Source organism: Nelumbo nucifera, chromosome 1 (assembly GCF_055504915.1).
Source record: "Nelumbo nucifera cultivar China Antique chromosome 1, China Antique-T2T, whole genome shotgun sequence".
In the NCBI taxonomy this organism is placed as follows: domain Eukaryota; kingdom Viridiplantae; phylum Streptophyta; class Magnoliopsida; order Proteales; family Nelumbonaceae; genus Nelumbo; species Nelumbo nucifera.
In genome coordinates this window covers 65,712,868-65,784,956 of record NC_142649.1, presented here as the reverse complement: position 1 = coordinate 65,784,956, position 72,089 = coordinate 65,712,868, and the positions used below count along the sequence as shown (strand labels likewise).

Below are 72,089 nucleotides of genomic sequence, written 5' to 3'. Positions count from 1 at the left end.
CTCAGACCATTAGTAAGTTTCATTAACTCCCCGCATACAATCATAATCTGGAAGACCACTTATGAAATTTCTTATTAGTTCCTGTTTGGACATGAAGCTCATGTATCATATATTTGTTTCAAGGTGGCTTTTCAAAATCAGTTTTTATGTTATATGTATCTCATGCCAAATATTTCTCAGGTATGGGGAAGGTTTCAAAGGATAGGGGCTGAAATGGTTTCTCTAGCGAAGAGCCTTGCAAACATGTCACAGACTACATACCGTGAACAGGTATGGAGAATGGTTTATGTCTGCAACTCCTTATCTGGCACCATTGCATGCTATAGTTCACTGAAAAGTTGGTTCACCATGCAATACTTCTGGGCCTAGTTCTCTATGAGGCTTTGCTTTTGCCTCTAGATCCATTATTTTCTGCATTTGTGTTCAGTGACCTTGGATTGGATTGAACCTGGTCCATTTATAATGGACTCACACTGGATCGGATTGGACCAAATCCAGTCCAATTGACACCCCTAGTTGTTGGTTAACTTTTCTTCATTTGGCAGGTCACCATCAGTTCCTCTACCTGCACCTACCCATGCTTCTACAACTGTCCCATGAGCTCTCTTCTCTGTCTTACATACACATTTCTGAGAAAGGCACAAATTTTATATCTGACTCATGTTTCCGTGATACCAGAATTGAAGATCTTTGCCTTGAGTTTACTCTTCCTGGATATCTAGATTATGTTCTTGGTTCTGAACCTGACAATAAAATTGTAAGTTATGCTTTATCATTTGGTTCTTGTTCTTTATAGAGACTATGTTATTTGAAAGTCTGAAATTATTCCTCCAAATAAATCTTTCCTAGGTAAATATGGATAATTTGGAAGTATATGTTTCTCTCACTGTTCATATCTAATTCAATGAATTCTCTGTCACTAATAGAAATCAGCATGTTGTCCTTGGGGATACAATTTCAAGTACTTTGGGATGTATTTCATCCCAAAGTACAATTTCAAGGAGGGTAGTTGGTTCTAAAAACATGAAGGTGAAAGTTGGTGGAACTGCACTTCTTATTTGTGCTGCGAAGGGTAGTTGGTTCTAACAAGAAGTCCTTTTTTCAGAAAACTATTCAGGCAAAGAACCATTACTACACAAAAAAAGCTTTCCCACCTGTGGATTTAGCAAGATATCTTCCATTGAGTTCAGTTCTCCAGGAATCCATCTTATCTGTATTGACATTTGAGTTCAGTTCTCCAGGAATCCATCTTATCTGTGTTGACATAACAGTACTTCATTGTTTCTCTTAGCTCATGAAGACAGTGATCCAATCTTCATGGGCCACTTCACACACTTAATCATCTTGTAGAATTTGCTTGGCCACCTTAATGGCCAGAGATGCATGACAAAGTTGTCTTGCTATGTCTGTACTTGTTAGAAGGGCCATCATGTTGGCTTCTGATCAGTTGGCATCACCAATTGGTACGCTATAAGCCCAAATAACGTGTTCATCATTCACATCATATCTTAGGAAGACAGAAATCCCAGCTTGCTCAGGGTTCCAGATAGCATCAGCATCAAGCTGAAGGTTAGTGATGCATTGGATGGGATGGCAGAAGTTCTTTACTGCCAGATTCTAGATAATAGTTTTCCCACTGATTTCCTTTTATTACATTTCCCAAGTTATAGTTCTTTACTGCCAAGTTCAATTTCTATATAGTTTTCTTTTATTACATTAGTTTAATGATCTCTACAACATTGCTGATTATTTGAACCTGGTATACTGATTCTGTGATGTCATTATTTCTATAGAGGTATCTCCTGGTGTGACGATTCACTGGCTTTAGTTTATGAATCTTGGTACAAAACGCGTCGAACAAGAACTTGGGTCATCGGAAGACGTCTACTCTGATTCTGGGTCCCCAATGATGAGAAGAGCCTAGTCTAGTCTAGTCTAGACTTGTATTTTGCTAAATGGAAGTGGTGCAACACCAGAAGTTGGATTCTCACTGTTTCAGAGTTGGTGGAACTCCATTGTTTCAACAAGTCTTATATTTTGCTAAATGGGATGTACCTCACTTCCAATGACAGACAGGTTGCCGAAGTTGGTTGAACTCCATTGTTTCAGAGTTGCTTTCACATGGGTCCCCAATGATGTGAAGAGCCTAGTCTAGACTAATATTTTGCTAAATGGAAGTGATGCAACACCAGAAGGGAACATCCCATTTCTTGATTTGTTCCACAACTATTAAGTTGCAGAGGGTATTTGACATATTGATGCCACAGGAAACTAACAAAAATATTTCTTAATTTGTTTTTCAGAAATACAGGTAGCAAACAACGAATATGCATGGGAGAGTGATAAAGAAAAGTATTGTGAGACAGTTGTTGCCTTGATGTCAGATCAGAATGACATTGATCAACTGAAAATATTGGCTTCATGTTTTTAGGATTTTGTGATTAAATATCTTTGGGACAAATATAATTCTTAATGGTCCCATGTCCTGCAGATTTGCTATTCTATCTGGTCCAACAATACCAATCATTGGCGAGGGTGATGAAGAGGCAAATGACCGGTAATCTGATTACCCTCTCATCTTCCCAGGTTCTCAAAGTCCTGTAAAGTTCCATTTTGTACCCAAATGCAGATCCTATCTATCTAATAAATGTGGTCACAGCTACCTATCTTGTCCCTTCACATATCATCCTTACCAATGGAATCTCCATTCATACGCTGCTTCAGATTTCTGTTTACATGCTTCTCTTGTTACCCAATGGTTCTTTTTTTCAGTTTTTGTTATTAACCCCAAGCTTTACTTCCAGTGGAAGGGTGGAAACCGTTAAAATTTTATTAGATATCCAAAAATACTTACCCCTTAGAAGCTATACAAGTTGGTCATTGGTTCACATAAACAATCAGCCCAATGACCACTAAAAGCCAAAATCAAAACTGGCTCTATACCGTCTAGTAAAAGGAAATTTCTTTTTCTTTTATTATCAATTCAACTGTTATTAAATCTAGAAAAACTAAGTTCTGTAACTTAAAATTTTACAACTTTATCCATAGATCTAACTTGTCTTAAACAGGTATGTGGAGCAGCTGGTTGCTAGTGCTGAAGCTACAGTCAAGGAAGTTAAACATCATTGGTATATTTGTATATACATTATGACTTGGTTTTTCTGGTCAAACACTTGTTTTAGGTGGCTCATCCAAACAAAATTGTTGTTGGAGGTCATTCATGACTGCAAATCTCCTAGCACATTCTCCTCATCTCTTCTGTTGTGGAATTGCTCGCTCTGGGGCTTACAACAGAACACTTACTCCTTTTGGTTTTCAGGTAATAGCATCTTATGACTTGTCTAAATCCATTTTTCCTTAACAAATTGTCAAGAGCTTTTGCTTTTACTCTCCTTATCTACAATGATTTGCATTTCATGCCTTTTTACTCTATGCTGTCACTGTTGTAGAATGACAGAACACTTTGGAAGGCCACTAGTACTTATGTCGAGATGATGAGCCCTTTCATTTCATCCAATAAAATTAAGAAGCCTATGTTACTTATTAATGGGGAAGAAGACAATAATCCTACTGAACCGCCGGTTCATATCTATGCCTGCGGTTTAAAAGGCAAAGCCGGCGGTTCAGTGAGCGCCAACTTAGCCCTTCTTTTTTTGTAGTGTTAGCTCACACGAAGTCCATCTCCGGGTGCGAAATTGACTCTTTGGTAACACGGGTCAGGGATCTTGAATGTGTTTCATGAGACATACATCAGCTCACCTATATAAGGGCTTCAACCCCACCATTACAAGGTACGCGCGATATTAGCTCTCTATCTCTCTTGCTTACAAAGCTTTTCAGCTCACAAATACTCTTCACTAACTTAAGCATTGGAGTGCCTACATCGGGTAAGCCACCCTGGGTCCTCTTATCATATTCTCTTGTAGTTTGATCGGCCACCTAAGTAAACCGACGTCCGAGCTTCCATCCAGCTAGGAGCAACCAGATTGTGCACCATCAGGCTCTTTGGTAGACAGACCTATAGAAACAAAACACAATCTATCACGGGAGCATATTATTATACCAAATAGTGGTTTTTCATTTGATAAGGGGCAGAAAGCATATGCAAGTATGACACTGGAGAATACTAGAAGCAGGGATGCTAGGACCACATTCTCTCTGCTTGCATTGTCACCTATAGCTTCTTTAACTAACATGACATGTCTTAGAGGCACTACAAAAAAAAGGGTTTTCACGACGTTAGACAAACGTCACCAAAACTACAATAAACGTTGCTGGAAACTTTCACCGATGTTTGTACAAATGTTGCGCCTATAAAAGACTCAAAATGTTTTCGTGTCATTTGTGGTGACTTTTTTGTGGCATTTGCAAATGTCGCTAAAACTAACTTATATGTTACTTAGACGCACTTTTGGTGACATTTATAAACAGCGTTTTAAATTACTTGATTTACACTTAGGCTCCATTCACTTTTCGGTAGGTTACTTACTTCGGTAAATGCACTTACCTAGGTAAGTGTTTCCTAGGAAAGACTTACCCAGGTAAGTGCATTTACCCATGTTCTTTTATTTCCCATGTAAATAAGGCAAAGACTATTCTAGTCACAAAAATCCATTATTACAAGGGGCATTTTTGTCCCATTCAAGTGTTGGCAACTTTCCCCCAAGGTGGAAATATTATTTACCCACCTAGGAGATGGCTGAGTAAGTGATACCCAAGAAAATAAACTTTCCCTAACCCCCACATAAATCTGAAAAAAGAACATGGGATTCTTGGTCAATGAGAATCAAAATCCCATTGACCAACTTTCCCCCCTCTTCAAATCTGGAAAAAGAATGACCCCTTAATTCATCACATTCATCCATATAATCATTCAATTAACAATATAAATATATATTAAAATATAAAAAATTAAATTTCAAAATTATAATTAATAAATAATGTATTTGCTATTAAAAATTTATGTTTAACCAAAAAATATATATGAAAAAAGAAGAAAAATATATCATTCAAAATGAAGGGATTTCCCCTTTGCATTGGCATTCTCCTTCTCCGTACTCGTTGCATGTGCATGAAAAAACCCTGTGTCATGTATATGTTCAATATCCTACAAAAGACAAAATAATGATGTTATTTTTTTCACCAAAAGATATAGATTTAGGTATAACATAAATTTTTTAACAAATATAAACATAAAGTTAAATTTGACTTATTGTACCGTGTTTGATGATGGAGCTACATCATGGGAGTGGAGATCTCTAGGTGGAATGGGAGTGTTTTCGGACCCATGGCTCTGGACAAGGGAAAATATAGCTATAAAGATATATTTCATAAAGAAAATATAGCTATAAAGATATTTAATAATCTAGAAAATTCTATTCATGACAAACAAATCCTCTTTCAAGAGTTTATGTGTTAGGCCAAGATTTTACTATTACACTAAGGTTCATGGCATTATAAATATAAGTAGCCCCTGACACCAAAAAAGTAGGAAGGGCTCCCGTCTAGATAAGGTGTATAGTTATTAGGGTTTGAACTATACTTTTATTTTAATTATTTTTTTGGGTGAATTACTAAAACCACCTCTGAATTTTTTGGTTGTTGTTGAAACATCCTCTGAAGTTTGGTAATTTCAATCACCTCCCATGAACATTGTAACATAGTTGCATGTAGACCCCCTTTGTTAGATCCTCTAACAAGAGGCACAAAAATGTCCAAAATATCCATGCAATTTACTACTGAAGCTGATTTTTACAGAAAAAAAAGAATACAAACTTTATGAACAACTAAAAAAGAAAAAAGAAAATTTGAAGTTGCAGCTTTACCTTTGAGCGGTTGACATAAAGGACAGATAAAGAAAAAAATTTGGGGCACTCATGCCGATTTTTAAAAATTTAAACATTTTTGTCAAAAGTAACATTTTTGAAGTTTAAAATAGCAATTCAGATAAAGAAAAAAAATTAAAAATTAAACATTTTTGTCAAAAGTAACTGCACGATTATTTAGGACACTCATGCCGATTTTTAAAAGATTCTAATAGAGGGGGTTTACTAAGGAGGTGATTATAATTACCAAAGTTCAAAGTTGAAGAGAGGTTTCAGGAATTGACCATTTCTCTCTAAACCCATTTGGGGCGAATTTCAAATTCTCCCTAAATTCATCGAGTCCTCGGGTCTCGAAATAACACCGTGACAACGTCTATCTATAATTAACTTGTTTGGGCCGGACACATCCTTTCTGGTTGCAGACTATTCATTGCAGAGCAATCATCATTTGTTATAATTGATCGAGTCCTCGTGTCCCCATGAACACCTCATCTCCAGCCATTGAGTTGAGATGAAAGCATCAGCCATTACTTTTTTTCTTTGATAAATAAGGCCCCTCCCTTATTGTCTAATCCATATAATGCTTATTAACTTCTACATTATCAAAATCTAGCACTAAGCCCATATTATATAAAATGCATTCAAGGCTGTGCTGAAAGAAGTGATTACAAATGAGCGGCTGTGCTGAATGCCCTCTTCACCTTGTCATCCTACATTAATTTTAAATTTTTAATAGTTTTTTATTCATAAATAAATATGCATTTTAAATTATCAAAATTAAATTTTAATATTAAAAAAAAAGCCCTGTAAAATCAAGCCATGCTCTGGCCCATCCATAGAGGATATCAAGGAAAGTGTGACTGTGTGAGAGTCCATTCTGGGCCCCAACCTAATTAGTTGGATCAGCCCACTTTGCTCAACCATTTGATTACCAGATCCACCCACTAATGTTTATAGTCTTGTAACCTCTTGGTCCATTTCACTCATGTGATCTTCTACATTTCTCATCACACTACCTACGCACAGTTAGTTTCACTTTCACCTATACAAAATATGTCTTCGTAGGATCAATAATGGCGAGCGGTGACGGTGAGTGAGACAGTGAGCCTCGGTTCTTCACCATGTGGCACAGCTTTTCTGACTTATTTGTCTCCTTCATAATCCCATCACTACATGCTCAACAGCTGGTGCTCAACATGACCCCAAGGATAATGTTATTTTTAACATTAGTTTGTTCAAATTTGAACTACCTAACTTAAAATTGCAACCTATTTGTTTTTAACCATAATTTGCGGTCCCATCTGATGCAAAATCTGTTCTTTTTCTTCCTTTGTACTTAACTATTGCAAATTTTGCACCGCTTACATCCTAGCTTTCTTATCGTATAAAGTGGTGGGGTCACTTCTTCCCTCTTGCCTCAATTGTTTTTTCATATAAAGCAAGATCTTATCATTTTGATTGCCATTTAGAACAAATAATGGACTGTATACTCTCTTTTCTTAAATACAAATATAAATAAATAAGTTAATAAAACAAAAAGGAAGCTCATCCTTGTGCTAAACAGCTTGACTCAGACAACCTATTATGGTATATCAGTCTTAATTAGGGTTTTTTTTTTTGCATATTGGTTACGTAAACAAATATAATGTTAGAGACCCTATCCCCATCTTGAACTTAAATTATGCATTTTTTGGTTTAAAAGGTTCCGTTGGAATGAGAGTTCATTCCCATTTTGAACATATATGCTTATAGCTGAGTGCAAATGAAATTGTATTGTAAACGAAGTAGGCCGCCTTAACAGAAGCGTTGTAAACGTCATACATCTAGTAATTAATATTTGTGGTGATGTGCTGTCCAGACCTTGTGGGTTGGTTCCATCTCTCTCAATGAATGAATGAAGGTCCTATTTAGATGAATGAATCATTTTGCATGTCCAACCAACATGGCAATTAAAGAGTAAAGACAAGTTAGTCCACATATCTGGCTTGCTGTGCTGGATGACTCCCACCACCCCTTCTCATATAGCCACAAATAACAAGAAATTAGCATTTTCAATCCAGAGACTGCTGTCTGTGGAGTGTTGATGATATATCAAATATCAAATGGGTCACTGCCCCACTGGCTGTCTGCCCTCCCAAAAACTAGTCAATGTCAGCTTTTAATCAATCATCCCTTAATACGTTTTACTTTTTATGAACCCATCCAGTAATATTGGATAGAATTTGAATTCAACACGTCATAATCCATCTCCTTTGATCCTTTCCTTTCCGATATTATGCTCTTGGGCCTTGCGCTCGAGACCTGGCCCCGTTAAAAAAAAAATACTCTAGCTCTCTCCTATCTCACCGGTACTGAGAAGTAAGATAAAGGCCGGAATTCCTCTCACGGGGAAATGCTTTTGCCACCTGTCTAATTTGAGGACTATTTGTACATAAGCTGGGTTTTGTAATTACTGATTACAGCAGGAGTCATGCTTGGACACATGTAAAAGCAAACAGGGAGAATACAACACACACAGCATTTAATTGTACCTGCGGCAGAGTGGATTTATTTCCAATGCCACCGTCTTCTCTTTCCCTCGACACAGTGCTGCTTTTATTTCTAACCAAACACAATTGTTACAGTGGCAGATGAGACACCATTGTTTAGATGTTAGAATGGTGGTTATACCTAGAATATCACCTGATGAAGGGAAATTTGGCCCGACCTCGTATCAGCGAGACATGTTGATGTGATTCGGCATAAGTGATAATTCAACATGATTAGATCGGCACGTGGACGTGATTCGACATAAGTGACAGATCAGTTCTCTACAAAGTAATCTCGGGTATCCTGATACCCCGAACTGAAGTCACTCCAGTATCAGACCGCGACCATGATAACGATATCAAGTCCACTACAGATCGAACCCGGACAGATGGACCACTTCGAAAAGAATCCTCCTTGAGAAAAGCCTACCTCGGTGCAAGATCATCTCAGTACTAAGGCACTTCGGCATTCAGAGCAGGATGGGTCTGAAGAGCACAGGCTCAGGCAGCTCGCCAACAAGTAGCTCGGCACTTCACAGGCAGCTCGCTACTTAGTCAGGGTGACCTCCGCATGACAACCCCGAGGATCTCACCACCGTACCCCGCATCTTACAGGACCATACTTTGTAACGGCTACAATAGTTCACCCACTCCGCGATACAAGTGGAAGTGGGCAACCTTACCGGATGGTGGCATTATCCCCACCTAACACGCAAACGGATCCCATCACAGCGAGGATCCAGGAACCGCTCCACCAAACCAGCGTGGACTCCGGTATATAAGGACCTCACCCCCCAGGGGCGAAGGTATGATGTGTAATCTTTGCTCTCTAGCTCTATAATTCTCTGATATCATCTTCAAGCTCTCTACTGTGTGCTAACTTAAGCATCAGAGTGTCCCTGCCGGGTAAGCCACCCCGGGATCTCTGATTCATCTCTTGCAGGTTACTCAGTCCCCGTCGTTGCTAGCAGCCAGATCGTCTCCAGCAGGGAGCAGCCGGATTATGCCACATCATTTGGCGCCGTTTGTGGGAACTCGCTACTAAAAGCCCTTGTTTCCATTTTCAAAATCTCAAGCTCAAAATCAAATCCATGGCTTCCTCTAGCAACGCCGGACAAAACAACGAAGTGAACGTCTTCGGAGGGCAACCTCAATTCCCGTCTGTCTGCATAGGTCAATTCACCATACTGCTTACTGCGGCTAGGGTCCTAGCGCTGACAATGCCCCAAGCGACTGCACAAGTGAATGCGCCACTCCCTCCTATAGTCAGCACGACATTCGCTGAACCCTCTGTGGTTCTGTGGGATACGCTACAAAAGACTAAGTTCTCATCTCTTGAACGACGAAATTCTCTTCGTCTAGAAAGCTAAGTTCACTTTTTAGAAACTAAAGCTCTCGCTTTATAGTTTCCATTTTTTATGAATTCAAAGACTATGTAGGAAGCTAACAGACTAAGCAGCTCTACCGACTTTGCTTTCAATTCAGATAAAACCTTGTCAATCCTCTTCGCTAGGTCTCCTCTACAAAGATGAGCTCTTCGTGGCTTCCGCGGGAGTTGACGGCCAATAGACTGCATGGACGTCCTTGCCGGTCGATCCTTCCAAGGCTCCCATGCGAGCTGGCAACCTAAAGTCAGTAGTGTTGCCCCCGTTGGACGAGCTCCCAGTAGCTTCTTATAGGAGTGGGTGACCGGCATCACGAGGCTGATGTAGCGCAGTCATAGCTCTAAGGCCCCCACCTGGCGGCCTGGCCCAGGCGCGAACTGGTGAATTGACAAAAGACTTCCTCACCACCTAAGTCCCAGTCGCCTCTTCGGCATGGGCACCAAAGTCCCAGTCACCTCTTTGGCATGGGCGAGCTAAGTCCCAGTCGCCTCTTCGGCATGGGCACCTAAGTCCCAGGCGCCTCTTCGGCATGGGCGAGTTAAGTCCCAGTCGCCTCTTCGGCATGGGTGAGCTAAGTCCTAGTCGCCTCTTTGGCATGGGCACCTAAGTCCCAGTCGCCTCTTTGGCATAGGCAAATTACCTCTAATGCCTAAGGCATAGACATCTCGGGTATAAGTCCTACGATGTCTAGTCCACCTCAGCATATAATAACAGGTTAAATTCATAAGGGACAACTAGCATTTAAATAAGTAGCCCGTGCACAGACAATTTGGGGTAACAAACACTTAAAATTTTTTACTTTGCTTGCCCCGCGATGTCGCTCACCTCGGCGTACGTTACGTGGAGTTACCCCTACTAAGCCTTTGCAGGCAGTTCGGGGTGACAAACACTTAGAAAATTTTTCTATTACGGTTATCCTTACATATTGTCTAGCTCGGTAGCTCGGAAATTCGGGTAACCTACACATTTGCTGCCCAGATCGGAAGTTATCTATACTCAAAATATCTTTTACACGAAGGATTACTCAAAAGATTGGTATTTCATTCACAAAAAGGTGTAGGTACAGAGATTTTGTTCTAACCCGAGCTCGGCGGCTTCGGGGAGTACATTCAATACAAAAAAAGAAAAGAAAGCTCAAGGATCACGGTTAAGATTTGTCAGCTGGGTCGGTCTCCATACGATCTTCCGCGTTCTCCTGGTTCGAGGGGTATTCCTCCTCGACCTCGTTGTCACTCCCTTCCTCTGATGAGTTGGGCTCTGCATTAGTTGCCTCTGCATCCTCGAGAGTAAGTTTAGATGCGGAGATGGCTTTGAGATTGATGTCGGGGAACTTCTTTCTCATCACATACTAGCACAATTTGAAGCCGAAGCAGTAGGAGCCCAAACCATACTCAACTTGGAGATTGTGGAAATCCGATGATCGCTTGAAGTGTTCAATAGCCTGGCTTTGTGCCTCTTCAATAGCGGTGTCGAAGATCCAAGTTCGCTCTTGAACCGTCGCTTTGAGATCTTCAACTTCTCGTCGAAGCCTCATTCTCTCCTCGATCAGCGCCGTGTTCTCCTCGGTCAATGCGGAGATCCGCTCCTGCTGTTTCTCTTTTTCCTTAGTTAAAGCCAGAATTAGCTCCTTCTGGCCTCGATCTCCCTTCTTGGCCTGGAGCACCTCGCCTCGAGCTTTATCGAGTTCGCGATGCAGTTTCTATGCCTCCTCTTTGGCCTGGGCAACCGAACAATATCTTGAACCCGGGCCGAGGAGAAATGTAGTAGCTCTATCTGGCGTCCCCACGCAGACTAGCCGAGTTCCTCTTAATGGCACAGATCGAGCTAAAAGTGTCTAAGGACAGGGGACGGTTGTACTCGTAGAAAAGGGAGATGGTACCAACTATATTCTGAATCGAGTTCGGATGAAGTTGGTTAATAGTGATGTTGAAGAACTTAATTATTTCTACGATTAAGGGGTGGAGAGGGAAGCGCAGCCTGGCAGCGAGCTGCTCTTCAAAAACAGCAAGCTCATTGTGATCATGAGCCCAAGGTAACTGACCTAAACGAAGGCTAAAATTAAGCTATCGGGAAGGTGATAGCGAGCTACCAAGGACATCAGTCTATCTGATGAGACTAAAAAGTACCCTATTTTTATCCCCTAATATTCACTCTTTTACATCAATTTAGCACTTAAATGGACTCATTACTCTTGTATTTCGATTCAGGGCAAGAAAGAAGGCAATTGGAAGAAAACAGGGCAATTCGGATGATTTTGCACAGTTTCGGCAACAGTCAGTAATCTGGGTATAACTCTCAATTTCGGACCCCGAATTGGACAATTCAAGAGGCATTAGAAAGATGAAAGAAATGCCCACAACTTTTATGTTTTAGGTTTTGACAGATTCGGTTCGCATCGAATACGAAATCAGGCCCGAAATTGGAGCAAGTTCGCAGCCAGGCCCATTTCACAGCTGAAGCCCAACTCACAGAAGTCTTGTAGCAGCCCAAGTTTTTATAGCAGCCCAACTCGAATTCAAGAGCCTAGAGTCCCAATTTCGAATGTAACTTCCAGAAAGACAGTCTTATTATATTTAAATTCTTGAATGTAATCCTATCAAGATAAGAAGATTGGATTAGATCACTAGATAAGAGATAGAATATGATTAGTTTAAAACAGATTAGGACTTTCTAATTTGAAGAGATCCAAGAGATCATTCAAGCAACTCAAGTTACCAAGAGAGCAGTTCGACCACTGAGAAGTTGAGCATGGAGAGTTCGAAGATCATGAGTAGCTAAACTTCTCTTTTCTAGTTCAAGGGGGGAGGTTCGGTTGAGTCATTGTGAGGTTCTGTATTTGATTTAAGTTCTTGTTTTCTAATTCAAGTATTCATTGATTCTTGTGCATATTTTCATTGGATGATTAATGTTATTTAGTTCTTGTTTTCTAATTCAAGTATTCATTGATTCTTATGCATATTTTCATTGGATGATTAATGTTATTTAGTCTGACAAACTGAATTAATGTTGATTTTCCTACTGCTATCCATGATTAGCTTAATATCTTTTTGGGTCAATTGTTCGTGACAGCCTTTAACCAATGTATTGACATGTTTTAACCTAAAGGGAATCGATGGAACAGAATTCGATAATTGCAGCTATCTCAATTATTGTTATTTTAGTTTAACTGTTTTCACAAAGCTTAATGTTATCGCTAGTTGACATGGAACGCTATCGTACCCAATCAATTAGTGATAAGTGTTGATCGAATGCTGGGTTTGGTCAGCTGATTTAGGAGAACACAAGGTTTATTATGGCTATCCTAATAAATCTAAGGTTAAATGCTTGAATTGCGAGACCACCAAAGTCTACCTATGATCGATGGCCAATTGACTAAACCGAACCCTTGAACCAGAATTCAGTAAGACTGATTACTTCTTGTTAGTTAAATTTTCTATTGCTTTCTTGTTCTTTTAATTTCGGTTATTTAATTTTCCCACTCAGTGATAATATTCATTCGGTTGAGAGATTACTGTTAGCTCCCTGTGGGATTCGACCTACTACCACTTTTACTGCAAATATTTTGTTGTGGGACTAGTACTAATTTTGAGGGCTTCGACAACCCGTCACTATCCGAGGTCATAGTTGAGGGACCGAAGTCGTCTGGGTTCCGACCTCAGGAAGAAGATGGGGCCTCTGTTCTAGAGGACAGTCCCTCTTCCTGAACCTCGGTCTCCCCGAGCCTAGGTGGCTCATTCTCGGGCATCGACACCCCCTCCAGAAACCGAAGAGGGGAGTCACCCAGCGACGAACTGGCGTCCCCCGAAGGGGCCGCGGTTAGCATGATGGCACCCTTGACCTCACTACCTAAAAGGTTGTCTAAACTAGAACTAGACATACTTAAACCAATAAAATACAAACTTAAGAAATTTGCGAACTCACCAAGAAAAGAAGGGAGAGACCTCGAAAAACTAAGAAGGGGTGGCGAGCTGAGGGGTTCCGACGCGACCTTAGAACAAACTTGTGAATTTGTGGCGAGAAAAATGAGTCTCGGGTCCCCCTTATTTATAGCCACTGTACCGGAGAAGCAACGGTCGAGATCAAAGCAATCTAACGGCTCTGAAGAAAACCGGTTGCATGACCCTCGAGGTCAAAAACAGTTTAGCACATTTTTTGGCATCCACAGAATTTATAGATCGCATGACATCCGCACGCGACCTATCTGACAGAGCGGCCTGGACTTCGAGCCAAATCGACTTGTCACATCGTGAACTCCCCGCACCAGGTCAAGACCCCTAGCTCAGGGAGTGGGGGGCAATTGATGAAGGAAAATTTGGCCCAACCTCGTAACAGGGAGACACGTGGACGTGACTCGGCATAAGTGACAACTCAACATGATCAGATCGGTACGTGGACGTGACTCGACACAAATGATAGATCAGTTCGCTACAATGCAACCTTGGGTACCCTGATACCCTGAACTGAAGTCACTCTGGTATCACATCGCGACCAGGATAACAATATCAAGTCCGCTACAGATCAAACCCGGACAGATGGACCACTTCGGAAAGAATCCACTTCGAGACAAGCCTACCTCGGTGCAAGTTCATCTCAGTACTAAGGCACTTCGGCATTCAGAGCAGGATGGGTCTAAAGAGCACGGGCTTAGGCAACTCGCCACCAAGTAGCCCGACACTTCGCAGGAAGCTCGCTACCTAGTCAGGCCGACCTCCACGTGACAACCCCGAGGATCTCACCACCGTACCCCGCATCTTATAGGACCGTACTCTGTAACGGCTACATTAGTTCACCCACTCCCCGATACAAGCGGAAGTGGGCAACCTTACCAGATGGTGGCATTATCCCCACCTAACACGCAAACGGATCCCATCACAGCGAGGATCCAGGAACTGCTCCGCCAAACCCACGTAGACTCTGGTATATAAAGACCTCACCCCTCAGGGGCAAAGGTATGATGTGTAATCTTTGCTCTTTAGTTCTAGAATTCTCTGATATCATCTTCAAGCTCTCTACTGTGTGCTAACTTAAGCATCGGAGTGTCCTTGCCGGGTAAACCACCCTGGGATCTCTAATTCATCTCTTGCAGGTTACTCAGTCCCCGTCGTTACTGGCAGCCAGATCGTCTCCAGCAGGGAGCAGCCGAATTACGCCACATCATTCACCGTCCCAAGTTAAAGTATAAAAACTATATATATATAAAAAGCATTCTACAAATATTCTAATTGTTTTCTCAAGTGTTAACTCTATGGCGTCTAATATATTGTCCTCTTTGCATCAAAATACCAACGGCTGAACACGGTGAACATCATTGTGAGTTGTGACACTACGGAAGGAGATTGAAACTATCCATGTGATTACGCATTGAAGTATATATTAATTGTCAATGACCAATGTTGTTCGTAGGTGAAAGAAAATCGTAGTTTAAAAAATGCAATTCGATCCGATCACAAACTCTTTGTATTGATCTGGCTGAGCAATTGGTCTTTTTTTTTCTTTGTTCTGTGAGCTTAGAAATCGACCTGTTCCGTCGTATTTCAAAATTTAATTCAGCAGTAATGCTGGTTGAATTCAAAATTTAATACGGGGACAACAATAGGAAACTACAGTAGGTGGAGCATTGGAGAGTGACAGCACCATGACTAAGTCATCGAAATAGTGTTACTTACTTCTTAATGCAAATAGAAAGCGTAAGATGTTCTTTTGTAGATTAAGAAACAACACAAGATGGAGAGTTTGACATGATTTTCTGAACTAAACTATGAATTATCTTACTACTTTTACTTAATAAACAGTATTATAATTATATCAATAGACATGTTTGCACGCCTCTTCAGTGGAATCTTAATTTGGGAAGTTATGTAAAACCTCCCCTCACTATTCATTTGTATGTTATATACTTTCTCTAGCCGGCCCCACCCAGCCTGACCCGTTTGGTGTAACAACTGAGCTTGTACAGATTCTTCTTAGTGGGTTAGAGGTCAATCCGCCTCTCAGTGAGCCTACACAAGTTTTATAGTTTTTTGTTCAAAGAATGACCTCACTCTGTCACACAATTGCCTGTATCTTTCATCCTTATCTCAAGCCCTACCTTTCTCTCACCGTCTCTTTTGTTTCTCTATGTTTCGTGAAGTTCTCTTCATTTAAAATATGGCTATTTACACTTACAGTCATTCAATTCTTTTTTGCTTTCTAAGATATCAGAATTCAGTTTTACCAAAAATCACCAAAGCCTTTTTCCCAACTATATGTCCACTCTACCGTGTTCAACTTTATCTTTCTAAAATCTTAACGAAGGTGTTAAAGGCTGGATATTCGTTATACAATCATAACAAGCAAGAGTACGCAGAAATTAAGGGGCCAAATAAGGTAGGGCTGCAACTTGCGTTGGGTTATTAGGGTTGAGGCTTGACCCAATCTAATGCAACCACAACCGGACTTGTCTTCATATTTTTGCGAATGCTAATGTTTGGTTTTGATATTTGGGTTGCAACCGGACCCAATCTAATGCTACTTTTGATATTTGGGTTGCAACCTCCCCTTAAGTTTGGTAGCTGCAATCACCTTGGAATTAGACCCCCTTTAGGCTATGTTTGGTTTGAACTTTGAAGGAAAATTCCTTCAAACCAAACATATCGAGGATGGTTTTTATAGAAAAAACAATACAAAGTTTGTAAAAAAAATAAGAGCTTAAGGTTGCAGCTTTACCTTAAATTTGAAAAATAGAGATACCTGGGGTAACCATTGATATGAAGAAGAATTTGGAAAGAAATCCTTTTTGGTAAAAAATAACTGGGTGTAGTTTAGACATTTTCATACATCTTGTTAGAGAATTCTAACAGAGGGGGTTTACTTATAATTGTGTTATAAAGTTCACGTGGTTTAGGGGAGGTTTCAGCAACTACTAGAAACTTGGGGAGGTGTCAACAATTTATCACAATTTAAAATCAAAATTGGGGTTTTGTGCTTTGTAACTATCAAAAGATTCAAAACACAAACAAATCATGAAACTTACCCAAACGCGACCATAGTAAGAGTGACCAAAAGTATGGCTTTCTAACCAAGGATCGGTATCCGTCACCATGAATACACCTTCACTAACCCACTTCATAGTCTCACCTAACACCTTTTAGTAATGTATTGGCACTACTGCTTCAATTGAAGAAAGCACTAAGCCTCTATATACACAGATATTTTTCAAACTGTACAAAGAGATGTGCAATAAAGCAAAGAAAAAATGAAAAACGACCACCTCGAATCCGCATTCCCCTCTCCACCCTACTTTAACCCACCCGACAAGGCCAAGCAACTCCCCCGCGACAAACATGGAGGGGGGAACAAGGCAAAACAAAAAATGTTGAAGGAAAAAGATGGTAGAAAATATCCCTCAATCCACCTAGCTACTTGTATCTATTCCTCTCCGTATCAAAATTAAAAGAGGAGAAATCAAACAGCAAAGAAACAATAAAAGAACAAAACAATAGCCTGTCAATTCTCCGCTTCTTCACTTCAAAAGATGCTGCTGCAGCTGATTACGACGATAACAAAGAATTTATTTTTCGTCAATCACCTCGTCATCATCGTCGATACCGTAGAACAAAGGATCCTTAAGGAGGTCCGAGGCAGATGGTCTGTTCTCCGACTTGGCCAGACACTTCTCTATGAACGCCCTGACTTCTGAGTCCTTGACCTTGTTCAGGGCCTGAGGTTTCACCCCGGCTGTAACCTTCTTGTATATCTTCACGACGCTGTCGCACTCGCTGTATGGTATCTCTAGCGTCACCATTTCCAGCACGCACATACCGAACGAGTATATATCCACCAACTCAGTGTACTCCTCCTCGTACAGCTCCGGTGCCATAAACTCCGGTGTCCCCAGCACTGAGTGGGCCGCATGGCTCTTCCCCACTATCGTTGCTAATCCCAGATCTCCAATCTTCACCTGTCCAATGTTCCCGTTGATGAAGACATTGCTGCAATTCAGATCTCTGTGGATGACGCAAGGTTCGTGAGTGTGGAGATACTCCAGACCCTTGAGAATCTGCTTGGACCACTTCTTTAGGGCCTTCATCGACACATGGCGATGCTTCTTTCGATATTCTCTCAGATTACCCGACGTACAGACCTCTGTAATGAAATTCAACGTGTTCTGCTCCTCGTCCATCCACACATTGTACAGCATAATGATGTTGTTGTTCTTCAAAGTCCTGAGCAAACGAACCTCCGAAAAAAGGCGATCTATAACCGAAGCATCCTCGATGAAATTCCTCAGTCGGACCTGGTTCCATGCCACCTCGATTCCTTCCTCTTGATCGAACGCGCGATAGACCTTTTTCACCGCGCCAGCACCAAGCAGATCGCTATACCGACCGTATCGTCCCGTGGGATCCACCTCCACGAAAGGCTCCGCATCTTTGTCGGACGGATCAGGAGTCACACAAGGCATCGTCCGATGTCAATATGAGCCAACGATCACCAACACCGGGAGAGAAACTCCTAGTTTCTGGGTCTTAAACCCTAAAACCAAGATAAAAAACGTTCAGACACATCACATCGGCAGAAACGACGACGAAGAAAAATCCAAAGAAGCTCAGACCGGACGAAATGAAAGAAAAAAAAAATCAAGCGTTGGAAATCGAAGCTCCATATACAACGATGGCCATGGCTTGGAACTCTTGAGTCTCAATTGATCGAAACAAGAAAACTGAAAAGATTATTAAATTATAAAAACAGAAGCAGAACAGATTACCATGAAAAACGACGTTAAAGCTTCTCCGTTGTACGAGATGCCGGGAGACATCTATCGGACTTTCTTTGATCTTTTTCGATCCTAGGAGTGACAGTAAAACAACAAAAAGGCAGACAGAGAGGCTGAAAAAAAAAAATCTGTCAGAAAACAAACAACAGCAGCACAGAAGCACAAAATAATGGAAAAAGAAAAAGATTCGGTAGAACCCTATTTATAGACGGCGAACTAGGGCTTGCTTAACGTAAGAGTTAATCGTAATAGAAACCGAGTTAGGGTTAAATTGGTAAAGCGGAGCTGAGTTTTTGACGTTATCAGATTAGGAATAAGAATCCTAATCCTAATGAGAAAACTCTTATAGGATTATTAGCATTTAGCAGCGGATTTGACAATATCTACCTTCCTAAATTCACATAGAAGTAGAATATCCTCTTCCTCGGAATCTTTCTAATTTTCCTTTTTTTCTAATCTAGATTTACCTTCTTGTTCGGGGAATTTGCCAGCTGTACCAAGGAAATGGAAAGGATCATACAATTGTCATCTTTTTCATCTAAATCTAACGGTCGTACATTCCATACTCAAGCATAGACTTAAGACTAAACGTGTAATTTGGACCCAAATTGGAGGATAATTACGCGATTGTACTCGTTTTCCTTTTATTCCCAGGAAAGTAACGAGTATCGTAGTTAAAGTGGAAGGATAGGAATCCCACTTAATGGTCTTTCATCATGTGAGGATGTGACCTGTGTAGTAATTAAGATAATTTTTTTTTTTTTTAAAGGCATTAATTTTTAATTGAATTTAATCTACAGTTTCACTCGTAATACGGGGGGCTAATCGTGATTATCATGTGAACGTTGGCGGTCAACAGTGAAGGTTGCCTTCGTCATAAAGGATGTGGCTGGCGATGAATTTACCATAAGACCCTTCTAGGCCTCTCTCAAGCATTCTTCTTACCCATCCGTTCCAGAGTACGTGGTCAACAAAGATGGAAGCTGTAACTGAAAGGTCTATCTGGGATTTGCGCATACTGGGGGGAATTTGTTGACCAAGTTTTCACACGTCACGGCATCCGGAAGGAGTCAACAATGTAGATGGATACCGGCGGTCAAAAAAACCTGGCTAGAATAAAGGGAAGTTGATCAACGGTATAGACGGTCCTGATCTACATGATGGCTCTCTGTACTCTATATAATATAACTACGTGAATTGTTCCCATTCCCATATCACATGAAGTTGGCAAGAGTAATGGGCTCACGAGAAAACATGGTAAATTTAAGAAATGTAATCAATAGGGTGCATGAACATGTAACACATCCCACTAGTTATCGACTTTTGTACTTAAAACAACCAAGAATCTCTCTTTTCCGATTTCTCCCACTCTCTTTTAAATACTTTCCAGTTTTCAGGGATACTGGTAATTTAGATGAAATTCAAGTAGTTCACTCTAGGCTATACTGTAGACACACGCTCTATGTAAGCTATTACTTAATGGCATAGTCCCATATTGGGTCACACTGCTCTTTACGTGCCGATTCAGGCTTATTTTGTTTAACTGAGTAATGCGCTTACTCGAGTGAAAATTGTTTTTTTGGGTAATACTTATTTCATTTATTCGGTTAGATCGGGCTGGGCTTTACCTCTATACTAATAAAATATATATGTTCAGGTTCAAATTCGAGCTTGGCCCAATCATCGGGTTTAGGTCTTGAATCCTAGCGCAGTTCTCATAAAAAGCTTGAAGAATGGGTCTGAATCCGATCTGAGCCAAAAATTTGACAAAAAAAAAGATTTTTTTTCTATTTTATTCAGTTAAAAACTATTTTATTTATATTAAAAGACCTCAAAATCTGAAAAAAAATAATGAAAATTATCACCATTATATATATATATATATATATATATATATATTATATAAATATATTTTTATTATAAAATACATTATCAAGTTAGACTCGGACTAGGTTTTTTTGAGAAAGCATGGGCCTGGCCTGAAAAATGTCGGGCCCGATGTTTTAGGCCCGAGCCCGATCCCACAAGTCTGAAATCCTGTCCAAGCCCGACTTATATCGGGGTAGGGCAGGCTGGGCTGTCGGTTTACCCGACCTATGAATATGTCTAATAAAAGTTAATGTTAATAAAACATAATAGAACACATTTGCCCATTTTAATTTTTTTTCTTGTGTGTAAAAGTTAATTATCCACCTAAGATATGAATAAGTTTTATTTGGATAAATGAAAATCTCTTTACTAGGGGTGGCAATTTTACCCACAAAGCCGGGTCCTCGACCCGATCCGCCCCGAACGGGGGTGGATTTTCCCCAGTAACAAATGCATGCGGGTCGGGTTCGGGGAATTTTTTTTTGCCCCAGGGATGGGGCGGGGATGGAGTCTGCCTATAAATCCCCGACCCCGGTTGTAATTTACAATTATACCCCTTATATAGTGTATTAAATTATTAGGGTAAGAATAATACGTTCAGTCAACAATGTTCACTGTTCTTCTTCGCTCGCAGAGGTAGAACCAGATTACCAGAACCGCAGTTCGCAGTCGCAGTGTCAGTGTCGCACAACCTTCACAGAACACAACCGCCGATCGCCGGGCGTCGCCGCCACCGTAGAACCGCCGACTGTCGGCCACCGATCGCCGTAGCACAGTGCACAGAGTTGTGGCTCAGTCTGCAAGAGACCATCGTTTTTGTAGACTGAGAAACTAAGAAGTAAGAAGACTCGTTCGTTTGCCGACCACCCTAGCACAGAGCAAACCAGTTTTTGTTTTGAAAATAGCTCTCACTGGTACTTTTCCTTCATGACTTCTGTTGCTTCTTTTGTTGAAAGGTTTCCCTGTAAATGTGAATCGAAGTATGCTTTTACCTCGTATCATATCAAGAGCCTGCGCCTGCACTCATACAAAATATTGTTTCAATCTAAAAGAAGTTGCTTCTTCTGTTTTTATGTTTGTCTTTTGTGGTCTTTCGACCATTTAGTAATCTCGTCAAGACCGATTGGCCGAGGAAGGATGGAGTCGATGGACAAACAAAGAAGACTGAGAGAAGTGCGGTTTAGGGTCTTCAGACCTCACAGAGGTAGAGAGAGAGAGAGAGTGTGTGTCAGGGTGATGAGTACAATAAAAATGCAGTAAAACTCAGAGTAATTCAAAACAAAAACAGGAGCCATCCCTATTCGGGACTGGTGCTGGGCACAACTCAAAGGGTTAGATATTTAGAGGGTTGGCTCTTGAAACTCAGAATTTCAAGAGGGACTGTGGACTGTGGTCTGTGGTGCTGGGCACAACTCAGAGGGTTAGATATTGAGAGGGTTGGCTCTTGAAACTCAGAGTTTCAAGAGGGACTGTGGTGCAGTAAAACTCAGAGTTCATGGTTAGATATTGATGGATTCCAAAACCATCAAGGCTCGGAGTTCATGGTTAGATATTGATGATGATATTTCAATCTCCTAAGGTGTGGGAGAAAAAAATTTATGCCCGATTAATCTTTTCATCATGATGAGTTACATAGGCCATAGTATGATTGCTTTAGAATAACCTTAAGTCAATTGCTTTTCTTCCAATACGAGTAGCTTGAGCAAAACTTTGACTTTTCCTTTGATTATAGACTTGTTTATACTAAAAATTTATGCCGAATGCATGGTTATCAGTGAAGGGCTTATATTACCTTAGGGTTCTCTCTTAGTAGCCTTAATGCATGGTCATGGCATGGCATCTCTTAGTAGCCTTAATGAATTTGTATTTGTTATCATCAAAAAATATAATAAGATGAACAACCTCCCCCTTTTTATGATGACAAATTATTGGATGGAATTATGGAAATATTAAAATGTATAACATATTATGAAGCATGTTTATAAGCAAGCAAAGTTTAACGTCATATTTAGATTTTTCTTACAAAGTTCGTCCTTGGAATACATGCATGCTCCAAGCCAAAAGGTTGTTTGGTGAGACATTTGATAGTTTTCTTCTTTATTCGGATTGTGATAGTTTCCTCTTGTTTGTAGATCACCCCGTGGACACCGTTCAAGGAGTCCTAGGATGAGATACTGAGCCTGGGCTAAGGTGTAGCCCGTGTAGGGCCATTTGGTTTGTGGTTGTGGGATTGGAATTTAGAACCACGATGAAGGATTACGGTTGATACTTGTGAGTTGTGAGCAGTTGGTTGTGGTTTTTTTTTATTGCGGGACTAGCTTGTAGTTTTTTAATCCATTCTTATATTTTCTTTGTATTCCTCTTCTTTAAAACATATGGTGTTTGAGTTAAATTAAATACTTAGAATTTGTTACAGATAATGGTAAATTGCCTGGATTCAGTGCTCAGATGCCAATTTTCTTCATCACGGACTTGTCCACCATGGGACATGATTTATTCTTGATGGATGCTTGGTGTTTATACTTCATAGGTTCCACTCTCATGCTAATGAGCTACTGGTTAGGTCTTCAAACTGGTCAAATTGATTAGTGCAATGTGATCATTTTTATAGATTAAGGAAATAATGCAGGAGCTTAAGAAAGAATGATAATCGATTCTGGAAAGGACAACACTTCACTAGTTGGGTTTTTGGATCGAATTGGGTTTAATTGGTGATTGGATAGTAAGGATGTAAACGAATCAGAACTAATTCGGATGTGGTATATACTGTAATGTCAATGTGATCATTTAGAATTGGATACAGTCATCAGGGCAGGGTGGGTACATGTCGAGGATTACCCGTCTCCAGAACTTTGGTTGCGGGGTGGGTATATGTCGGGGATTCCTTGTCCTCGACAGAGTCGGGGATGGGGGTTGAATCTTCACCTCGATACCGGGGACGGGGCGGGGATGGGTGTGGGGATTTTAGCTATGGGGCAGGGATGGGGAGTGCCTGCCCCGCCCCCTTGCCATCCCTATCCTTTACTATGGGCCCATTACTTAATGCAAAAAGAACATTATAAAGTTGATGAATGAAAAAAAAAAATATCCATTGACCAATTCCCCCAATCGAATGACACCAGTAGTAGTGTTCAATTGCGCTTTCATCTATTAATAGTAATTGATACTATCCCAAAAATTCATTTTTCATAAAAACTATTAAAGCACAAAAAAAATGATCAATTATCCAATTAACTAAATTTACCCCACAATACCAACAAAGAAAGGGTCGGATCGAGAAGGTTATGTAGATGGTCTAGGTTCGGTTAAAGAAGTGTCATTTTCTAACTAAAGGACTAGAAAGAAAGTCAAAAAAGGTAGGTTAGAGGATTTGGGGTATGGTAGCGTACATTTGAGTAGAAGGATGATAAGGTGAGAGGAGAGGAATCCGTGTTGCAGTTACTGATACATATGAAGAAACATGTGACCACCCCAGCCCAACTTGGGCGCAAATATTGTATTCAACCAGCACAATCGCAAAACCATGTGAATTATTTTATTTCATTCATCTCTACCCGGTTTAAAATAAGGGCCATTTGTATTCCAGTCCGGAATACATATTGTTTGGCTGAATTCAGCTGTTACTTTTTCCGGTTTAAAAATATGAGTGTTAGAGTTGTCATTACCAATTTGCCTGCTTCCAAGTTCCGATCAATAAAGTGGAAGCGACCGATTGGAATCGCATAAGCTCTGCCTGCCTATCTTCCAAGTATTGTAACAGTCACGGGCGGGTGCTGCTGCCGTATGTCATCTTATTTCCTTCTTCAAATTTCAAACTTCAAATGGGTAGGGTGTGAACAAACTGCATATTAAGGAAAGGGACGAAGGGATAACAATTCAGATTTTTTGGGCCTTTTCCTTTCGGATTACTTTTATCGTTTATTAAATATATATTTATTTTATGAGGAGAGTTCTTAATGTTTACATAGTCATTGCACCAACCATCTGATGGACTTTTCAAGAATAATAAAGCCCTGAATTGGGTTGACCGTTGATCGATCGATAGCTGGATGGATTGTCTGCGCTTGGGGACGAAGGAATTTTCAATTTTCCTTCCAGTCCACATAGTGACGGGGCCACGTAATTTCTCAACGGTTGTGGACGTTGACAAATAAAATATATCTATTTTATTGCCTTGTTATCTAATCCGAGGTGATTCGAACCGAGGAGATAATCCTATCAACTCGATGAGGCCTAGGTGGAAAGGATGAAGCCATGCATCGAAATCTGCAACCAGGAGAAAAGGTCAGAGGCCCGAGGAGTTGTTCCCCGGGTAGGTATTTCGACGCTCAAGTTAGTTGGATAGAGAAAGAGGTGGCCAGGCTGAGCCGGTGAAATAATGCTTGTCCAAGCAAAAGAGGTAGCAAAGATAGGTGTTTAAAGAGTGTTCTTCCAAAAGTTCGCTACCTCGAGCGGGGAATACCTAATTATAGTTGGGTGTCCGTGTTCCAGATGAATAAGGCTTCCGGGGTTGTCGGGATGAGGTCGTCCGTCGAGGTCTTCAGGAGGTTTTCTCTTCCCCGGTGGAGTCCACTTCCTTGTCCATGCAAGACACTCCTTCTTAGTCGTGCTCTTCCGTCACACAAAGTGCCGACGTGGCTTGAGAGAGAGGACGACTGTGGAGGTTGCCACATAGCATCCTTGGCCAGCTCAACCATTACCCAAACACCACTCCCCCAGTTCCAAAGTCGAGGAGTGTAGTGCTCGGCCACGACTGGGTATGGAAGAATTTTTGTAGTCCTTGGCTGAGGAACTTTAATTTCTTGGAGTTGACTGGCCCAGAGCAAATACAATTTACTGGGCAGATCGGCCGGTTCAACGCTCCTGTCGTTTCCTGAGATGAGTCGGCAAACACGTTGTTTCATCTTTCCAAGGTCACATGCGTGCAAAGTGCGGCGTCAAATCAGCATCGTTGATCTAGTTTCATTTGAACCATTGGTTGCCTTTATAAAACGGGGGTAGGAGAGCCATTTCACTTTGTCATTTGAGAAGAGCTTGTACCTTGGAGTTCGGCTAACGTCCCTTGCTTGATATCTCAGGTGTCCCAAACTTTTTTTTTCTTGGTTAAGATGTCTTTCATTTCGTCCTCCCTTTTCACTGGGTACACTTCGGGGGGTGAGAGTGAGGGTAGTCCTCGGAGTGAGGCGGCCAAGGTTAAGGCACAAGAGACCGCTACCAATGTGACTGAGGTCGATGACGAGGGCAGTGCTAAGGTTCGAGAGATCGGTGTCGACGAGGCGGTTGAGGTCAATGTGGAGTCTAAAGAGTGGTTTGCCTCGGCTTCGTGTAGCATTTCCTCAGCCGACCTAGCTCTGATCCGGGAAGTGTATCACATTCCTGAGGAGTACGAATTGAGGTGTCTTGGGATTAGGGAGAAGGCCACCTCGGCCCCTCCTAGGGAGATTTGTGTATATGTCCACAATTTGATAGCCGACCTTAAGTTCTCTTCAGATCCTGGGGTAGTGGTCGTCCTCTGGTGGTATCGGGTCCTACCTGTTTAGTTGATGTCAAATTCGTTTTGGTACCTAGTCAGGCTGCTCTGCTACTGCACTCTTAAGGACATTGAGATCGCACTACCAATGTTTAGATATTTTCTCCACCTGAAGAAGTACAAGCAAGGGTACTACTACTTGTTGGGCAGACCAAACACCAACGTGCTTGTTGGGGCTCCCTCTTCCATTAAGCACTGGAAAGAGGGTTTTTTCTTTGTGAAGTGCCGAGGAGGTTGGTCATTATCCCTCGCCCTATCTGTTCCGAGGACCAAGGATAAGGGTCCTTCTCAAGCTGAGCTGTTAAAGGAGGAGATAGCTGTTGTGAGGAGGATAATGCGAGTGCGCATCGAGGAGTACACTTCGTCCCGATTATTGATCATGGCTAGGCTGATGTGCCCTTTAGTCGATCAATCCCAGTCTGGCCCGTGGGTTGCGTAGTCTTTCTTCTTCTTCTTCTTCTTCTTCTTCTTCTTCTTCTTCTTCTTCTTCTTCTTCTTCTTCTTCTTCTTTTGAGCTTGTCTAACTGTGATGAATTGTGTTGGTACAAACATGGATGGCACTGAGGAAAGAGCTTGGCATATGAAGGTTGCAGCTACATGGAAGGCGCAAGCAGCTAGGACTTCGGGCACGCAGCCCAGGGGCGTGGAGCATCAGTGGTGCTCGACAAAATGCACACCTCGGTAGGGGAAGAGGGCGAGGTCGACGAAGGAGGTCATGGTGGTTAACTCCAAGGAGGCCAAAACTCAGCTTAGGCACTCGTTGTAGAGGGGAGACTCTTCATCAAGTCATGGCGGTGAGTTTGACTTTACTTGTTGTTCCTTGTTTCTCTTCTTTTGTGCTAACTATCTGATGTCTTGCAGTTGGTTTGTTTGGCCATAGGCCTTGTCGATCACCATCACATGTTGCAATGATTCTATGAGTTGCGAGAGATAGAGAATGTTGAGCTAAAGGCGAACTTGGCCGAGCTGAAGCGTAGTGTCGAGGAAAGGGATGACACTATCCATAAGCTAAAGGGTTGCGTCCACGATTTCAAGGAGGTGCGAGATGCGCTGAGGAAGGGGCTCGAGGAGGCCGAGGCAAGAATTGCTTAAGCGAAGGAGCAGGGCGTCTCCGAGTATAGGGCTCCGGAGGCTCATCAGAACAAGCTGGATGACTACACTACTAACTCCTAGCAAGAGGGATTCACTCTGTGTTAGCAGAGGGTGATGCATAACTTTCCGAAGGTAGTCGAATTTGTTCAGGGGTTTGGCCCGTTTGATGCCAAAAAGCCGATGGTGGGGATGTCGCTGCTGTCGACGTCTAAGAGTGAGCCAAGGATCCTCCAGTGGACAGTTGATGTGGTCTTTTTTCTTTTCTTTTATTTATTTTTTTGTTGTATATACCTCAGTATGCCAAGCTTACAATCAATGTATCAACTTTTTTCATTAATGGAAATTTGGCCTTTTTACCGAGAACTTTCTATGTTGTTTTTCCCTTTTTCTAAGTTGTTGCACTTCAGAATTAGGTCGGTTGGTAGGGAGTGTAGGCCGTGTTTTTGTACTTAGCTCTCAGTCTAGCCGGAGGTCTTCGATCTTCATTAGCCAAGGTCTCTGGTTTAGTGGCCTCAGTCTTATGCTAGTTGAGGTCTTCAGTCTTTGGTGGCCAAGGTCTTGGACTTGACGCTAGATGGTTGGGATTCTCAACTTCATGGCCATGGTCTTATACTGGCCGAGGTCTTTAGTTTTCACTGGTTGAGGTCTTTGGCTTAGTGGCCTTGGTCTTATGTTGGGCAAGGTCTCTGGCTTAGTGGCCTCGGTCTTATGTTGGCCGAGGTGCTTCCAAGCTCTCAACATTGTTGCGGAGTTCAGTGGCACCTGGACTTGGAGATATGCACGCTCTTTGGTTGGGCTAGCCGAGGTCCTCAGTTAGCTTTGCTCCGACTGTGATTTGGGTGGGTACACGGAGTTCAATGGCCATCCTCTTGTCATTATGTGGCGGGGATGTCATTCCCGCGGTGCCTGTCAAGGGCTTGTCCTGGCCTCGACCGTCTGTGGTTGGATGGGTGTTTCGTGGGGTTGTCGTCGCGCTACGATCGTTGGTCAATGTGGAGTTTGGTCGGGCTATGTATGGGCGTTTGGTTGTTTGTGGTTGAAGAGGATTCCTTATTTATTGAATTTGTACAGTCCTGTCACCATTAGTGTTCGACGTTAATGGTCGTCGATATATTTTAGTTTTGGCACTTCAGCTCCTTGGGTAGATCTTCTACGCCTAGTTTCCCCTTTTAAGGACCGTCCCGCCCAAGATGACGACATGACCTCGACGGGTACATTTTTAATATTTTTTTATTGTTTTCCTAATATTTTTGTTGTTATTTTAAGATGATTTTCCATTGTCTTGGAAATGTTTAGTGGGTGTTTAAGGCAATCAAATAACATTTTTATATCCTTTTGCCAAATGATATTTCAAACAAGTCACATTACCACCTTTCATAACTTGCCCACAAAAGTTACTTTTTATATAGAGTTGATTGTCATCAACTATTGTGGCATATTTCTAATCAATATATTGTTCTTCGTGTTTTCCTCCCCTGGGATGTTTTGGGGGTTGGGCCAGCACGGGCCCGTGTCATGCTGTGCTGTGGGCCAAGCCTTGGGCCAAGACAGGCCACAAACGAAGCCAAGTCATGTTTTTTAATTTTTTTGAAAAAATAATAAATAAATTAAAAAATATATACAAAAATTAAAAAAATCTTAAAATTTTATTTTATATGAACTTTGATGTATACAATTTTTTATATATGATGAAGGGTGATTTGGCACGACCTAGTAAGAAGGGGACATGTAGACGCGATCTACTCAAGGGGTGCCAACTCAGCCAAACGAACCCATTTCGCAACATTCGGAGCACGAGTATCCAGCCTCCTCAACCTAAAAAACCACCTCGGCGTTGAGACACTTTGATACTTATTCAAGTTTGGGACTAAAGAATTGAAGTGCCAGTTCGGAGCTAAAGAGCCAAAACGCCACATAATCGACTCCAAAGGCCTCCCCAACAGACCTCAAATTTCTCGGGATCACGGTGAGACTCATCCTAGCTCCGCCTGAATTGGAGGTAAGCGATAAACCTTATCAACATATTGCTCTCCTTCAAAAACAAAGCAAACCTTATCTGCATAGCCCGGAGATCCCGGAGCTCTTTTTTAAGGCTCACGACTACTCCATTATATAAGGACATGAAACCTCAAGGCAAAGGTACGCGTGATTATTTTACTCACTAGCATTCAAGCACTCAAGTATTCAGCTCGCATTCACAGTATAAGTATTGACTTAAGCATCGGAACGAGCTCGCCGGGTTAGCTACCCTGGGTTCTCTTATCTACTATTCTGCAGATTGTTCCAGCTCGCCATGCAACTGGAGATCGAATCGTCTTCCAGCTAGGAGCATCTAGATCGCACACCATCAATTGGCAACGTCTGTGGGAAACGAACGAAAGGTCATCCCAACTTTTGTTGGAATTTTATTTTTTTCAATTTATCCCAATGGACTCTTCCAGCAACACAGGAAAAAGTAACGAGATGAATGTCACCGGGGGGCAAGATCAGTAATCAACCTTCCCCCAAGGTCCTACGGTATGTATTGGCTAGTTTACTATTCCTCTTACAGTGTCAGGAGTCTCGTCACTGTCCGTACCGCAAGGCACTATGCAAGTGAGCATCCCTCTTCCCCCAGTAGGCGCGACCTTCTCCGAGCCATCTGTGGTCCCTCCTAGAATCGGGCACTCACAGTACCAGCAGCAGTATCAACAGTACTATCTGTACCAGCAGTACCAGCAGCAGTTCCCACCACTACAGTCGAACCAGCAACCGATTCCACTCCGGCACCCAGAGTTGCATCAGGGCCAGAACCCGAATCGGCCTGGAACCAGCCAGAGTGTCAACCGATCCCCCCATCGGGGTAAGGGGACCTCATAAGTACCAGTTCCTTCCAGGGGTCAGGTTTCACCCCATGAGAGGAGAGACAGTCAGCACACTCCTCCAGCCTCGCAAGGAAATTTTAGAAACAGGTCCGGGGATAGTCAGCTCAATAGGGTCAATCCACCTCGACACTCCCAACAGGAAAATGACGGCTTGCGAGGAGATAATAACCAGCCCGGAGTTTGAGGTGCGAACTCGAGGCAGGACCCCTCCGTCCCTCACGATAGCTAGTGCGAACCCCGCAACCAAGAGAACCTAGCAAGAAGGAACCAGGATCTACCTCGCGATAATGTCCGTAGTGATGCTGAAATACCAGACCAGACCGAAACCAGCAGTACCAATGCTGAGCTGGTGAAGAAGCAGTAGCAGCGACGTCGCAAGACACGCCACTCCTCGGCCAGAAACAATACACCGACGAAGCCATGCCAACAAGCAGATCAAGCCAAAGAAAGGGAAGAAGTGAGCTCGGTGGCTACAAAGATTGCACCCCCATTACTTTGTCGGTCATCTCCTCTATCTCCCGAGCTCTTGGCAACTCCGGTATCGAAAGATTTCAAGGTACCCCCGTTAGACAAGTATGACGGGTCGCTTGACCCCAACGATCATGTGAATTCCTTGCAGTGTCAGATGCACCTAGCTAGGGCTGACGAGTCTTGCATGTGTGTGGCCTTCTCCACTATGTTTAGGGGGGTAGTCCGAACTTGGTATCGGAACCTCACACCGGGCTCCATCAAAAGCTGGTCCCAATTTTCCGACCTGTTTACTATGCACTTCATTACCAGCAAGAAGTGTCCGACGTCGCAAGAAAGCCTTCTGAACATAGTTCAGAGGGAAGGAGAATCAATCAGAAGCTATATAAAGCGCTTCAACGATACTTACTTGCAGATACCGGACCTCGATCCAGTGGTGCGACTCAGTGTGGCAAAGAAAGGAATCACCCACAAAGAGTTCAAGTGGCACGTGGTATCTAACAAACCAAAAGATATCACCAAATTCCTTAGGTTGGCAGATCAATTCATCGGTACCGAGGAGGAGATCAACTAAAAGATCGATAATCCACCGCCGGAAGAGAAGAAGAGAGAGAATGAAGGAACGAGCAATGGTGGGCAGAAAAGAAAGAAAATCAAGTCCCCGTGGGCAGAAAAGAAAGAAAAGCAAGTCCTCAAGCAGGGGAAGAAGCAGGTCAAGAAGTCGGTCCCCCTCGCGCATCCATAAGCTAGGTCGACATTCCAGGACCCCACCTATGGAGAGAACGAGCTATACGCCTTTGAATGCTAAGCGAGGAGAGTTCTTAATGGCTATTAAGGATTCCTCCTTCGTCAAATGGCCTCCCAGGTTAAGGGGAGACCCGGCAATAAGAAACCCGAATGTCTACTGCCATTTCCACCGAGATCATGGACACAACACGGAGAATTGCAGGAATCTCCGCGACGAGATCGAGGAAGTTATCCACCGCGGGTACCTAAAGAATTACATATTGCGAGGAGAGAGGAGGCAAGCAGACTGACAGACAGATCGACAAGGGGACCAGAGGAGGAATGGTCCCGAGGTCAGCAGGCAGAATGAACAACCACCGCAACAGTTACCGGAGGAAAGACCACTCTGTGGGGTGATTAATATGATCATCGGCAGGTCCATCATCGCCGAATGTACATCAGCAACTGGGAGGACCTCGGTCCGCGAATTAGAAAACAAAGGTGAAAACCCATCAAAGCGACCTCGACTTGAAGAACCGATCTACTTCACTGAGGACAATGCGCGCGCGATCCGATACCCTCACGATGATGCTTTAGTGGTGAAGCTATGGATTAACGACTTCGAGGTAAAACGCATCTTGGTGGACTCTGGTAGCTCAGTAGACATACTCTTCAAGGAGACATTCGATAAATTATAGTTACAGCAGAGCGACCTGAAACTAGTAGATACGCCTTTGATAGGGTTCAGCGGCGAGGAGGTCAGACCTCTTGGTCGAGTCATAGTACCCGTGGAAGCTGGGTAACGATCACAGCCCGCAACATACAGAATTTCTTCTGGAAAAGCATAGTATGCCGCTTCGGACTACCCCGAGTGATGATATCCGACAATGGGAAGTAGTTCAAAGATGTTAAGTTTCAACACTGGTGTGTCGAGATGGGGATTCAACAGAACTTTACCTTGGTGGCACACCCCCAGGCGAACAGGCAAGCAGAAGTAACTAACAGGGCGATACTTCACGAATTGAAAGCTTGCTTAGCTCGAGCCAAGGGATTGTGGGTGGACGAACTACCTAGTGTCCTTTGGGCCAACCGAACTACTATTAAGACCGTGACGAGTGAGACCCCTTTCAACCTCACGTATGGCACATAAGCAGTGATCCCGGCGAAAATCGAGGTACCCACATTATGATTGGAGGCTTACGATGAGGAAGCGAACGATGGTGAGCTCCATACCAACCTGGACCTGATAGAGGAAGTACGAGACCTGGCCTACATTCGGACTGCATCTACCAACAAAGAGTAGCTCGGTACTATAACGCCCAGGTCAGAAAACGCCAGTTCCGTGTCAGCGACCTGGTTCTTCAGAAAGTTATGGTACCTAAGCCCGACGTAGGTAAGCTCGGACTGAATTGGGAAGGTCTGTACCGTGTAAAGCGGGTATTCGGGGAGGAACATATGAGCTCGAGACTTTGGAAGGGAAGCAGGTACCTCGAGCATGGAATATTGATAACCTAAGAAGATACTACTTATGAACCCGTGACTCCATGGCAAAATTTCTCTGTCTATGTGAACACCGAACTGGTCGAAAAAGACGACCGACTAGAGAGAGGACCGCGATTCACTCCCAGGAGCCTAAGGGCTATGGCACCGAACTAACAAAAGACCTCGGATCCCCAATCTCCTCTTTGACTTGGGCAAGTATGTAGCCCATGCATAGATAGGTCGGGTGCATACCGTACAGTGTCTATCCACCTCGGCATACAACAAACACAAGGATTGTTCCGACCTGGAGGTCAGCTCGCTAGACTAGTACATCTGGATAACCAACACTTAGAAAATTTTTAGAAAGATTTTCACACAAGAAGATTTTTGCACAAGATTTTTTGAATCATTATATTTCATTTACATAAAACTTCCAAGTACATGATTACTATAACCGGGCTCGGAGGCCCAGGACATACACTATATGGGGGGTCCAAGAAAAGAGGCATGATTAAACATTCGATCTGCCAAAATCCCCTCTGGCAGGTAGGTCGGTCTCCATGCGGTCCTCCTCCATGTCATCTCGGCCTGCCTCCCCTAACGGTCTCGCCTCGAGAAGTTCGTCATCGCTTTCTTCCTCGGAGGAGTCAAGTTCCTTGTCAGCCTCCTTCGCCATTTCCGGAGTAACAATGGACATGGAGATGGACCCAAAATCAAGCTTGGAGAACTTCTACCGCATCAACTACTTGTAGAGCTTGAAGCCCGACTGGTACGAGCCAGATCCATACTCGACCTGGAGGTCGTGAAACTCAGGGGACTCCTTGAACTCCTTGATGGCATGATCTCTTTCCTGGATCCTAGCCTCCTAAATGACAATGTCAAAGATTTTTGTACGCTCCTTGATCATCGCCTCAAGATTTTCATTCTCTCGGAGGGTAGCTTCCTTCTCCCCCTTGAGCTTCTTCTTCTCCTCCGTCAGCACTAAGATCAACTCCTCTTGGCTCCGAGCTCCCTTCTTGGCTCTGAGAACTTCATCCTGAGCAAAATCCACTCGTGGTAAAGCTTTCAAGCATTCTCTTCGGCCTCCCAAGCTCGCTTCAAGCAGATCTCAGATTGGTAGACGAGCGAGTGGATAGCAGAGTTCACCTAAAAAATAGAAAGCAAGTGTAAGTATCACTAATAGAAGAATAAGAAAGTAAGTGAAGGGGTAGGTTACTTACCACCATATAGTAGCTAGCCACTTTGAGCTGATTCATTGGCATTTCAGCCCACTCTGCGACCTCCACAGAAACACGGCATCCTTACTCTTAAGAAGCCCAAGCCGAGGAGTCATTATGCTCTCCTTCGCTGAGGGGGGCTGAGGCTCAGGCACCAAAGTACCTTCAGGCTCGCGAGGTAGGGTCCCCTCATCATGGTCCTCGTCCAGGTCAACAACCGGGGGTTGGGGGCAAACTTCCTCCTCCGGGAGCTCGGTAGAGGTCGGCTCTGGTGTTGCAACCTCGGGATCGGCAGGAACCGAAGAGCCGGCCTCCTCTCGACGAGACCTCTTCGAGGCCTTTCTTTTCTTCCCCTTCTAAACACTCCTTAGAAGGTTAGCAGTGTCAACACCCGTCATAGCTTCTGTAAGAGAGAAGAAAAATAGTTAACTGCAAACTGAAGTAAGTGCGAAAAGGAAAAAGGAGAAGTAATGTGTGTGCTGAGGTGGAGGCCTAATAGGAGGACTCAGCCCAGCTCGTACAAGCTTTTCCTCAGCCAGGAAATCTTTCATTTCAAGGTCGAGGTCCCTCCAAGAGTTGATGACCGCCCTAGTCTCATCATCCAACCTCACCCCGGGGTCCTTCATGGCCACTCGCCAATGAGTCGAGAGTGACCATCCTTCAGGATTCCGAACAAAGAAGTACCTCCTCTTCCAGGCCGATACTTTGTTCTGGTTACCGAACAAAACCTTGAATCTGGGACGAGGAGAGATATAATAGCTCTGTCATTTGTCCCAACGCAGGCATGAAGAGTTCTTCTTAATAGAGCAAATCGAGCTAAAGATGTCTAGGGTAAGAGGTTGGTTATACTCGTGGAAAAGTGAAACCGTGCCAACAATGGTACGGATGGAGTTCGAGTGTAGCTGGTCAATAGTGATGGTAAAGAACTTAATGATTTCTACGATAAAAGGGTGGAGCGGGAAGCACAACCCAGGTACGAGCTGCTCCTCAAAAACTGCAAGCTCATGATGACTGTGAACCCAAGGGTATTGACCCAAAGGAATACTAAAGAGAAGAGTGTCGGGGAGACGGTAACGAGCTATCAAGGACAACAATCTATCCGAGGTCATCGTGGAAGGGCCGAAGTTGTCCGGATCCCGTCCTCGAGAAGAAGATGGGCCCCCCTCTCCAGAGGTCAGTCGCTCTACTTGAGGTTCGGGTTCCTCAAGCTGAGATGGCCTGATGTTAGGTAAAGGTGTTTCTCCTAAAAGGTGTAAAGATGAGCTCTCTAGCTAAGAGCTGGCCCCATTGGCGGGAGCCAAGGACTGCACCTTGGCACCCTCGGGCTCACTAGAATCGCTAAGTAACCTATCTATGCTAGCACTAGACATATTGGGCAGGAAAAGGAAAAGGGAACAACTAGCGAAAGAAGACGAACTCACCAAAACGACGATAACGACCTCGGACACAAAGGAAAGAATGGCGAGCTGAAGGACTCTGACGCGATCTCAGGAAAGCTCAGTTACACGATTTATGGTGAAGATAATGGGCCCTTTGGCCCTCTATTTATAGTCCACTACATTCAGCAATCAACGGTTGAGACCTGTACGATCCGACGACTCCCATGAAAACCGATTGCACGCTACCCGAGGACGAAATCGGTTGAGCGTGCCCTTTGGCGTCCGCGGAGTTTATAAACAGTGTGACATCCGCGCGCGCCTGAGACGCAACCTGGGTCATTTCATGGTTGAGCCAGATGGTTGAACAGGCCCGACCAATGGTTCATCCTCCAAATCGTCTAGACTTCGTGCCAAATCCACCTGGACTCGTCATGAACTCCCCGCACCGGGTTAGGACCCCTGGCACGAGGAGTGGGGGGCAATTGATGAAGGGTGATCTGCTCAAGGGGTGACAACTCAGCCAAACGAACCCATTTCGCAACATTCGGAGCTCGAGTATCCAGCCTCCTCGGCCTAAAAAACCACCTCGGCGTAGAGACACCTCGATACCCATTCCAGTTCGACCCTAAAGAATCGAAGTGTCAGTTCGGAGCTAAAGAGCCAAAATGCCACATAATCAACTCCAAAGGCCTCCCCAACGGACCCCGAATTTCTCGAGATCACGGTGAGACTCATCCTAGCTCCGCCTGAATCGGAGGTAAACGATAAACCTTATCAACATATTGTTCTCGTTCAAAAGCGAAACAAACCTTATCTGCATAGCCTGGAGATCCCGAAGCTCTTTCGTAAGACCCACGACTACTCCATTATATAAGGACATGAAACCTCAAGGCAAAGGTACGCATGATTATTTTACTCACTAGCATTCAAACATTCAAGTATTCAGCTCACATTCACAGTAAAGCTTAAATAGAAATAATGGTGATGGGTAATTTTGGAAAATAAAATTAAGGAGTTTTGACGAATGGAACGATTACCATACCCATTTTTATTATGGTCAATAGGTTAAGTTAAATTACTTTGAACGCCCAGTTAGCCTACATCACAATTTTTTGTGTTTTTCAAAAAATAGGTGAAACTAAACACTTATGAATTGGGGCCCACTTGTGAAACACACTAGTGCCAAACACCCACTTTATCTAGATTTATATCCATTTTAATTTAACTATAATATATATATATATACATACATATACATTAAAGTAAAGATTAATTATTTTGAAATTGAAATATTCAATGATATATTACTATGCTAAATAATCTACTCCATTTAAAATTATAACCCATTTATATTCCATTTGAAAATAATAAAAACCAATTAACCTTAATAAAAATAAATTAGTAAGTTACTTAAATAAAATAAAAATAAAAATAACTATTAATTATTGTTATTGATAAAAATATTTTTATTAATATACTAAAAAGAAATTAATCAATAAAAGGAATAAGATAAATTAAAAATTAATATAAATATAAAACTAAAACTAATACAAAATTATCTAACAATTATTAGTTTTATAATTAATTATTACTAATTTAAAACCAAATTAAGTTCTACTAAAAAAAACTCAATATAGTTAATTAAATTTCATAAGGGATTTAAATTTATAAAAACTTAATATAAATTAAATTTAATTTTTACTAATTTCAAAAAAATATTTTTAAATCAATTTAAATTCCATTTAAAAATAAGTAAAATTATAAAAGCCTCATTGGATTTTCTAACAATCCTATGAAGCTCCCTAGTGTGCTTACCTTAACAAAAACCTCCCATGTTGTTTTGAAGAAAAAATGTGTAAATACCTTCTTTTCATCATCATTCCAAATAAATTTGTTGATGTAATGCATTAATTTTACTTTACTTCAGTCATCTTGCCTTACTTTGTTCAAGAAGAGTAAAGAGAATTATTCCTTGAAAATTGTGTGGCAAAATAAATTTTTGAAGGGTAAAGTTGAAAGTTTAAACTGTGTATGATAATGTATTAACAATGATAAGGGAATTTGGGTAACTTCGATCTCTCTATTGCTGAAAAGCGAAGGGAAATGTGGTATTTGCACTTTTTTTTTCCCAAAACTATAGGGGAGGCCATTGTTAGGGCCAAAACACGAGTGGTTTATAGAATTGTTATTTAGATGTTTTTTATAATGTTACCTAAAAATAATATAGAAATAATAATAAACCAATAAAAATTAATAAAAAATATTTTCTAAAAAATAAAAAATAACATTAAGATAAAAAAATACAAATTTATCTAAAAAATAGGAAATTAACCACTCTCACTAAAACACAACTTAGATTGTGATTGGATAAACTAGACATAACCCAAAAAATATACTTGAATTGAACTTAGATGGACACCACTTAGTTGGAAATGTCATAGAGCTCTATCCTCAACTTTCCTGATAAATAAAGCTCGTGCGGCACACAAGTCCTGACTAGTAGATTTACTTATAGCACAAAAAATGTGGGATTTTCAACAAAAAGGGAGTATATCGATGCATATAAAGTGTTTCTAAGCATCCAGACAAAAACAAAAAACAAAAAAAATACGAAATATTGCATGATATTATCAAAGAAATGGAAAAAAACATACTTATTTTCACCCCTTTTGCCAAGATATTTAAATTTTGTGGTTGTATTTGAGGTTTTTGGTAGATTTTGCAATATGGGAATGTAAGAATGGGGTTTGCTCACTTTTGGCGAGAAAAGACTTTTGGTGTGGGTTTAGAAGCCTTTTTCGAAGCATATAATTTAACTTGCTTATTCGCACACAAGAACTTCATAGCATATTGACTAATATGGTAGTGTATCGGTCAATACCCTATCGAAACAGGCCAAAATGCTCTCATACATGTGCAATATGGTACTAATATTGGCTTATAGGAATGATACCAGTGATTTGGTACTGTTCTTTATGCTGACTTCGCACAAAAACAATACTTGTTGATTAATACAAATTGAAACATATCAAAATTTTGAACCTTACTTCAAAGTATTTTGAGATTTATTTCAAAACAAATTCAATTTCAAATTGGATCTTACCAATGTGAATCAAAATTGATTTTCTAAATTGGTTTGGATAGGTTAAACACCTAAACCTTAGAACTAACCTAGTGGGTTGGATAGAATGGCTGATTCTAGGTATTTTTTTGTAAGCATTGGAGGTTAGTTACATTCATTTACAAGCATAATATACCCATTTGCTCACCCCTAACTAAGAGATATGAGCTCTCCATTGGATATGTTTAATATGGTAGTTGGTATAAAAATTAGTATGAAACGTTAATAAATAATTGAACGTTCAGGGTTGTTTGGATCATGGTTTTTAAAACCAAACCGGTTAGGGGTCCGGTTATCGGGTTGACCTGAATGTTTGGCCTGTTCTGATAAAAAAATTTTAAAATTGAAAAACTGTCAAAATCATTTGAACAGTTTGAACGATTAACCAGCCGATTCAACGGCTTACTGACCAAAATCAACAGTTTTAGAAAAAAAATAGTTTTAAGAAAAAACAGAATCGGTTACCAGTTTTCCGATCCGGTTTTGAAAACCATGGTTTGGACGGAATTAATCGGCTATCGGTTTGGAGGAGGTTGTGGGCCTTTTCTTTACTCATGGCCCAATTTTGCTAATGCATTGCAGAACGAAGTCCAACTTTTGTCGCTCACGGCTAACCTAAAAATTGGAAACCCTAATCTTCTTGAGCATAAAAATCTGCTCTAATGCATCTTTCGCCGCCCGATATGCATCGGACGGCCGTGTCAAGATAACATATGCCTATAAATAGAAGCTTTCCCTTTAGCTTTCTCACATAGGAATTGTTTTCTTCGCAGGTGTAGGGTTAGGACTGAGAGTCTCTAATCGTCTGCTTCATCGTTATTCTCGCAGTAGGGTTTTGGGCGTGATGTCTGCTATTACCGCGTCTTCGTTCCTAATAGGGTCTAGTCGCAGAGCTATCGTTATGTTTTGGTATTCATTCATATTATCTTTTTTTTTCTCGTATTATTTCTGTGTTTCTCAACCAGAGTTTCTTCAATTAATGCGATTTCCGGCTCTCTGTTTTCCGTTCACGCAGGAAGGAGAGCCTTTGCAAACTTTAAGTTTTCCAATCGCATTCTTTTCCTGATTTCTTTTTCATTAGCTTTTCTTTATATCTTTTAATTCAATTTTCTTATTCTGATTTAACGAAAAAACAGAATCCGTTATTTTTTTTGTATATTTTCTGGAGTTTACCAGCATTATTTAAAGCTATAGTTTTTGTTTTTATTGACGGGGGAGAGCTTAGCAAAGATCTCCCTTACTTGATAATGGAGCAAATCAACTGTATTTGTAAATTCCAGTGTAAACGTCACAGATCAAACTCGGGGCGTTGATGGTCTTTCCTTTTGGGAAGACCTCCGTCACCGGGTGGTCTCATATTCCATCGCCTTGGGGAGCGGTTTCTGCTATTACCCCTTGGGACTGGCCATGAGACGTACATTCTGTTTTTCCATAGTTATCTATTTAAATGCTTTGCCAATGATGATATCATATAAAAATACCATCTTTCGGGACTGAATGGCTTTCTAAGCCTTGCTGTCATTCTGCAATTCTGAGGCATTCTGTTTTTACTTTTTTTTTCACAATATTTCGATCCATTTTGATACGTTATAATGCTTAGTTCTATTCCGAAGCTTCTTCTATCTTGTTGTTACGGGCATGAATTAATTTTGAGTTCAGTGCTTGAAGATGAGATTCAAACCCGACTTTTTATTTGTTCAATCTGTTTTATTTTGCGTTTTTAGTTTTTCTATCTTCCGTTTGATTGAAAGTTATTCGTCGTCTGTTTATTCTATAATTTGTACATCTCTGTCTTTGAATCCCTGGCATTGCTGGTAAACTAGAACAGGGGATGGTATGACTCGTCTTTGAAAAATTAGTTACTACATTGTTGTTTGCATGGCAACTGTATTGTCGAGTCTTCTTTCTGGAGATCAATATAAGGTGTTCAAAATTTCAAGTTATAAGAATAAGAAGACGATGAATAAAGCTCATCGAATAGAAGATCAAAATGAAACGGATTGCTTAAATAAAAAGTTGGGTCTGAATCTCATCTAGAAGCATTAAAATTAAAATTAATCAAAGCCAGTAACGACAAACAATAATTTTTAATTGTTTAAAATAGATCCCAACTGTCCAATAAAAGTAGAATTGGGGAGCGTTAAAATACAGTTCTCCTTGCCCATGTTAGTTTTAACATTCTGTCGCATAATCATCTTGTAGATGTTTTTTAATAATTGCTTTTTATTAACCAATCAATTATAAGAAAATGTCATATTTTTAATTAAAGGATTCATTACAAAGCGTATTAAATAACAACTTTGTCCGGATAATAATAATATTTGGATGTACATATACTGGGTAATTGGATTTGGCATTTCAACTCTTCTTTCCATTTTCAAAGTAAAATTTTTTATGAAATGTGGTATTTGTTCTAGACAAAATAAATTTTTTCTCAACTCCAAAATCTGATGTTCTAGAGAAAATTATTTGGTTAACTCTAAGATCTTGTAAACAAAGAGGTCGTTAAAATATATTCGTTTTGGCAATAGAAGGCCAGCACTGTTACATGTGTAGTTAATATTTATATTATATATACAAGACCGACAAGCAACATGATGAATTATATGGTGTTCCGTCACCGGACATCTATCTGAACCTCCTTGATCCTGTTCCACCAAGAATGAATGATGAGATGGAAAGGCTCTTCTTGAATGTTTTCTGGATTGATGCCTAGCTGGGTACCACACCAAATAACCCTAGAAAATGGGTAGTGGGAGAAGATATGATGAAAGGATTCCTTTGAGAATTGCAATAACATCTATCCTCTATTTTTCCGTGGGAAATTTGCACTATCCAGAAGTTCCATTCCATAGAGCCTTCCATATAAAGAGTTGATACTTGTATGGCATCTTTAATTTGCATAGAATAGACCAATTAAAGAAGGAACCTGGTGAGGAAGGTCTAATATAGAGAAATTCCTTAACTGGATTAGACCGAAAAAAACTCCATTCTCAGTTATTGCCTAAACAAGTTTATCCCTTGGAATCTCACTTAGGAGTCTTACGTTTTACATCTGAGAAATTTGCTCTATACAGAAGTTCCATTCCATAGAGCCTTTCATATAAAGAGTTGATACTTGAATGGCATCTTTAATTTCCATAGAATAGACCAATTAAAGAAGGAACCTAGTGAGGAAGGCCTAATATAGAGAAATTCCTTAAATGGATTAGACCTAAAAAAACTCCATTATGAGTTCTTGTCCATATAAGGTTATCCCTTGGAATCTCACTTAGGAGTCTTACTTTTTAAACTTGTTCTAAAGATGGAGGAAAGAACTGTCTAATTAGAGGTAAATTCCAATTGTTATCATTATTTAAGAAACAAGAAACCTTCATATCTTTTAATTGTGGTGGAACTTGAAGATCTCATGGGAAACCTGGAAACCAAGGGTCTTGAAAAGCCTTTGCCTTTTGACCATCACAAAGGACCCAACATATATTGCTTTTAATGGAAGATAGCAGTTTGAAAGCTTCCCCACGGGGAACAATTCTTTCCTCCTTCATCTTTAGCACTTTGAAAATACTATCATTGGAGTAGTATTTAGTTTGATAAAACTTGCTAGAAAGCATTTCCATCACTTATGAGCCTCCAAATTTGTTTTGAAAACATTGTCTTGTTCATTTCTAGGCATGGTCTAAGCCCAATTTCTCCTTTGTGCTTTGGCTGACATTGTTTCTCATAAAATTGAATGAAAATTATTTCCATCATAGAACTTGTCCACCAAAAATTCTTACATAATTTATTATAGTGTGAAAGGAACTTCTTAGGCAAAATATCGCTCATGGTGTAAATAGGAACAACTTGAGCTACTGATTGTATTAAGGTACTCTTTGTTTGTGAGAGAAGTTTTGCTTGCCAAGACTCTAATCAAAGTTTTAATTTGTGAAGCAGGTCTTGTTGCTCATTTTCTGCTTTATTTCCCCCCATCTTGATGTCAAGGTATTTCATGTAGGTCCTGACATTTGTAATATCTAGAATTGAAGATAAGATTCTTCTGTGACTTTTGGGTATATTATTACTAAAAAGTATACCTAATTTGGGGAGATTGATTTGTTGGCCTGATAATTTTTCAAATCGATTTAGTATGGCCTTAAGGTTTCGAAACTATTGAGGAGTGGCTTCACAAAAAAGTAAATAGTCATTTGTGAAGAGCAAATGACTAATGTGATCATTTGAGCCCTTTAATTTGTAACTAGAGATGAGACCTGAAGCTTCTGCATCCTGCACTAGTGAAGTGAGTATCTGCATACCGATTATAAAGAGGTAGGGGGATATTGGGTCCCCTTGTCTAATGCCTCTTTTTAACTTGAAACAGCTTCCTACTAAACCTCTTAATTTGACAACATATGAAGGTGTTGAAATACATTGTTTAAGAAGATTACACCATTTGGAAGGAAACTTCATAGCTCTCAATGTCTCTATAATGAAAGCCCACCCCATCCTATCAAAAGCGTTTAACATGTCTATTTGTAAGGCAATCCATCGCTTACCTTTACATTGTTTTCTCATTGAGTGTAGGATCTCCTTAGCAAGCAGAATGTTATCTGAAATCTGTCTTTCCTTTAGAAAACCAGCTTGGTTATGAGCAATTATGTCTTGGAGAAGTGGTTTTATCCTGTTACCCGTCCACTTTGTAACAATTTTGTATAACACATTGCATAGACTGATTGGACGAAACTAAGCCAGCTTCATAGGAGATTTAACTTTAGGTATGAAGACTAGATTAGTGTTGTTTATTTCTTTCAGTATATGTTCATTGTTGTAGAAATCTAGAACCATTTGGTAAATCTCCTATTCAAGGTCAGACCAAAACTTTTGATAGAAAAAAGCAGAATATTCGTCGGACCCTAGAGTCTTTTGTGAGTTCATTTGAAATAATGCTTCTTTGACTTCATCACATGTAGGAGGCCTCAAGAGAGTGAGAATTTGAGAGTCTGTCTGTCATTCAATCCTTCATTGGTAAATAACTCATCTACATCACCCACTTTTTAAGCTTTCCTTTCAAAAGCCTCCATGATATCCTGGCTTTCAGTCAACGAAGAGTTGTTTGGTCCTCTAAGGCACATTATCTCTTGATGTCTTCTCTTGTGTTTCATTATTTGATGAAAAAATTTGGTAGTATAGTCACCATCTTTGAACCATAGTTCCCTGGATTTAACTCCAAAATTGTTCTTCTTTCTTAAGCCAGTCGTCATATTGCAATTGAAGATGTAGCAATTCCTTCTTTCTCCAAAAGACTTTAAGGAATGTTGTAATGCTTGAATAGAATTCTGTAATGAATGAAGCTGAACTTCAATTCTTCCAAAGACCTTCATGTTCCATTCCTTCAACCTTGTTTTGCACCGTTTAAGCTTTTTGACTATTTTGTATGTAGCTGATCCTAATAAGGTTTGTTCCCATATTGATTGAATAATTCCCTTGCAGTCATCATGATCTGCCCATATGGATAAAAAGTGGAATTGGAACTTATCACGATCCACTTTCATAGAAGTATCAAGTAGGATTGGGCTGTAATCATAGTGGATCATTGGGAGGTGCAATATCCTAGAATTGGGAAACAAAGATAGCCAAGGATCACTTGCTAGTGCATTGTAAAATCTTTCAAAAACTCTATCCTGCCCCATTTGGCCATTGGTCCATATAAGAAACCAAGATGACACTAAAGATTGATCATCAACTCTTAATTTGATAATATGGGAGTTTTGGAAGAGTATTAAGAGAGATATACTTTGATCCCAAAAGCAAAGGACACTTGAATTACCAACAGCCTCTACCAAACAATGTTTCATGAGAGGGAACTTCTTACAAAATTTTAATGCATTTTCCTTTGACATCCGAGTTTCAAATATAAACATGAAGTTCGGTTTATGTCTCCAATAGAGGAATTTTAAATGTCTCTACGTTTGAGGATTATTTAAACCTCTCGCATTCCATGAAAGTATTTTCATATTCGTAGTAATACCAAGATGATGGATACAAGGATATAAGCATAAATCAAACAAATGTATATTTTTATGGAGAGAATGATTACCTGAGTGCCCAAGTTAAAAAACTGCCACTTGTATTAAGAAAATGTCTCTGCTCAAGAAAACCATGGGCTAGAGTTTTATAGATGTAAGAAAATGACTGCCATGTGTTGTGATGGAGCTGTGACCGCCACCTATTATGAGGGAATACTGCATGTTGGAGACGTGGAGAGTTACAAGGAATGTAGTAGGACACTATTCATCTTCCGAGTTATTAGCCTGGTTGACTCACTTTTGCATGTTGGAATTTAATAGATGCCACCAGATTCCCTAACCGTCTATGCCTCCTTTTGGTGATAATAGGATTGAAGAGAAATAAATGATCCAAATCAAGGTGAACTAAAGACTAACCCTGATATAGAAAAACAGGCTTGAGGCCGAAGAACTTGACTACAGGCTTGATGCCAATGAATTACTGACATGAGCTTTAACTATAAGCTTGAGGCCAAAGAGCCTAACTACTAGTTTGAAGCCGATGTGAACTGAGACTATTATAGCTATGATGCTTGATTCCGCCATGCAACCACCCCAAGAATGCCGATGTGAACTCAGATGGCCATGCTTTTTTGGACTATTAGACTGAGGAAAATCCGAAGGAAAAGGCTAGTGAGAGAAGCATGTCCAAACAAACCATCTTTTGTATTGCCTTGGGTTGAGACATATAGTTTCTAGATACATTATTGTAGAGATGTATGTGGCCATAACACTGTCAATTCCTCTTGACTCTTGAAATGATCTAGTACATAGTTTCTCTGGGCAAACTGCAATCTGTTGTTATTTGGGCAGTCTGAACCAGAAGGGGAATCCCCTTAAAATATTTAAGAAGAGGAATGTTATCTGGAATGATAATGCAGGCCTTCTGCACTGTTTATTAAAATTGTCTAAAACTTACACTTTAAGCATTTCTTTAAATATTCGGTGCAAATTCATTCGCACTGATGTAAAATTATGATAGTGCAAATGATACGGATTCATAATTTGATTTTTTTTTATTTCAAAATTTACCCTATTTTGTTTCCTAGTAATAAAAATGAAGTAAAATCAAAACAAAATTAAACCAAAATTTACATTTGTTTTTATTTGGAGAGGGTAAATCTCGATCTTTACAGCTCTACTGAACTCGCTTCGTTGGGTATCTTCTACTTGTGAGTTCCTAGACTTCTTGTTGGAAGGTTCACTCCCATATCAAGTTTGGGACTGTCTCCCATCATAATTCGAGTTAGACGGAGTGTCAGTAAAGGCATCTCCAATCCGAATCGTGTAATCATCCTCCATTGCCCAAATTGCTAGGAGGTAGGGGACTTTGGGATTCTTCAACTTTCATATTGTTACTCTGCTCGGACCAACACTGTTCTCTTAACTGCTCGGCCCGATCGCCCACCATTTTTGGCTAACTTGAGCATCAGAGTATCTACTTGGGGAATAACTCCTCGGGCCTCTAACTCTGTTCTTGGTTTCAGATCTTGCGGTGCGGCTTCGTCCTTTCACCTCGGCTCTACCCAGTTGGCAGGATTATCTAACTGCGACCTCGGTTCAAGAAATACCTCGGATCAAGCAACATCAGATTGGTGCTGTCTGTGGGAATCGCACAAAAAGCCATCTCCCAAACCCTCCTTCCGTGCAATCAAGAAAGATGCCAAGAAATGCATCTGATCGCTCTACAGGTCGATTCCCATCTCGGGGATCCCGCTCTCACCACAACTCTCCAACATCAGGTGCCACTGAGCTCCCTAGCAACATTGAGAGCTTGGAAATGATGAGATCAAAAAGAACCCTATTTTTATCCCCTAATATTCACTCTTTTACATTTATTTAGCACTTAAATGAACTCATTACTCTTGTATTTTGATTCAGGGCAATAAAGAAGGCAATTGGAAGAAAACAGGGCAAATCGGGTGATTTTGCACAGTTTCGGCGACAGTCAGTAATCTAGGCCTAGCTCTCAATTCCGGACTCCGAATTAGACAATTTAAGAAGCATTAGAAAGATGAATGGAAGACCCACAACTTTTATGTTTTGGGTTTCTACATATTCGACCCGAATCGAGTAGGAAAACGAGCCCGAAGTCGGAGCTAGTTCGCAGCTAGGCCCATTTCACAACTTAAGCCCAACTCGCAGAAGTACCTTGAAGCAGCCCAACTCGAATTCAAGAGTTAAGAGTCCGAATTTCGAATGTAATCTCCAAGGATAGAGTCTTATCAGATCTAAAGTCTTGAATGTAATCCTAGAGGAATAAGAAGATTGAGATTAGATCATTAGATAAGAGATAGGATAGGATTAGTTCAAAGAAGATCAAGACTCCCTAAAGATAAGATGATCTCCTAGAAGGAGTTGGAAAATAGCCATCTCCCCTGGCTACATAAAGAGGGGGGTGAACCAGCTCTAGCATCACTCACTCTCAGATCCAAGAGATCATCAAGAAGATCAAGAAGCTCAAGAAGGCAGTTCGGCTATGGAGAAGCAAAGCATGGAGATTGTGCAAAACATGAGAAGCTAAGCTTCTTTTTCTGGTTCAAGGGGGGAGGTTCGATTGTGTCATTGTGAGATTCTGCAGTTAATTTATTTTCTTGCTTTTTAATTCAAGTATTCATTGATTCTTGAGCATATTTTTAGTGGATGTTAATGTTAATTAGTTTGACAAACTGAATTAATATTGATTTTCCTACTGCTATCCATGATTTTGGTGATCCGTAATTGTCACGAATAATTGTACAAGTAGCAATTAGGTTGACATCTTTTTGGGTCAATTATTTGTGACAACCTTTGACCAATGTTTTAACATGGTTCAACCTTAAGGAATTGATGGAACAAGATTCAGTAATTGCAACTATTATTGTTATTTTGGTTTAACTGTTTTCACAAATGCTATCACTATTTAACATGGAACGCTATCGTACCCAGTTGAGTGGTGATAAGTGTTGATCGAATGTTGGGTTTGGTCAACTGAATTAGGAAAACACAAGGTTTATTATGGCTATCCTAATAAATCTAAGGTTAAATGCTTGAATTGCAAGAATGCTGAAATTTACTTAGGATCGATGGCCAATCGATTCAACCCAAACCCTTGAACCAGAATTCGGTAAGACTGATTTTCTCTTGTTTGTTTAAGTGCTTTCTTATTCTTTTAATTTTAGTTATTAAATTTCCCCACTCAATTATAGTATCCATTCGGCTAAGAGATTACTGATTTGCTCATTGTGGGATTCGACCTAGCACCACTTTTACTGCAAATATCTTATTATGGGACTAGTACTAATTTTGAGGGCTTCGACAAACCCATCAGAAACACCTCGGCCAACAAAGACCAAAAACCTCAGTCAGTATCAGACTGAGGCCACTGAGGCAGACCTTGGTCATCATGAGATTGAGGCCATTAAGGTAGAGACCTCGGCCAATGAAGACCCAAGACCTCAGTCAGCATGAGATCGAAGCCACTAAGGCAAAGACCTCGGCCAACGAAGACCAAAGACCTCGGTCAGCATAAGATCGAGGCCAGTAAGACAGAGACCTTAGCCAGTAAAGACCAAAGACCTCGATGCACTATGACAGAGACCTCAGCTAACGAAGACCAAAGACCTCGGTCTGCATAAGACCGAGGCCACTAAGGCAGAGACCTCGGACAACGAAGACCAAAGACCTTCGGTCAACATAAGACAAAGTGGAAATGCTCTCTACTCCCTTTTATAGGGCACCAGTGATCCAGGTCAAGGCAAATCAATGGCGTACATCAAACGCCACCCTTCGCATGTGCGTGCTCTTAGGAAATGAAACAACATCCCACCAACCCGTCTCGAAAATGGAATGGGCATCGAGTCGATCGATTCGCCCAAAACATTGGTTCAACCCTGAGCTATTCAACCCATACAACACTCTCAACTAGACTTCAAGTTCAAATTCCTCGACCAAGAACTGAAGAGCTGTTCCATGCCACACAGCGATCGAGCACTACACTCCTCAACTTCAGAACTGGGGGAGTGGTGTTTGGGTTATGGTTGAGTTGGCTCCAAGTGCCATGCGTTACCTCTATGACCATCTTATCTCTTCAGCTACATCGACACCACGTTAGATGGATAAGTGAAACCAAGGAAGGAGAACCCCGTATGGATCAAGAGGACATCTCTGTTGGGGATTAGGTCTTATCCCGAAGACCTCGACAAAAAACCTCATCCTAACAACCCTAGAAGCCTCATCCGAAGAGGACATGGATCTTCGGCTATAAATAGGTAACCTTCTTTTAAGGTAAGGGACTTTGGGACTCTTCAGCTTCCATACTGTTACTCTGTTCGGACCAGCATTGTTCTCTCAACTTCTTGGTCCAATCGCCCATCATTCTTGACTAACTTGAGCGTTGGAGTACCTACCCGGGGAATAACTCCTCGGGCCTCTAACTCTATTCTTGGTTTCAGATCTTGCTGCAAGGCTTCATCCTTCCACCTCGGCTCCACCCAGTTGGTAGGATTATCTGACTGCGACCTCGGTTCAAGAAACACTTTGGATTGAGCAACATCAGATTGACGTCGTCTATGGGATTGTTCATTTTTTTGTCAACATTTAGATGGTTGATAAAGAAAGTTAGGTGACACTCAAAGAACATTTATTTCTTTTCAAATGCCAATTAACAGATGGTTAATGGTATGTACTAAATTTGCATGTTTTGAAAGTGCAGGTGCTGAATTGTCATGTTTTAAAAGTTTAGAGTCCAAAGTGACCCTAGGCCCAAAGTGCAAGGTATACTAAATGGGAATTTTCCCTTGTTACTTTTATGGTACTAGTTGATTAGTTTCAAGATTTTCTAGTATCATATATTTCGGGTATGAATATATTGCCTACCTAAAAGTGAAAAATCTGTAGACATTTTGTAATCATGAAAATTCAGTCGCACATTGAGAAGATCTCTCCGCAAATTTAACATATACATATAGGCACAAGTTTCCAATGTGCAATGGATGCTATGTGCACAGAGTTTTTGGGGATGTTTGGAACCATGACCATTTTTCAAAAAAATAGTGTCACGTCAGATCCACATAAGGGTTTCTGAAATGCCAAATTTGGCATTTCATGCATCGGTGAACCGTTTCCCCCAACGGTTGACTGATGTGTATCCTATGTGGTACTTACTTGTCAGCATACATGAAAAAAGGCAATGAAAATCACCTTACCAAACAGCATAGTGTTTTCTCATTGCCTACATGATAGAAACGTTTTTTTGTGAAAAACGGGTTTTGGAAGCATGGGTGTTTTTTCTTAAAAATCGGTCCCAAAAAGCGCCCACGTTAGAAAACACTATGTTTGTTTTTAGTAAATCAGGGCCATGGGCTCATTAATTTATGTCCAACTCTTAACAATTTTTTCCCTTCCCATATTCCTTTGAAAATTGATAGCTTTGGAGGTGTTTGGTTCCAATGTGTGTGTGTTTTTTTTCCAAAAACATTATGCATGTTGTTTGGTTTCATTGCAGTTATTTTGAGAAAACGACACCAAAACACTTTTAGAACAAAAAAAATCATAAAAACTGACATTTTCTGAAATTTAAAAATGGCAAAGCAATTTTTTTCTGCTTTTTTTTTTTTTGAAAAAAACAACTAGCCAAACAGTGATGAAATATTTTGACAAGTAACAGATAAAATATTTTTGCTACAACCTTCATGCAGTAAGAAGTAATTTAACAACAGTGATAAAAAAAAACCTATTTACCTAAGAGATTCTTTTTGTATTGTTAGTAAGAATCATGGGATTTAATTTAGTAAGAGATGATAATGTACTGACAATCTTTTTCCCCAACTATGAAAAGAATAATTTATTACAAATACTTAATTCCACCCATAGAAAATATGAATTTATTAAAAAAATATCTATTTTCCGGGACAAATGCATAAAATTATAGGAGATAAATCAAATGTACATGCATGAGAAAAAGTAAATGATTTCCTTGCTATGCGTTGAGCTTATTTCGTCCCCAGTCCCCAATTGTGTGAGGAATTGATGAGTAATGAGGGAATCTCTTCTCCATAGTTTTGTAAGAATAGGCGTTTGGGATAATCTCTTGTTCAGTCTTAGTGGAATGATTTTTTCTCCCTCCATTGCGAAAGAGATCCCATTGAAGATAATTCAAATTCCCATATTATTGGGAAAATAGTTATATAAAGTTGGAGGCATATTTAAAGACATTGTCTTTTAAAACATTATTTGCCTCCACTCGATTTTTCTGAGTTTGTTGTTGGGTTATTGGCAAATTCCTTCCTAAGATATAATAGAGCATAGGGTGAGAAACTACAACCAATAAAATTGAAGAATCTTGAAAGAAACCTTCTATGAGGCAACACTCTTTTCAACAAAGATGGACAAGAATATTTGTGCAGTGAGAAGAGGGCGAAAGCTTGTGTGTAAAATCAACTTGATTTACATCCTTTTATAAATTCTGGATAGTCAGCTTGAAAAAGAATATGTTATTAAAGAGGTTTTTTTGTACATTCACGAATTCAATATTTGTTATTCCCACAGTTAATGCTTGTTAACATTTGAATAGTGTATTCTGAATACACCTGATCAAGTTTTGACAGTTGGATTAACTTAAAACATCAATGGTTATAGTTCAGCTTCCAACGAACCCTATGTGCAGTTTAGATTAGATGCGGGTTTTGAGCTGCTATTTGCGAATCGCAAGTTGCATTTAGCAATTTGAAAAATCGGGATTTGCGATTTGTGATTTTGCAAATGGGTCACAACTTGTGATTTGTGATTTGCAAATTGGCTTACGATTTTTGTACAATATGTGATTTACAAATCACAAGTGATTTCTACTAATCCATCATGTGTCATTGCACAAATTATGTGTATTCAAAATATAGTCCCCTTGTGTGGGACCATGCCAAGTGTGAGCAAAATGTGCCTCTAAAGTGCCTTATTGCACTGCATACACATATACACGCATTGTGCAATAACAAGTCTCTATACCTTCTTTATACTCTTAAGGAGTGTCAACAAGCTCTTATTTAAAAGTTTAAGTTAAGTTCAATAATTTTCCAATGTGGAACAAAACTCAAAAGAAGGAAAACAAAATAAAACAAGACTTTTTGTGGCATTTTAAAATCATTTTCAATGTGCATGTGTAGGCATTCTCTATTATGCAATTAACCAATCAAACACCCATTGGATTTAACATCTAATGATTTTAAAATCCAACACATATGAACAAGCATACTATGGGAATAGACTATTTTAACTTTGATTCCAAAGTGTTTGGATTTTGATTCCAACTTCGAATTAAATGGACCATATGTCCAAGACCAATGACAAATAGGGTTACATTTGTCCCTTAGATAGCTCATTTGCAGAACTTGTGATGGAGTAGATCACATCCAATATCTTGTCTAATTCAAAAAAAAAAAGCAACCAACAATGAGTTTTGGGGGATAAAAAAATGGAAAAAAACAAAGACTCAAAAGTACGTGAATTTTGAGGGGTGCAAAAACTTATGTTAGAAGTTAGAACTTAGAACATGAGTTGGAGAGACACTAGGATATCTGGTTTTAGTTGCACTTTACCATGTTTAGCGTCATCCTCTAATTATTTTTCACTATGGCTGAGTTTGGAAGGAGTACAAATGCAAATATGTAAAGTGCAAAACCTTATATTTTGTATTATTTTATATGTATTTACGTTGTACATATTTGAATTTGTATTGCTTCCAAACTGAGCCTATATCTTTAACTGAATTGATTAAGCATACTTAGAGAGAGATCACATGATGTATATTTTTGCCGATGACACAACATGAAGAAAAAGAGATACTGAATGCAAAATTAGATTTAAGGACAGATGGCTTAAAAACAAGATGTTTTGATAAGTTTAATAAATAGTGAGCAATGGTGAAGCTAGGAAATTTCTTTTTTTTTTTTTTTGTGGGGGGGGGGGGGGGGGGGGGGGCAAGGACCCACTCTACTGTTTTTACCTTCGCCTCAACTACTAACCATATAAATGGTGGTCTTAACAGAAAGTTTGGGGGGAGGGGGCAAGGACCCCCCAAAATATACTTGGCTCCACCCCTAATTGTGGGGATCAAGTGATATCTAAAGAGGTTTGCACTACAAGTCCCACACGGCAAGAGAGTAAAACCGAGGATGGAAGAAAATTTTATAGAACTTTCATAAGGTTGTCAAATTTATATGGAAATTGGTGTTTGGGAACATGTCAAGAAAAATAAGTGGCAAGAAAACATAAATGTTGAGATGTGTGAATAGAAAAAACTAAGTTTAGAAAACTAGACTAGGCATCGACCTAGAAAATGGAGAAGTTCACGGGCCAAAAGTTCAACTGGGGTCCAATCGGAGGTCCAACCGTGATGATAATTTATATATAATATTTGTATGATTGTATAAGTTATATATATATATATATAATGTAATAAATTATATATTAGATTATAATATATTTAGAATATATAATTATATTCTGTTATGTAATATAATCTATACAACATATATTATATATAATGCATAATTAGATGATATATAATTATATGCATATACTCAAAATATATAATTATATTCTTCTATAACATATATTTTTTTATTTTATTTTCAAATTTTATATTAAAAATTAATATTTAAAGTAAAAAAAGGTGTTTTTTAGCAAAGATAGTGGGGAAAAGCACCTTTTGCACATTGGAAACATGTAGATCTTAAAAAGTTACCCAAAATAAAAAAAAACATCACCCAAATCAAACATCTGGGCACAAAGTTATGGCCGTTAGGACTTGCATTATGTGCTAAAAAAAGTATAAAAAAACCAAGTGGTTTTCTAAAACCGGGACCAGGTCATCAATTTTTCGGTTTGATCAACTAGGTCAACGATTTGGTTGGCTTTTATACAATGTGGTTTAGGGGGTATGACATAAATGGCCAGAGGGCCGGGTCGCAATTCAATTGGTCTAACCAATCAATCCAGTCCAATTTTCTAAATATTGAAAAAAAAAACCTTGGAGAATAGGAATAGAAATGAACATACTTGTAAAAACTTGGGAGCAATCACAATATATGGAAAATTGAATTGATAACAAGTAAGAAGTTATTTATTGCAAGTACATGATCTAGAAGATATAAGGATATTCCAAAAAAGACATAGTTTTATAGATTTGCCTTTATGCCTGTCAATGATACTTGAAAATCTGAAGCCTGATCCAACTTCTGACTCAATTATCTCAGATTCGGATGTAATTATGTAATTAGGTTGGATATGGATTTTATAATCTATATTCGACTAATAATAAGATCGGATTCGGATTTGATCCCATCTAATCCGATTAAAATTTGAATGCAATTATATTATAATATTTATTGATTTTAATATATAAATTTTATATAATTATATTTATAATTATAAAAGGGCAAATTTCTTAAACTATCCCTACTGTTTAACTAATTGACTAACTGTACCCTTACTATTTAACTATTGTCTTGCACCACCCCTACTGTTTCTAACATTTGACTAACTCTACCCCTTCCATTAATATCCGTTAATGTTCTATCGAAATCCATACACACGTGACACCATGTGACCTATAAATTTTCTTTAAAACCCAATTTTGCCCTTCATCCCTCTCTCTTCTTCTTCACGGTCCCTCTCCCCGGTGGCAGCTACACCAAACCACTCCTTAACAGCCATAAGTTGTTCAATCATTGTTTTGGCCTTAGCTAAGGGGTTTCTTTTGCTTTCTCTCTGCCCTTAGACAGAGAGAGCTAATTGACCCTTTGTCCCCAAATCCTATCTCCTTGCAGGTTTTTTGTTCCCCACACTAGTAGCTTCTGTGGGCATAAACTATGGTCGGATTGCGAACAATCTCCCATCTCCGAAAAATGTTCTTCCGTTGCTCCAACCGATCGGTGTCAATAAAGTGAAGCTTTACGTTTATTCAAAGATTGACCACTGGATTTTTCTAGCATAAGTCCTTTCCAGAGGAGGTGGAGGATTGGTAGTTGTCTGCAAATATGCTATGCAATTTTTAGAGACTGGAAGCTTCGGAGAAGGTACGAAGGAATGGGGGAAGAGGGAGAGGGAGAGAGAGAAAGAGAGAACGGAAGTGCCCGTACAACTTTTAAGCAGGTACAGGAGTTGTTCCAGTTGTTGCTGCACTGTGATCCGCTACGTGTCTCGGGCGAAAGGAAGAGAGAGAGCTAACGGAATCCATGAAGAAATGTCGATTACCGTTGTGGCAATTCATAAAATGGCTGCAATGTTGCAGAGGGAGAACAAGAGCTTTTGAATCTTTACGGAGTTGAATTTTTGGAGTTAGAAGTGTCGTTTAGGACATGAATTTGAATGGGTGAGGGTTTTCTTTGATTTTTTTTCTTCTCTAAATTTTTTTCAAATGCCATTTTGCTATGATAGTTTGAATGACCGTTTGTCTTTGAGACACACATATGAAAGCATGACAATTGTACGCACAGATCTTCACGACTACCAATGGTTAATGACGACTAAGTGATTGTTATTGTTACCATTTACAGATGTATTGGAGTCAAACGACCACTGGTCTGAAGTGGGATTGTTGCTGGAATCTCGCTTAGCCTCATCTTTAACAAAGTGGGTGGCCACCGGCAACGCCGTGACATAGATTGACGAACATGGGATCCCCTCCTTTCAAAGAGAGAAGACCGGCTTGATGGATTCAATGAAGGCTAGTCTAGAATGGTGCTTGGAAGTTGTAGCTGGTGTCGTCACCTACAAAGATGATGGTGCTTGGTCTCTGTTTTTAGTATTAAAACAAGGGATAAAAAGGTAAATTTAGCTTTAGTATTAAGTTTGAATTAAAGGGTAAAATGGATATTTCAACCTTTTGGTCCATATTTAACGATGCTCGTAAGATTTAGTCAATTGTCTAAAACAGTAAGGGTAGTGTTAGACAATTTTTAAATAGCAAGGGTACATTTAGTCAATTGTCCCAATAATCGGACCTCTGACCAATTCGGTCTCCAAGTCAGTTTTAAAAACCATGATTGTAACAATCAAGGAAGGGTGTTGCTGTTGTATGTCATCTTATTTCTTTCTTCAAATTCCAAACTTCAAATGGGTAGGGTGTGAACAAACTGCATACGAAGGGACGAAGGGATTACAATTGAGATTTTTTGGGCCTTTTCCATTCCGATTACTTTTCTTGTTTATTAAATATATATTTATTTTATGAGGAGAGTTCTTAGTGTTTACATAATCATTGCACCAACCATCTGATGGACTTTTCTAGAATAATAAAGCCCCGAATTGGGTTGGCCGTTGATCAGTAGATAGCTGGATGGATTGTGCGCTTTGGGGCGAAGGAATTTTCAATTTTCCTTCTGGTCCGCATACGAAGGACAAGAGCACGTAACTTCTCAATGGTTGTAGACGTTGACAAATAAAATATATTTATTTTGTTGCTTTGCAGCTAGATCTGACGTATTCAGAATTGAGGATACAATCAAATAATCCTTCCAACTGGATGAGGCCGAAGTAGAATGACAAAGTCGTGCACGGAGATCTGTAACCAAGAGAAAAAGTTAGAGGTCCAAGAAGTTGTTCCCCATTTAGGTACTCCGACGCTCAAGTCAGTTGGGTAGAGAAAGAGGTGGTTGGGCCGAGCTGGTGAAATAATGTTGGTCCAAGCCAAAGAGGTAGTGTAGAGGGGTGTTCAAAGAGTGTTCTTCCAAAAGTTGTCGGGATGAGGTCGCTTGCCGAGGTCTTCAAGAGGTTTCCTCTTCCCTGACGGAGTCCGATTCCTTTTCTGTGTAGGACACTCCTTCTTAGTTGTGCTCTTCTATCACACGTAGTGTCGACGTGGCTTGAGTGAGAGGACGACCATGGAGGTTGCCACATGGCATCCTTGGCCAGCTCAACCATCACCTAAACACCACTCCCCCAGTTCCAAAGTTGAGGACTGTAGTGCTTGGCCACAACTAGGCATAGAAGAATTCTGTAGTCCTTGGCTGAGGAACTTTAATTTCTTTGAGTTGACTGGCCCAGAGTAAATCCAGTTTGCTAGGCAAACCAACCAATTCAACACTCATGTCATTTTTGAGATGGGTCGACAGACGCATCATTTCGTACTCCCAAGGTTACACACGGGCGAAGTGCAGTGTCATATCGGCGTCGTTGATCTGGTTTGATATAAACTGTTGGTTGCCTTTATAAAAAGGGGTAGGTGAGTCATTTCACTTTATCATTTGAGAAGAGTTTTCTTTGGAGTTCGGCCGATGTCCCTTGCTTGATTTCTCAGGTGCCCCGAACATCTTTTTTTTTTTTTTCGGTAAGATGTCTTTCATTTCGTCTTCCCTTTTCACTGGGTACACTTTGGGGGTGAAAGTGAGGGTAGTCCTCGGCGCAAGGCAACCGAGGTTAAGGCATCAAAGACCAATGCCAATGTGGCGAAGGTCAGTGACGAGGGCGGTGCTGAGGTCCGATAGATCGGTGCTGACGAGGCAGCCGAGGATGATGTGGAGTCTGAAGAGTGGTTTGCCTCGGCTTCATGTAGCATTTCCTCGGTCAACCTGGCTCAGATCCAAGAAGTGTATCACATTCCCGAGGAGTACGAACTGAGGTGCCGTGGGATCAGGGAGAAGGTCACTTTGGCTCGTCCCAGGAGGATTTGTGTATTTGTCCACAGTTTGATAACCAACCTTTGGTTCCCTTTAGATCCCTAGGTAGTGGCCATCCTAAGGTGGTATTAGGTCCTGCTTGTTCAGCTGATGTCGAACTTGTTTTTGTACCTGGTCGGGATGCTCTGCTACTACACTCTTAAGGACATCGAGATCACCCTATCGATGTTTGGATATTTTCTCCACTTGAAGAACTATAAGCAGGGGTACTACTACTTGTCGGCCAGACCGAACACCAAGGTGCGTGTTGGGTTTCCCTCTTCCATTAAGCACTAAAAAGAGGGTTTTTTCTTTGTGAAGCGCCGAGGAGGTTGGTCGTTTTCCCTTGCCCTATCAGTTCCGAGGACCAAGGATAAGGGTCCTTCCTAGACAAAGCTATTGAAGGAGGAGATAGCTATTGTGAGAAGGATAGTGCGGGTGTACATCGGGGAGTACACCTTGTCCCGATTATTAACTATGGCAGGGCTAATGTGCCCTTCGGCTGATCAATCCTAGTCCAGTTCGTGGGTTGCATAGTCTTATTATTCTTCTTCTTTGAGCTTGTCTAATTGTGATGAATTGTGTAGATACGGACATGGTTCGTGCTGAGGAGAGAGCTTGGCGTATGAAGGTTGCAACTATGAAGAAGGCATAAGTGGCTAGGACGTAGGGCATACAGCTTCAATGGCGCTTAGTGGAATGCACACCTTGGCGGGGCAAGAAGTTGAGTTCGACAAAGGAGGTCATGGTGGTCGACTCCGAAGAGGCTACAACTCAGCTTGGGCGGTCTTCGTCGCAGAGGGAGGACGCTCCAAAACGCACTATGGCTGAGGGTTCAGTCAGTGTGTACGTGCCGCAGTGGTCGATTCGACTGGAGGACACCCTTGAGATGAAAGGGGTGGTTGAGCAACTCGCCCAGGGTGTAATGCTCCTCAGTATTAGGAAGGAAGACGACAGTCACCCCAGCAGCTTCGTGGAGAGTGCAATTGTTCATCAAGTCATGGCAATGAGTTCGGCTTTACTTGTTGTTCCTTGTTTCTCTTCTTTTGTACTAACTATCCGATGTCTTGTAGTCGGTTTGTTCGGTCGTCGGCCTTGTTGATCGCCTTTGTAGGTTGCGACGATTCTAAGAGTCGCGAGAGGTAGATAATGCCCAACTAAAAGCAGAGTTGGCTTAGTTGAAGCGTGGCATCGAGGAAAGGAACGACACTATTCATAAGCTAAAGGGTCGCATCCACTATCTCAAGGAGGTGCGAGATGCACTGAGGAGGGGGCTCAAGGAGGCTGAGAAGAGGATTGATCAAGCAAAGAAGGAGGGCATCTCCGAGTATAGGGCTTTGGAGGCTCATCAGAATGAGATGGACGACTACGTTACTAACTCCTGGCAGGAGGGATTCACTCTCTATCAGTGGAGGGTGATCTGTCACTTCCCGGAGGTGATCGAAGTTGTTCAAGGGTTTGGCCCGTTTTATGCCAAAGAGGCCGATGGTGGGGATATTGCTGTTGCCAACATCTAGGACTGAGCCAAGGATGCTACAACGGACAATTGATGTGCTCTTTTTTCTTTCTTTTTCCATTAATAGAAATTTGGTCTTTCTACCGAGCACTTTTTGTGTTGTTTTCCCCCTTTTCTAAGTTGTTGCGCTTCAGAATTAGGTTCGTCAGTAGGGAGTATAGACTGTGGTTTTGTACTTAGCTATCAGGCTAGTTAGAGGTCTTCGATCTTCACTGACCAAGGTCTCTAGTTTAGTGTCCTCCGTCATATGCTGGTCGAGGTCTTCAGTCTTTGGTGGCTGAGGTCTTGGACTTTATGCTAGAAGGTGGGGATTCTCAACTTCGTACCTTAGTGTCATTCTAGCCGAGGTATTCGATTTTTACTGGTCGAGGTCTCCGACTTAGTGGCCTCAATCTTTTGCTGGCCAAGGTCTTCTGTCTTCGCTTGCCAAGGTGCTTCCAAGCTCTCAGCGTTGCCAGGGAGCTTGGTGGCACATGGTCTTTGAGAGTTGCACGCTCTTTGGTAGGGCTAGTCGTGGTCCTTGGTTAGCTTTGTTCCGACTACAAGTCGGGTGGGTGCATGGAGTTGGATGGCTGTTCTCTTGTCAATATGTGGTAGGGACATCATTCCCACAATGACCGTCAGGGCTTGTTTTGGCCTCGACCGTTTGTGGTCAGTCGGGTCTTTCATGGGGTTGTCGTCTCGCTGCGATCGTTAGTCAACGCGGAGTTCGGTTAGGCTGTATATGAGAGTTTGGTCATTTGTGCTTGAAGAGGATTCTTTATTTATTGAATTTGAATAGTCTAATCATCGTTAGTGTTCGACACCAATGGTCGTTGGTACATTTTAGTTTTGGCTCTTCAACTCCTCAAGTAGATATTCTACACCTAGTTTCCCCTTTTAAGGGTTGTCTCGCCTGAGATGATGGTGTCGATCCCAACCAGAGGAGCTTAGGCTAGGGGCTCATCGACACGATGCAATTCTTCTCTAGGTTTATGTTCTTTGATGTTGATGAATCCACAAAGGAAACCGCGTTGGATGAGGTATTCCAGGTGGTGGCAAGGTCGTGGCAGCTCTTGGTGTCATAGTCGTGGTCAAGGTGGAAGTCACAAAATTTGTCTCGATTTCTCTTTTAGCCCTAGGTTTTCATCTTCTTGGTTCACTTGACGAAGCTGCGGTTGCGGATTTGCATCAATGTGTGAGCCCGCGGAGCGTTAAGTGGAGTGAAGTTGTGACATGTCATCTGTAGTGTCCTCGATTTGCAGTTAGGTCAGCGATCCAACTTCTTGGTTTCTCGGTCCGGTCTTCGGCTGTCGTGGTCTCTGCGCTTCCGGTTGTGTTGGTCTTCATCCTCCCTACGCAACACTTAGGCCTCTTCTGCATTCATATACTTCTGCGCATGCTTCATGAGCATGGTCAAGTTGGGCGAAGGGTTTTTTTGCAAAGAGAGACTAAACATCGAGCAGCGCAATCCGCTCATGATGTCGGTCACAGCTACTGACTGATTTAGAGCTCGGACCTAGAGGGCCTCGATGTTGAACCTCGCCAAGTATTCCCTTAAGGTCTCTCCTTTCCTTTGTCGCACTTGCATGAAGTTGGCTAATATCTTCCAGTGCCTTTGACTGGCATTGAACTACATCAAGTACTACGTCTCTAGATGCTCCGTGGAGTGTTGCGTCGAAGGCCTTGCACATGGGGCCTTCGGAGGATTCGTACAACATCATTATTGCCTTGAACCCTCAATGTGGTTGTTGGGTTCTGAGGTTCCATCGTACTTCTCGAACTAAAGAGGTCGGCATCTGGCTGGGGAAGCTCGTCGACGATCTCTTGGATGAAGACGACTCTTTGGCAAGTTGTTGACCATGGTGCTGCTCTGTTGGTCAAGTTGTTGAAGGGGCAATGCTTCTATCCTCTTGGCTGCGCTCCGGTTCAGCCAATCACTCTCTCAGTTCTTTGATCTCAACATCTTTGTCAGTTAGGGCCATGTTCGCAGACTTCTCCCCTTTTGGGATTGCGGGTCGATCTCGGACCAGGTTGGATTCGACTATCGAGATTGGCAACTACTGTAGACTTTGGCCAAGCCGTTCTTTCACTGACACCTGGGCGGAGTGACGAGGTCTACTATGGGTGTCATGTGAGTGAGGCCAAGCTGGGGAGTCAGATCCTCTAGGCGGCTACGATCGTTTGGGGTCCTCGATGCGAGGATCGACTATAGTAGGCACCTGCGTGGCAGGGCATGTAGCTTGAGGTGGGTGAGCTGGTTGCCCCAACGTCTCCATCATGGCTACTAGGATGCGGTCGACTTTCTTCTACATGGCTTGAAATTGCGCGGGATCGACCACAATTTGATGCTAGGGCTCCAGAAGTGGAGAGTTGCGAAGTGACTAGGATCCTCGAGATGGGGAATGGGCTCTAGAGTAGTCGGATGTGTTTTTAGGCATGGTTGCTTTAAGTGTGCGGAAAGGTATTTGGGAAATTGCTTTTTGTACATTTCCCACAAACGACGCCAGTTTGATGTTATCCGATCCGAGGTGTTCTGAACCAAAGACACAATCAGATTATCTTGCTTACTGGACGAGGTCGAGGTGGAAGGATGAAGCCGCTCAACAAGATCTACAACCAAGAGAAAAGGTAAGAGGCCCAAGGAGTTGTTCCCCGGGTAGGTACTCTGACGCTCAAGTTAGTTGGTTAGAGAAAGAGGTGGTTGGGCCGAGCTGGTGAAATAATGTTGGTCCGAACTAAAGAGGTAGTGCAGAGAGGTATTCAAAGAGTGTTCCTCAAAAAGTCCCTTACCTAGAGCGGAGAATACCTATTTATAGTTGAGTGTCTGTGTTCCAGATGGATAGGGCTTCCGGGGTTGTCGGGATGAGGTCATCTGCCGAGGTCTTCAAAATGTTTCCTCTTCCCCGATGGATTATGCTTCTTTGTCCGTGTAGGACACTCCTCCTTAGTCGTGCTCTTCTATCATACATGGTGTCAACATGTCTAGAGAGAGAGGACGGCTGTGGAGGTTGCCACATGGCATCCTTGGCCAGCTCAACCCATCACCCAAATAGCTCCTTCTATAAAATAAAAAGTGGAGCCGTGTAATCATGCGAACTAGTGTGAACAATTTGAGTCCTCAACTCCGGCATACGCGTAGCCGGGATCCAGATTGAAGTATGGAACCTTGAATTCAATACAACCCAATGAACACCACCTAGAGTTTCGCTAGCTATTCTTTCACAATAGAAATAAACGCTGACCAGATCAAAAGGCATGGATCCGTTTGCTTTGTGGGATCAGGGACGACAATTTTTTCCGTCCCCATCGGGTATCGGGTTTCCCCGATCCCATTGGGTTGGGATGGATATTATCTTCTCAAGAACCGGGATTGATAGTGAATTCATCACCCCCGATATGCATCGGACAGCCGTGTCAAGATAACATATGCCTATAAATAGAAGCTTTCCCTTAGCTTTCTCACATGGGGAATTGTCTTCTTGGCAGCAGTAGGGTTAAGGCTTAGGACTCTGAGTCTCCAGCCGTCTGCTTCATCGTTATTCTCGCAGTAGGGTTTTGGGCGTGATGTCTGCTATTACCCCGTCTTATCGCAGGGCTATCGTTATATTTTGGTATTCAGCTTGATGGCTCTGTTCTTCGTTCATATTATCTTTTTTTTTCTCGAATTATTTCTGTGTTTCTCAACCAGAGTTTCTTCAATGAATGCGATTTCTAGTGCTCTGTGTTCCGTTCACGCGGGAAGGAGAGCCTTTGCAAACTTTGAAGTTTCCCAATTGCATTCTTTTCCTGATTTTTTTTTATCATTAGCTTTTCTTTATATCTTTTAATTCAATTTTCTTATTCCGATTTACCGAAAACACATAATCCGTTATTTTTTTTTGTATATTTTCTGTAGTTTACCAGCATTATTTAAAGCTATAGTTTTTGTTTTAATTGACGGGGGAGACAACCTTAGCAAAGATCTCCCTTACTTGATAATGGAACAAATCAACTGTATTTGTACATTCCAGTGTAAACGTCATAGATAAAACTCGGGACGTTGATGGACTTCCCTTTTGGGAAGACCTCCGTCATCGGGTGGTCTCATATTCCATCGCCTTGGGGAGCGGTTTCTGCTATTACCCCTTGGGACTGGCCATGAGACATACATTCTGTTTTTCCATAGTTATCTATTTAAATGCTTTGCCAATGATGATATCATATAAAAATACCATCTTTCGGGACTGAATGGCTTTCTAAGCCTTGCTGTCATTCTGCTATTCTGAGGCATTTTGTTTTCACTCTTTTTCACAATATTTCGATCCATTTTGATGCGTTATAATGTTTATTTCTAATCCGAATCTTATGCTTTATTGTTTGTTATGGGCATTTTTATTTGTGCAATCCGTTTCATTTTGCTTTTTTAGTTTTTCTATCTTTCGTTCGATTAGAAGTAAATCGTCGGCTATTTATTCTATAATTTGAACACCTCGTGTCTCTGAATCCCTGGCAATGTTGGTAAACTAGAACAGGGTATGTCCTGATTCGTTTTTGAAAAATTACTACGCGTTGTTGTTTGCATTGCAATTATATTGCCTAGTTTGCTTTCTTGAGGACGAGAGAAGAGGTGTTCAAGAGTTGAACTTCAAATTATAAGAATAAACAGACGAAAAATAAAGCTTTTTATAGAACAGAATATAGAGAAACTAAAAAAGCGAACTGAAACGGATTGCCCAAATAAAAGTTGGGTCTGAATCTCATCTACAAGCACTAAATAAAAGTTGGGCAGTGGTAAGTTGGAGAAGGAGGAGGAGGGAAACAGGAGTGAGGTGGGGGGGAAGAAAGATAAGGGAGAGGAAGAAGAGGAGTTATTAGCTGAATATTTGTAGGAAAGTTAGGTTGCAAGGTGAGAGATCTAAATGAGCTGAAAGGGTATTTAGGGGCTGAAGGAGAGGGGAAGAAAAGTAGGCTATTAGAAGGAAAGGGAGTGGGGAGTGTGTGGAGAGTGAACGGACTAAGTTGGGTTATGAGCTCTTAAGGTTCTCAATTTCTCACAAATTTAAATAAGTGTCAGATGGGTTTGAATTGTTCATCACCAATGTTTATGGCCCCAATGGTTACAAACAAAGGAAGGAGTTGTAGAAGGAATTGGAAAATATTAGAGGTCTATGGGAGGGGCCATGGTGTGTAGAAGGGGATTTCAATGTGACTAGGTTCATTGAAGAAAGTAACAAGGTGAGGCAAAGGAGCACTACCAGCATGAGGAAGTTCAATGATTTCATTAATGCTTTTGAGTTAAATGTATCTGTTCCAAATTCGGTAGGTTCTTGTTCACCTCAGACTGGGAGGAGCATTGGGGAGATTTGGTGTCAAGGCCTTACCTAGAGTTACTTTTGATCATTGGCCTATAACGACATGTAAGCCTGATCTTGGTGGTTGTGGGCCTTCTCCCTTCAAGTTTGAAAATATGTGGTTATTTCACCCGGACTTCAAAGACAAAGTGAAAATTTGGTGGAATGAAAGTAACCTGGAAGTCAATTGGGCTGGGATGAAATTCCATTGGAAGCTAAAAGAGATGAAAGTCAAAATTAAGGAATGGAATACCCTACATTTTGGGAGAATATAAGAGAGGAAGCAGCAGTTGATTAGCCAAATAGAAGAGTTAGATGTGAAGGAAGAAAGTGGATGTTTTGGGGATTGGAATAAAGAACCGAGGTGAGAGTTAAGGAAGAGTTTGGAGGACACAATTTTCAAAGAAGTAAATTGGAGGTAGAAATCTAGACACAAATGGGTGAAGGAAGGAGATAGGAATACACAATTTTTCCATGCAATAGCCAATGGTAGAAGAAAGAAAAACACCATATCTAAGTTGGAAGTTGATGGGACAATCTTAACTCAACGGCAAGAGATTGTTGGGGCTTTTGCGAAACACTTTAAATCCATTTTCAGAAAGCCTCTGCAGGAGAGATTAAGGATCGAAGAGTTAGATTGGCCTAAGCTCCCTGATGAGTTGAGGTTGTGGCTGGAAAGAGAGTTTGACTTAGAAGAAATCAATGATGCCATTTTCTCCATGGATAGATCTAAAGCCCCGAGCCCCGATGGTTTCATGATGGCCTTCTATCAAGATTGTTGGGAGATAATTAAGACTGATATTCAAGGAGTGTTCTCGGAATTCTTTGAAAGAGATGTGATAAACCCAGGCCTGAATTCTACTTTTATTGCTTTAATTCCGAAGAAGGTTGGGGTTTGTCACCCTAAAGAGTTCAAACCCATCAGTCTGGTTAACAGCCTCTACAAGATCATTACTAAGGTGTTATCCAGAAGAATTAGAGTGATGCTCCCTCAATTATCTCCCATAACCAAGGTGCCTTTGTGATGAGTAGGCAAATTGTGGACCAAATCTTAATTGCAAATGAGAGTGTGGAGGATTATAGAAATAGAGGGGAGAAAGGGTTGGTGTGTAAGCTGGATTTAGAGAAGGCATATGATCTGGTTTATTGGTTTCTGTTGATAGAAGTTTTAGATTCTTTTGGGTTTGGGCAAAGGTGGTGCAAGTGGATAAAAGGGTGCATTAGAACTTGCCATTATTCTGTATTAGTAAACGACAATGTGGTGGATTACTTTCCAGCTGTCCGGGGTATTACGCAAGGGGACCCTCTCTCCCCGTTCCTCTTTACCCTAATTGCTTAAGTGTTAGGGAGGCTTATTGAGAGGGCAGACTCCAAAATCTAATTAGGGGTTAGAGAGTAGGGAGGGATAGGGTTCCAATCACTCACCTAAAATTTGCAGATGGCACAATTCTGTTTTATGATGGCAAGGAGATTAGTGGGGTGAGTAATCTAAAGATGATGATTAAGTGTTTGAACTAATGACTAACCTTAAAGTAAACCTTGATAAGAGTTGTGTGATTGGTATTAATATGAGTGAAGGAGAGGTGGAGGAAAGGGCCCGAGCGATAGGTTGTGAGATAGCTCATTGGCCACTGAAGTATTTTGGGCTTCTTTTAGGGGATAATCCTAGAAAAATGAGTTTTTGGAATCTAGTGATTGACAACTTCACTAAAAGGCTAGCTTCTTGAAAGAAGAATTACTTGTCTTTGGGGGTAGGATAACCCTGATTATATCAACATTGGCAAACCTTCCAGTCTATTACTTGTCGGTGTTCAAAATCCCTGAAGGAGTTTGTAGGGAGTTGGAAAAACTAATTAAGGACCTTTTATGGGAACCCAGGGAGGAGAAAATGGACCATAGAGTTAGGTGGGAGCTAGTTACAAGAGCTAAAAGTGAAGGGAGACTGGGGCTGGGGAACTTGAAGAAGAAGAATGAAACTTTGTTAGGAAAATGGTTATGGAGATGGTCCAAAGAAAAGGAGAATCTGTGGGATAAAATAATCCTAAGTACTAGGGCTTCAAGAGCCTCTCCTTGGAAGTCCATTCATGCCATCCTTCAATCTTTTCTTCCCTTCATCAGGTATGATCTTGGTTCTGCTTTGTCGGTAAATTTTTTGGAACACACTTGGGTGGGGGATTTTCCTTTGAAAGAGCAATTCCTCTCCTTGTATGTTCTGTCTAGGTTTAAAAATGAACCAGTAGCAACCTTTGCTACCCTATCTAATTCTACTATTGGTTGGAACTTAGGTCTTAGAAGGGCTCTCAAAGATTTTGAGTTGAAACCCATTTCGAATTTGCTTAAAATCTTGGATGAGGTAGCTCTTGAACCTTCCCGTGTGGATTCTAGGGTTTGGTCTCTTGTCCCTTCGGGTATCTTCTCTTGTTCCTCTTTTTTCAAAGCATTGACACAGTCTAGTCCGGTACCTGGGTCTTCTTTTCCAGTCCGGGAAGTTTGGGGTAGCCCTATCCCTCCTAGGGTAGGTGCATTTTGCTGGGAAACAATCATAGAAAAATGTAACACTTGTGACATACTTAAAAAGAAAAGGCCTAATTGGTGTTTATCTCTGCATTGGTGCATCTTATGTAAGAAGAATGGTGAAAGTTGTTATCACTTGCTTGTTTCTTGCCCTTTTGTTTCAGAGATTTGGTGTTGGCTATTTTCTTTATTTGGTTGCAAGTGGCCCTCCCCTTCAAGCGTGCAAAGCTTGTTCAGTTCCACTCCAATGAGGGGTTTAAAGAAGAGAGGTAAAATTTCGTGGAGATGTGCTAGAGCTGCTATTTGTTGGACGGTTTGGAAAGAAAGAAATCAAAGATTATTTCATGACAAAGAAAAAAGCAAGGAAGCCCTCCTAGAAATTGTTTATGTTAGGGTGGCTCATTGGGTCAAGTCTTTGAAGCTTTTTGAAGCCTATTCAGTAGGAGACATCATTAGAAACTAGGAAGAAGTGGCTCAGTCAACTCATATGTCTAGTGCTATTAGACCTGTTTGGACTCCACCAGATTTGGATTTTATCAAATTGAACTTCAATGGTAGCAGTGAAGGTAATCCAGACCCTTCAGGCATAGGTGGTATTTTCAGGGATGAAAAGGGTCAAATTATTGTTATGTTCTCAGGATCTATAGGCTGGGGGGATTCTCTGAGAGCTGAAATCTTGGCAGTTCTAGAAGGAGTAAAAAAAGCTAAGCAGTTGAATATTAGTAAGCTGCTGGTGGAAGGAGACTCTCAATTGACTGTTGGTTGTAGAAGGAAGAGTCTAGCCTGTGGAAGTTCTCAAATGAAAGAAAGAAAATCAAGCAGCTAACTCAGAATATGATTGTAAGGGTTCAATGGGCCAAGAGGAGCACTAATTCCATGGTTGACACATTGGCTAAACAGGGGATGGGAAGATCTAATTTCTTTTGGGCTATATTGTAATAGGTGTTTTCAGTTCTGCAAGTGAGGGTTAAGATGTCTTACCCCTCCAATCTGGTTGTAATTTCTATATATTTTTAATAAAATTACTGTTATTGATAAAAAAAAAAATTAATCTATGCCTTATCAACAAACAAGAAATTTTCATTGTTTAAAATAGATCCCAACTCTCTAGTAAAAGTAGAATTGGTTTTACATTCAAGTCGCATGATCATTTTCTAATTAAAGGTTGCATTACAAAGCTTAATAAATAATAAGTTAGGCCTCATACTTGGATGTGAATGATATTGGGGAAGTACATGTACTGGTTTACTGGATTTAGCATTTCAACCATGCTTTCCATTTTCTAATTAAAATTTAATAATTTATTATTAAAGATGGTATTTTTTTTGTTGAACTCTGAAATCTGATTCCATGTTCTAGAGAAAGTAAATATTTGGTTAACTCTAAAATCTGAAAAACGAAGAGGTCCTTAAAATATTTAAGAAGAGGAAATGATAATGCTTGGCTTCTGCACTGTTTATTTAAATTGTCTTAAACTTACACCTTTCAAAACCTACATGAACCCCAACCAAATCGCCTGGACCCAGCTTCTCCACCATAATCCATAATCTGTAGACGCCCACCATGCCCCCATATGGTCCCATTTTCTGCTTCTGGCCTTGTGCCCTGAATTTTTTGTGACAAAATTTTATTTTAAGAATTTTGGAAAAATATATCAATTACTTGATATCATATTATCATATGTGATGGAAAGTTAACGTTGGAGAGGTTTTAAACAATCATCAAAAAACTTTAAAAAATCTGCCCAAAAAGAAACAATATGAGAAATGAAATGAACGGTTGGAGCTTTTCTTCTCTATTCTCTAATCTCTAGTCATTTGAAATCAGATATCGTTTTAATGAAGAGACCACTCACCAATGTAATCTGGTGTCGAATGGAAGAGAAAGGCTCTTACATCCTCATGAAATGTCATAGATCTGCTGCCGCCGAAGTATACGACGATTGACTTTATATGGCTGAAGACCGATGTAGTGCAAGTATCCTGGCTTTATTACAGAGGATTCCATTTTTGAGCACGGTTGGGAGCATTTTGCTCAACATACTCCCTGAAGACATGATTATTATATCATTTGTATACCCATCTTGACTTGAGATTATTAATGGTGGGTTCCATTCTTTCGTTAAATAATCAAAATATTTGTACTTTGAGCCTAGTGTCACTTTGGTCCCTAAACTTTAAAATGTGATAATTTAATATCAGAATTTTCAAAACGTGTCTATCCAGTATCAGCCGTTAATCAACCCGTTAACCAGCCGTTACGTGGCATTTGAAATGACACATCATACTTGTCCAAAAGAGGTACTTTAAAGTTTCATTGCAGATTTTTTTTTTTTCTTTTTAAAGTAAACGACACCAAAACACTCTTAGAACAGAAAAACCATAAAAACCGACGTTTTCTGAAATTTAAAAATGGCAAAGCGTTTTCCTAGTGATGAAATATTCTGATAAATCGCAGATAAAATATTTGTGCATTTATTTTACAGTCTTCATGCAGTTAGAAGTAATTTAACAACAGTGAAAAAATAACCTACTTGCCTAAGTTGAGATTCTTCCCTATCTAGCTGATTCCATTATTGATTATGCTGTTGGAGAGACAAGATGACAATGGCCCATGGCCTAACCAAACCAGCATTCATTAGACAGACATATGGTTGGCGTGTTTATTTCTACTTGATCCACCTGATCCCTATATTCTATACTGTATGGGAGCTGATTCCAAGTGAAATGACCAACTAAAAGTAAAAGGCTTCTTTTTGTATTGTTAGTAAGAATCATGGGATTTGATTGATTAAGAGATGATGATGTACTATCAAACTATGAAGAGAATAATTTATTACAAATACTTAATTAATTCCACCCTAAAAAAATATGAATTTATTCTAAATGCCTGATACTGGGAATAAATAACGGATGAAGAAGGATGCCTACCTCTTTCTAATGGCAATGGGTTGTACCATCTTATTCTTTATTTTTTTTTTAATTCTTTCGGACAAAATTTAGTTTTTATTCATATCTCTATTTCAGTACGAGAGATTGAAAATATATAATAAAAATATATTTTTTATGGATAAATGCATAAGATTATAGTTCCATAAAAAGCACCATCGATCCAAGAAAATTCAAGTATCTACACGTGAACACTATAATATCTTTTTTTAATAGTTCAGTCCATCCTTAGAGTCGAACTAAGATTTTAGGGGTGGACTGAATCCTGCCCGTGGATTGATGCCAAATTCACGGGCAGGATGAGGCTTATTTCGTCCCCAGTCCCCAGGTGTGTGACGAATTGAGTAATGAGGGAATTTCTTCAACATAGTTTTGCAATCGGTGATCATCGTCTTGATTTATTTGCCGGGGATTACTGCCTTCCTCCCACTTGCTGCGCATCCCCATCTAAAAAAATGCTTGTATAACTAACCTCTTTGGCTAATCTAAAACCTTCCTTAATGCCACAGCCTCATTCCACCGGGGAACACAAGTTGATAATTTAATATTATGGACACGTTTGATTTGCAGGAATAGGGGTTTGGGATCTGAATCTCATTTTCAGTGTTAGTGGAATGGCATTCTTTCATTTGATAGAATTGCCATTTTCCCTCCCTCCATTGGGAATGAAATCTCATTGAAGATAATTCCAATACCCATATTATTGAGAAAATAGTTGTAGAAAGTTAGAGGAGAAGCTTTGAGCCGTATTTAAAGACATTGTCTTTTAGAACATTATTTGCCTTCACTCAATTTTTCTAACTTTGTTGTTGGCTTATTGGCAAATTCCTTCCTAAGATACAATGGAGCATAGGATGAGAAATTACAACCAATAAAGTTGAAGGATCTCTAACGAAACCTTCTATGAGACAATACTCTTTTCAACTAAAATGGACAAGAGTGTTTGTGCAATGAGAAATGGGCGAAAACTTGTGTAAAATCAATTTGATTTTACATCATTTTATAAATTCTGGAGAGTCAACTTGAAAAGGAATATATTATTAAAGAGGCTTTTTGTACAATCATAAAATCAAATTTTGTTATTTCCACAATTAATGCTTGTTAGCATTTGAATAGTGTATTTTGATTACACCTGATCAAGTTTTGACCGTTGGATTAACTTAAAACATCAACGGTTATGGTTCAACTTCCAACGAACCCTATGTGCAGAAGGTTTCGAGCTACTATTTGTGAATCGCAAGTTGCAATTAGCGATTTGTGAACCGTGATTTGTGATTTTGCAAATGGATTACAACTTGCAATTTGTGATTTGCAAATTGGCCTACGATTTTTGTATGATATGTGATTTACAAATTACAAGTGATTTCTACTAATCACATCATGTGTCATTGCACAAATTCTGTGTATTCAAAATATAGTCCCCTTGTGTGGGACCATGCGAAGTGTGAGCAAAATGTGCCTTTAAAGTGCCTTATTGCACTACATACACGTACGCACGCATTGTGCAATAGCAAGTCTCTATACCTTCCTCTTTATACTCTTAAGGAGTGTCAACAAGCTCTTGTTTAAAAGTTTAAGTTAAGTTCAATAGTTTTCCAATGTTGAATAAAACTTAAAAGAAGGAAAACAAGATAAAACAAGACTTTTTGTGGCATTTTAAAATCATTTTCAATGTGCATGTGTAGGCATGCTCTATTATGAAATTTATCAATCAAACACCCATTGGATTTAACCTCTAATGATTTTAAAACCCAACACATATGAACCAAGCATACTATGGGAATAGACTATTTTGACTTTGACCCCAAAGTGTTTGGATTCTAATTCCAACTTCGAATTAAATGGACCATATGTCCATAACCAATGACAAATAAGGTTACATTTGTACCTTAGACATATAACTCATTTGCAGAACTTGTGATGGAGTAGGTCAGGTCCAATATCTTGTCTAATTCAAAAAAAGAAAAAAAAATAAAACAATCAACAATGGGTTTTGGGGGTTAAAAAATGAAAAAAAAAGACTCGAATTTTGAGGGGTGCAAAAACTTATGTTAGAAGTTAGAACTTAGAACATGAGTTGGAGAGACACTAGGATATCTGGTTTTAGTTGAAGTTTACCATGTTTAGCGTCACCCTTTAATTATTTTTCACTATATCTTTAAGTGAATTGGTTAAGCCTACTTAGAGAGAGATCACATGATGTATATTTTTGCAGATGACACAACATGAAGAGAAAGAGATACTGAATGCAAAATTAGATATAAGAATAGATGCCTTAAAAACAAGATGTTTTAATAACTTTAATAAATATTGTGGGCAGTGGTGAAGCCAAGAAATTTCTTTTTTTTTGGACCGGGGGGGTGCGGGAGTTTAACAAAAAAAATGAAATAGTATAGGTAGAGTTTCGAGAGAAATGGGATGAGAAGGTTTGGGTTTATTATAGCTTTCTAAAGAAAAATAAACAATTTTTTTTTAATTTTGGGAGTTGGAGGAGGATTAGAGAGTGATCCTTAAATCTCAGTTCAAGTTTTGGGGGACAAGGGCCCACTTTACTATTTGTACCTTTGCTTCCACTTACTACTAACCATATAAATGGTGGTCGTAACTAGAGGTGTAAATCGGGCCATGCCGCCCTTGGCCCGCGAGTAGACATGGCCCAGCCCGTAGCCCGACCTAGCACGGCCCATATATATTATATATATTTTTTATATATTTATATAATATTATATATATTATAATTATATAATAATATATATTATATAATATATTAATAAAATAAATATTTTTTTAAAATTATTATACTAATTTATTTAATTATTGTATATATAAGCAATTTTATACACAAAATTCATATAAAATTAAAATTTTAAGTTTTTTGTCAATTT

The 72,089-nt window shown here is 40.5% G+C and overlaps 1 protein-coding gene, 1 long non-coding RNA gene and 2 other non-coding genes across 4 annotated transcripts; 3 read left to right on the top strand and 1 right to left on the bottom strand.

Moving 5' to 3' along the window:
* Positions 1-16,888: 16,888 nt before the first annotated feature.
* Positions 16,889-18,826, bottom strand: LOC104594200 (Protein kinase superfamily protein). The gene is made up of 2 exons (XM_010254388.3): positions 18,485-18,826; positions 16,889-18,252 (listed from the first exon to the last, which is right to left on the bottom strand). The coding sequence occupies exon 2, from the start codon at positions 18,179-18,181 to the stop codon at positions 17,288-17,290; it is 894 nt and encodes a 297-aa protein (XP_010252690.1). The 5' UTR covers positions 18,182-18,252; positions 18,485-18,826; the 3' UTR covers positions 16,889-17,287.
* A 20,172-nt stretch (positions 18,827-38,998) lies between these two features.
* Positions 38,999-47,127, top strand: LOC148803360 (uncharacterized). The gene is made up of 3 exons (XR_016083218.1): positions 38,999-39,150; positions 45,770-46,024; positions 46,164-47,127. It is a non-coding gene; the product is annotated as an uncharacterized LOC148803360 (long non-coding RNA).
* On the top strand, positions 39,694-39,781 carry LOC148803361 (small nucleolar RNA SNORD96 family). The gene has a single exon (XR_016081517.1). It is a non-coding gene; the product is annotated as a small nucleolar RNA SNORD96 family (small nucleolar RNA).
* Positions 47,128-62,594: 15,467 nt separating the features above from the next.
* On the top strand, positions 62,595-62,682 carry LOC148803359 (small nucleolar RNA SNORD96 family). The gene has a single exon (XR_016081518.1). It is a non-coding gene; the product is annotated as a small nucleolar RNA SNORD96 family (small nucleolar RNA).
* Positions 62,683-72,089: the final 9,407 nt, after the last annotated feature.

Bases quoted from the DNA above. Each gene is read 5' to 3' on its own strand.
- LOC104594200 (XM_010254388.3), bottom strand. From the start codon at position 18,181: ATGCCTTGTGTGACTCCTGATCCGTCCGACAAAGATGCGGAGCCTTTC.